Here is a 71,609-nt window from a genome sequence, read left to right as displayed (position 1 = left end):
GCCTTGTGTACGGCCCTGGGGGGGAGTATAATAGGGCCCCACCATCTTCAGGTTTAGGTTCTAAAAGTCAGCCCTCAGCATGGAAAGCAAAAATCACAGTTGAAACTGCCCTTGAAAATCTCTTAGGAAGGTGATGTGTTGGAGACAATAGGCTTCATCTCAGTAAATCCGACAGTTTTACGTCTGGCCGTGAAATTGATTGCTGTGAATTCAGTGGACAATCTTTTTAATTTATTTGGAATTCTGTGTAGGAGATTTGTCCCTTCTCTCCCATTTAGTAATGCGTTCAATCATTTATTTATATCAGCATGGACTCACACATACTTGTCTTATACTTTGGTTTATAACACAGCATTCCTTTATCTTGTGGCTCAAATAGTTCCAGCTTTGGCTACTGGGAGCTCTTCCAGTTGGCTCCTGTACCCTTTGACACATCCCCACCAATGTGGGTTTTTCTTTTTTTCCTACTTGCTTACTTTCTGGCTTACAAGAGACTCCAGCATCATTTGTTGAAAAGACTCCTCTCCCCCAGCATCATTTGTTGTGAACCTCACACCCTTGTTAAAAATTAGTGACCATATACTTGAAGGGTTACTTCTGGGCTCTCTATTCTATCCCATTGGTCTGTATGTCTGTCCTTATGCCAGACAGAAAAACACTGTTTTGATTATTGTAGGTTTGTAATAAGTTTTGAAATCAAATCTGAGTCCTTCAACTTTGATATTTTTCAAGATTGCTTTGGCAATTTGGGGTCCCTTGAGATTGCCTATGACTGTTAGGATTGGTGTTTCTAGTTCTGCAAGGAATACCACTTGGATTTTGATAGGGATTGCATAGGATCTGTAGGTCACTCAGGGGAGTACTGTTACCTTAGCAGTGCTAAGTCTTCCAATTCATTAGGAAATGCTTTTCCATTTACTTATATCTTTCTTTAATTTGGGGGGGGTAATATTTTGAGTTTCCAGTATACAAGTCTTTCTCCTCCATTGTTAAATTCATTCCCAAGTATTTAATTATTTTCGAGGCTGTTTTAAACAGAATTGTTTTCTTATTTCCATTCTTGGATTGTTCATTGTTCATGAATAGAAATGCATTCCTTTCTTGGATTGTTCATTGTTCATGTATAGAAGTGCAGCTGGGGGTGCCTGGGTGACTCAGTCAGTTAAGCATCCGGCTCTTGATTTTGGCTCAGGTCATGATCTTGGGGTCCTAAGATCAAGCCCCACATGGGGCTCCATGCTCAGTGGGGAGTCTGCTTGAGATTCTGTCCCTCCTTCTCCCTCTGCCCCCACCCACTTATGCTCCCTCTCTCTCTCTCAAATAAATAAGTCTTTTAAAAAATGCAGGTGAGGGACACCTGGGTGGCTCAGGTGGTTAAGCATCTGCTTCAGCTCAGGTCATGATCCCAAGGTCCTGGGATCGAGCCCCATATCGTGTTCCTTGCTCAGTGGAGAGCCTGCTTCTCCCTCTGCCTGCCACTCCCCCTGTTTGTGCCCTCTCTCTTTCTCTCTCTGACAAATAAGTAAATAAATAAAATCTTTTTTAAAAATGCAGGTGATTTTTAATGGAACAGAATAGAGAGCCCAGAAATGGACCCTCAGCTCTTTGGGCAACTAATATTTGATAAAGCAGGAAAAAACATCCGGTGGGAAAAAGACAGTCTCTTCAATAAATGGTGCTGGGAAAATTGGACAGCTACGTGCAAAAGAATGAAACTTGACCACTATCTCACACCATACACAAAAATAAACTCCAAATGGATGAAAGACCTCGATGTGAGACAGGAATCCATCAAAATTCTAGAGGAGAATATAGGCAGCAACCTCTACGACATCAGCCTAAGCAACCTTTTTCATGACACATCCCCAAAGGCAAAAGAAACAAAAGATAAAATGAATTTATGGGACTTCATCAAGATTAAAAGTTTCTGCACATCCAAGGAAACAGTCAGAAAAACTAAGAGGCAGCCCACGGAATGGGAGAATATATTTGCAAATGACACTACAGATAAAGGACTGGTATCCAAGATCTACAAAGAACTTCTCAAACTCAATACACGAGAAACAAATAAACAAATCAAAAAATGGGCAGAAGATATGAACAGACACTTTTCCAATGAAGACATACAAATGGCTAACAGACACATGAAAAAATGTTCAAAATCATTAGCCATCAAGGAAATTCAAATCAAAACCACACTGAGATACCACCTTACGCCAGTTAGAATGGCAAAAATAGACAAGGCAAGAAACAACAATTGTTGGAGAGGATGTGGAGAAAGGGGATCCCTCCTACATTGTTGGTGGGAATGCAAGTTGGTACAGCCACTCTGGAAAACCGTGTGGAGGTCCCTTAAAAAGTTAAAAATTGAGCTACCCTATGATCCAGCCATTGCACTACTGGGTGTTTACCCCAAAGATACAGACGTAGTGAAGAGAAGGGCCATATGCACCCCAATGTTCATAGCAGCAATGTCCACAATAGCTAAATCGTGGAAGGAGCCGAGATGCCCTTCAACAGATGACTGGATTAAGAAGTTGTGGTCCATATATACAATGGAATATTACTCAGCAATCAGAAAGAATGAGTTCTCAACATTTGCTACAACATGGACGGCACTGGAGGAGATAATGCTTAGTGAAATAAGTCAAGCAGAGAAAGACAACTATCATATGATTTCTCTCATCTATGGAACATAAGAACTAGAATGATCAGTAGGGGAAGAAAGGGATAAAGAAAGGGGGGGTAATCAGAAGGGGGAATGAAACATGAGAGACTATGGACTATGAGAAACAAACTGAGGGCTACAGAGGGGAGGGGGGTGGGGGAATGGGATAGACCGGTGATGGGTAGTAAGGAGGGCACATATTGCATGGTGCACTGGGTGTTATACACAACTAATGAATCATCGAGCCTTACATCGAAAACCGGGGATGTACTGTATGGTGACTAACATAATATAATAAAAAATCATTATTAATAAAAAAAAAAAAAAATGCAGGTGATTTTTGTACATTGACCTTGTATCTTGCAACTTTGCCGAATTTTTTAGCTCTGTTTTATTGTGTATGGACTCTTTAGGGGTGTTTGCATATAATAGCATATTATCTGTAAATAGAGATAATTTCACTTCTTCCTTTCCAATATAGATGCCTTTTCTTTTTCTTGCCTGGTTGCCCTGGCTAGGACTTCAGTACTATGTTGAGCAGAAGTGGCAAAAGTGGGCATCCTTGCCCTTAGGGGAAAAGTCTTTCACCATTGGGGATGATGTTAGCCATTGGTTTTTCATATATGGCCTTTCTCATGTTGAGGAAGCATCCTTCCATTCCTAGTTTATTAAGTGTGGGGTTTTTTATCAAAAGCTTTTTCTGTAACAACCAAGATGATTATGTGGATTTCTCCTTCATTTTGTTAATGTGATGCGTTACACTGATTGATTTTTGTATGTTGACCCAGGCTTGCATTCCAGGAATAAATCCTACTTGGTCAAGATGGATAATCTTTTTAATATGCGATGAATTTGGTATGCTGGTATGTTTTTTTTTAAACAAATCCAACTTTTTATTTGCATGGCCAATTATCCTTTGTACTCATTTGTAGTATTTTACTGGGGATTTTTCCATCAATATTCATCAGGGATATTGGTGTATAAATTTCTTTTCTTATAGTGTCTTTGCCTGTTTTTGGTATCAGGGTAATGCTGGTCTCACAGAATGAGTTAGATAGTATTTCCTCTTCTTCAGTTTTTAAAAGAGTTGGGGAAGGATTGGTGTTGATTCTTTAAATATCTGGTAGAATTTGCCAGTGAAGTGTTCTGACCCAGGACATTGTTTCGTTAGGAGGTTTTGGGTTACTGATTCAATCTCAATAATATAGGCATATTAGGATTTTCTATTTCTTCATGATTCAGTTTTGTTAGATTGTTTCTAGAAATTTGTCCATTTCATCTAGGTTTTCCTGTCTATTGGCATATAAACATTCATAGTATTCTCTTGCAATCATTTTTATATCCATAAAATTTATAATAATGTCCACATTTCCATTTCTAATTTTGATAATGTGAGTCTTTTGTATCTTTTTTTCCCCCAATCAATTGAACTAAAAGTTTGTCTAGGGGCACCTGGCTGGCTCAGTCGGTGGAACATGCAACTCTCATATCAGGTTGTAAGTTCGAGCCCCATGTTGGGCATAGAGATTACTTAAAATAAAATCTTAAAAAAAAAAAAGTTTGTCTATTTCATTGATCTTTTTGAAGAATTAACTTTTAGCTTTACTGATTTTTTCTGTTTTTTTCCTATTGTTTTTCTAATCTCTATTTCATTTCTATCTCTGCTTTAATTTCGATTACTTCCTTCTCTCTGTTATATTTAGGTTTAGTTTACTCTCCTTTTCAGTGTGAGGTTAGGTTATTGATCTGAGATATGTCTTCTTTTTCAATGTATGCACTTACCGCTATAAATTTCCCTCTTAGCACTGTTTTCACTGAATCCCATACATTTTGCTATGTTGTGTCTTTGTTTTCATTTGTTTCAAGGTATTTTCTAATTTTTTCTCTTGTGATTTCTCCTTCTACCCATTGTTTATTTAAGAGCACTCTGTTGGGCCCCTGGATGGCTCAGTCAGATAAGTGTCTGCCTTTGGCTCAGATCATGATCTCAGGGTCCTGGAATCAAGCCCCGCATTGGGCTCTCCGCTGGGCAGTGAGTCTGCTTCTCTCTCTTTCTCTCTGTCCCTCCCCCCTTCTCTCAAATAAATAAAATCGTTAAAAAAATAAAAGCATGCTGTTTATTTTTTCTTTTTTCAAGTTTTTATTTAAATTCCAGTTAATTAACACACAGTGTAATATTAGTTTCAGGTGTGGAATTTAGTGTAAAAGCATGCCGATTAATTTACACATATCTGTGACTTTTCCAGTTTTCCTTCTGTCATTGATTTCTTGCTTCATTCCATCATGATCAGAAAACATATTTTGATATTAATCCTTTAAAATGCATTAAGATTTGTTTTTTAGCCTAACATATGGTCTTTCTGGAAAGTATTCAGGAAGTCAGCTGAGAAAAATGTATATGCTGCTGTTAGGAGGAGTATTCTGTATATGTCTGGTTTATGGCGTTGTTAAAGTCCTCTATTTCCTTATTGATTGTTTATCATTGTTGAACATAGTATGTGGAAGTCTTCTTCTATTATTACAGAAATGTCTATTTCTCCCTGCAATTCTGCCAACATTTCCTTCTTATATTTTGACGTTCTAATATTTAGTGTGCGTATATTTATAACTGTTATATCTTCTTGGTGAAATGACCTTTTTATCAACATATTATGTGCTTCTTTATCTCTTATAACAGTTTTTTACTTAAATTCTGTCTTGTCTGATATTAATGTAGCCACCCCTGCTCTCTTTTGGTTACTGTTTACATGGAATTTTTTTCCCATTGTTTCTCTTTCAATTTATTCTGCATCTTTAGTTCTAAAGATGTTATGGACAGCGTATAGTTTGATCATGTTTTTTAATTCATTCTGCCAATCTATGCCTTTTGATTGGAGAGTTTAATCTGTTTCATTTAAAGTAATCACTGATAGGGGGCACCTGGCTGGCTTAGTGGGTAGAACATGTGACTCTTGATCTCGGGGTTGTAAGTTCAAGCCCCATGTTGGGTGTGGAGATTACTTAAAAATAAAATCTTTTAAAAAAGTGAAGTAATTACTGATAAAGAAGGACTTACTTCTGCCATTTTGCTATTCATTTTCTGTGGGTCTTACAACTTTTTTGTCCTTCATTTCTTCCATTACTATCTTCTTTTGTGTTTAGTTGATTTTTTGGCAATGACATATTTTTATGTCCTTTTCATTTACTTTGATGTATATCTACAGATATTTTTTGTGGCACCCGGGGGATTACATATATCATCTTATAGTTATTACTATCTAATTTGAATTGATACCACTTAACCCAATTTCACTCAAAAATTCTACTCCTCTAAAGCTCTACTCTCTTCTTTATGTTCTCATGTCTTGATGTCACAAATTACATCTTTATGTAATTTTGTACACGCTGACACAATTATTTTTGTGCATTTGTCTTTTAAATCCTGCAGCAAATAAAAATTGGAGTTACAAACAGTATTGCAATTATAAAATGTAAAATGTTTAAGTTTAATATAATGATAAAATATGAAATATTATCATATGATATGGATTTTATGTTTATTCATGTATTTACCTTTACAACAGAACTTTCTCACCATTGAGGAAGTGGTTTTTTCTTGATTGTTTGCTTGGTTGCTGAAAACCTTTTGTTGGTTTCTAGAGCTCCAACAATGCTTATTCAGACAGCTTTTTGTTGTTTTCTCAATGTTTCTGTGGATGGATGAATGAGGTTCCTGAAGTAAGAAGTGAAATTCCCAAGGTAGGGCTTTCTAGTCCACCATTTTACCCATGTCACTTCCTTCATTTCCTTTTTTGTCTCATTATAGCTTACTTAATCTTGTGGAGCTCTAATTTGTGTTCTTGAGCTTTCTTTGTTGAATGTTTTAAGTCATGGCAATATGCATGGCCAAATTTTTGCCTACTCCTAGGTGACATTTTTCTGGCAAGAGCTCTTCATCTACCATTTTTTCTGTTATTTTTCTCCTTTTTTTTTTTAAGATTTATTTATTTATTTTGAAAGAGAGGGACAGAGCACAAGCATGTGCAGGGGGAGGGGCAGAGGCAGAGAATCTTTCAAGCAGACTCCCCGCTGAGTGAGGAGCCTGCCATAGGGCTCATAGGGCTTAATCTCACAACCCATAAGATCATGACCTGAACTGAAACCAAGAGTCAGACCTCAACCGACTGAGCCACCCAGGTGCCCCTCTCCTTTGTTTCCTTGTGGGTATCTGTATACATCCTTTACCATTTCTTCTTCTTCTGTAATTATTATTATCATCGTTATTATCATTCAATCTTTGAAGGAAGTGAGTTCTTTTTTTTTTAAAGATTTTCTTTATTTATTTGACATAGCAGGAGAGCACAAGGAGGGGGAGTGGCAGAGGGAGAGGGAGAAGCAGGCTCCCTGCTGAGCAGGGAGAGCCCGATGTGGGGCTCCATCCCAGGACCCTGGGATCATGACCTGAGCCAAAGGCAGTCACTTAACTAACTGAGCCACCCAGGTGCCCCAGGAAGTGAGTTCTCTATGGTTCTATTTGCAGGAGAAATGTATGGGAGAAGGATCAGGACATAATATAAGACATCAAGAATTCTACTCACGACATAGGGTTCATGGTTAGTGAATTATTTTAGCCTTTACCTCTCCTCAACCAACCAAGACCAACTCTGCTCACAATCAAGAATCTCTCTTCATCCCCTCATCCTCCCCAGCCTCACAGAAGGATTGAGTCTACAAATAAGAATTCTCTGGTGATTTCTTATTCAGCCCTGCCTTCACTCTTCATTCATTCACTCCTTAATTCAACAAATATTTTTTATTGAAGTATAATTGACATACAATATTTCAGATGTATATTAATATTTTTATACACCATGAAATGATCCCCATGATAATTCTAGTTTTCATATGTCACCTTACAAAGTTATTACAATATTATTAACTATATTTCCCATGCTGTACATTACATCTCCATGACATTTATTTTATAAATGCAAGTTTGTCCCTCTTAATCCCTTTCACCTATTTTGCTTCCCACCCCCCAACCTGTAATCGATTTGTTTCCTGTATCTATGAGTCTAAATTCATTCAATGAATATTTATTTGGTGACTACTAAGTGTCAGGTACTGTTTTAGGTACTTGAGATATATGCATACAAACAAAACTGATAAATATCTAACCTTAAGGAATTCTTGTGGAGAAAACAGATAATGCAAATATACATTGATAGCTTGTATTGTATGTTGGAAAGTGATAAGAAAAGCTGAGCAGGGTGGGAAAACTAGGAGTGCCAGTGGGGAGAAGAAGTCTGATTACAATTACAGACATGATGATCAGTGTTGGTTTCACTGATAATGTGATATTGAGCAAAGATGGGCAGAAGCTGACAGAGGAACTCTGTGGGCCTCTGGGAGAAGAGTGTCCTAGACAGAGGGAATAGCAGGTGCAAAGGCTCTGAGGAGGGGCCATGCCTGACAGCATAACAATGAGGGCAGCGTGGCTAGGGTGGAATGGTCAGGGTCGAGAATGATAAGAGAGGGGATCAGAAAGGTAATGGTGGGGCCAAATCATTTAGTGCCCTGTAGAACATGGGAAGGATTTTGGCTTTTACTCTGAATGGAATGGGTGCCATTGCAGGGTTCTCAGAAGAGAATTGACACAATCAGATTTACCACTGAAAATCGCCACTCTGGCAGCTGGGTAGATAACAGACTGTAAAGGGTAAGTGTAGAAACAAAAGACCAGTCATGAGTCTCTTTTGATAATCCTGACAAGAGGTGATGGTGACTTGCTCCTGGGTGGAAGCAGTGGGATGATGAGAAGTAGGTGAATTCTAGATATGCTTTGAAGGTGGAATCAACCAGATTTGCCGATGGGTTGGGTGTGGGGTTTAAGAGAAGGAGACCATCAAGGATGACTCCAGGGTTTTTGGTTTGAGCAATTGGAAGGATGAATTCACCAGGGGAAAGGCTGTGGATACAGGACCTTGTAGGCAAAGATCAATGGTTCAGTTTGTGTGTAAGTGTGAGGTGTGTACTAGACATCTAAATGGAGATGTTGAGTAAGCATTTGAATACACAAGTCTGGAATTTGAGACTGAAGTCTATAGGGATATATAAATTTGGGGGTTTTATATACCTGGAATTTGAGGTTATATGACTGGATGACATCACCAAGGAAATAAGTGTAAATAGAGGAGACTAAGGAAAGAGTCCTCGGACACTCTAGCATGAGGTGGTTGAAGGTGATGAACCAGCAAAGGTGACTGAGAGAGAATGGCCAATGAGTAGAAAGAAAACCAAGAGACCAGATGTCCTAAGACCCAGTGAAGTATAAGAGTGATCAACTGTGTCAAATGCCAATAGTTTAAGGAAGAGGAGGACTAAGACTGGGCTTCTCCATGTGAAGGTTACTGGTCATCATGAAAAGAACTACTTCAGGGGTTTTCTCTGTGAGTGTGAAAGCCAGAGTGGAGCAGATTTAAGAGAGAATGCAGAAGAAGACCAAAGATAGTAACACAGACAACCCATCAGAAGAGTTTGGCTGCAAAGTAAAGACATAGAGTGGTAGATGATCATTAAAGTAAAATTAAGATAATTTTTTGTTTTGTGTTGTTTTTTAAGGTGTGAGCAACAACAGCATGCTCGTGTCCAGATAACGATCCAGTAGAGAGGGAAACACCGATGGTGTGGGGAAGGAAGGGGAGAATTGGAGAATCACTGGAGTGATTTCTTTGAATGAACAAGAGAGGATGGGATCTCATGTTCAAGGGGAGGGACTAGCTTTAGATAAGAGCATGAATAATGATTGCAGCATCTATGGTAAGAGTATGTAAGTGCCAATGGTAAAGGTGGGTAGATGGGGCAGTGGGAGATGTAGAAGCTACATGCTAAAATTCTAAGATCCTTGCAGTAAGAAGCAAGACCATCAGTTGAGAGTGAAGACAGAGAAGGAGGTGTCAGCTGTTTGAGGACAAAGGAGAATTGACAATAGCCAGCTAGAAGAATGGGAGAGTAAATGGATAAGGGAAGTATTAATCCTGGGTAGCATCAGGGACCCAACTGAAGCTCTTGATGTGCATTTAAAGTGTTTTTCCTCAGCTTGTTCAGCTCCACGGGCACGAAGCCAGAACGAGTGGAGAGGTGGATTTAATCAGTTTTGATGCTTTGCCAAATGAGTATGTTGAAGTGAAAGAGGGATAAGCAAGGGGAGGGTATGATGATAATTGCTGGTCATGGAAAGTAAGCTGGGTGGGGATGGAACAAAAGGCAAGAGGGATGGTGAACAAGCGACCAGATTAATGGATTGGGGGTTCTGGTGGGTCAAACGATTGTTGGAGATATCATAAGGGATGGTAGTCAGAAGGGGAATACATGAAAAGAGAGATTAAGTCACGCGAAAACAACCCCAAACAAAAGGGTGCCTGGGTGGCTCAGTCAGTTAAGCGTCTGACTTCAGCTCAGGTCATGATCTCAGGGTCCCAGGATTGAGCCCTGCAGCTGGCTGCCTGCTCAGCGGGATGTCTGCTTAGGACTCTCTCTCCCTTTCCCTCTGCCCCTCCTCCTCCTGCTTGCTCTCTCTCTTTCTTTCTCTCTCAATAAATAAATAAAATCTTTCTTAAAAAGAGTGAGATTATGTCACGGAAGTGGTTATTGGTAGTGACAAGGTCTAGGCAGGGCATCTCAAGCCAGCTAGCCAGCTGCGGTGATAGAGCAAGTGTTTTTCTTTCTTTTCCTTCATGCAATCCATCACACACACACACACACACACACGCACACACACACGCATACACACATACACACACGCATACACACATACACACACAGCTGGAACGAATGGAGTTTTTTTTAAAAGACATTTTAGAAAATACACTGACACAAAAAACACTGATCATATGGTTGGATGTCACGGCAATGACATTTCATTGCTATGAAAGTATCTAAATGCTTTCTCTAGAATTTCTGTGCTCACCTCATGAGGACTAGTAACAAGAGTTTGTTCACTAGCATTGCCCATGGCCCACACTAAGTAGCGCTGGTCTAGCGTGTGACCATAGAAATGAGTGGCTGAGGTAAGATGAAGGCCAAAGTTGTAGAAGTTCAGAAAAGTGAAAGGACAGAAGTTGGAAAGATCACCTACAGGTATATTGAGGAAGTCACCCAGAGTTAAAAGTTTTAGAGTGATTTTAAGCCAAGGGCTAAGACTGCCAAGAAATAAGATTGCCAGGAAATTTCCCCTGGGGAAATAGGTATAGCCATAGTGGGGTAGTGGGTAATACAAGGTGATAGAAGATATTTAAAGCTGAGATTTGCGGAGGAAAGAGGGAGAATGATCTGGAAGCAGCAAGGAGGAGCAAGGAGGACACCTACTTCACCTCCTACCCAATGTGGGAGAAAAAACAGCCACCCTTGAGAGGGACGAAGGGGATATGCTGTCCTCAGGGGAAAGTCAGACTTCCGCTAGAGCAGGAAGAGGGGAACTGTTGAGAGAGGTTAAGCGTACAGGGGATTTTGTTGTGTCGTAGAAGAGAGGTTTGATGAGTAGGCAGTGGTGGGGAAAAGGACAGAACAAAGAATGTGCAGGGCTTTTCTGGGACTGGAGTGCGGGTGATGAGGGGTGAGCTGGGCCTCCAGGGCTTCTCAAACATGAGTGAAGGACATAATGATATAAGTACTGGATTCAAGGCACGTTGTAAAAGCAAGGATGAGAGTTGGACAAAACTAAGAATGGGGATCTGGGGAATCTCTCCTGATTCTCGTCCCTGGAGGAAAGGAGAGCTGAGGACATTGGGTTCCCTCTTGATGTCAATGATGGGGATAAAAGGCCTGAGGAGGAACGTGTCTTAACACTTCTACCTGAACGGTCCAGGCAAGATGCCACCAACAGCCTGTAGAACCCTTTCCTGCTGTTGCAACAGGAGGTTGTTGGTTTCAGAGTCTCAGGATGCAACACTTATCTCGGAAAAGTGTTCTAGACTGATTATTTTCTAATCTCTGCAGTTGCAAATATCCTTTCTCCATATTTTTCCTGCACTTTGACTGTTCTAACCCCAATTTTGGTTTAAGGTTTCAGAGCAGTCTAAGCTTTCCTGACAATGAGTTTGCATTTATGTTTCTTGGTCTCCTTGCTGATTTAGGGTATTTCACATCAGAAAGCAGAAATGTTGACTCTATTTCATCATTTTTTTTTCATTTACAAGGAATCTTTTTTTTTTCTTTTTTAAGGATACCTCATTCTTCATTTCATTGGGGAACCCTGAATGTTTATATCTACAGGTTTTTTCTCTTACATTGAGAATTTCTCCAGAAAAGAATCTTCTAATGTCCTGATTGGGAGATAATAGGTCTGGCAGTCAACATCCTAGGAGCCCAGCAGGAGAAGGATTCCAGGAATCCTCTATGACTAGGTAGACTTCCGTTCAGTTCTCCTGTTTTCAGTAAGGCCTCATCTGTGCCTGATGCCCTTGAGTGGGTCAGGTTCTTCGTTCCCTGGACTGGGCAAAACAAGATGGTGGACAAGGGACATGGGAGAGGCCTTATGATTCTAACTGTACCTTCCTTATATAAATATCCATGTAATATGCCTACCTCTTATCCTTATGGCAAATTATATTTCCCCAAATTGTCACACAAATATATATCCCACTCCACAGATACTTTTTACAAACTAATGTTGACACACCTCCATTGAGAGGTGGGGTCTATGTTCCCTACTCCTGAATCTGGATGGATCTTTGTAACTGCCTTGACCAACAACAGAATGCCGCAAAAGTAATGCTTTGTGGCTTAGGCTTTATCCCAGACTTTACTTCTTTCATGAGATGCTTGCCATGGAACCCAGATTGAAGAAGCCCAGGCCATACGAAGAGGCCACTTGTAGGTTCTGCCCAACTAGCTCAGATCCCAGCCAACAGACAGCATTAACTGCCTGCGAATGAACCCTCAGGTGAATCTAGCACTCACGTTTGAGTCTTTTGGCTGAGTCCCAGACACTGTAGAGCACAAACCAGCTGTCTTCACAGTGTGCTGTGTGAATTCCTGACCCATGGGAACTATGACCAATGATAAATTATTCTATTTGTTTTGAGCCACTAAGCTTTAGGGGTAGTTTGTTACTCAGTGGTAGGTAACTAATACACCCGTGTCTTCAGCAATCTCTTGTACCTCTAATTTGTGGGCTTTTCCAGTGTTCTGATGTTTCTTAATTGTCCATCTACTTTCCATCTTTCAAAACTGTGTTGACATCTCTTGCCTGCATGTTGTCACTTCTATTCTCTGTGTCCTAATAGGATTTGCTTGGTTTTGTTTTGTTTTGGTTTGGTTTGGTTTCATTTATGTGGTTACTTTAGTGGTCTCAGGGATGAGTGGGGATAAATATATGTGTTCAATTCACATGTTTAATTTATGATCACTCCTCTCTGGGTTAATCCTTTTCGGAACACTCACAACATCATGTGATTTAATTTTATGGCAAGAAATAGAAATGAATTCCAGCTAATTTATACACATATAGATATATGAAGCATATGAGTTTTTTAAATAATTGAAGAGTGAATGACCGAGATAGGGAAAGGGAAGATGAAAGAAATTTTTCACTGGGTAAATAAAAAGAAAAAAGAAAAAAAAAAAGAAAAATTTCACTGAATGTTCACAGATTTTGTCTAGAGTAGTGCTGCCCAGGAGACAGATCATGAGTCACAGATGTCATTTTACATTTTCTAGTGCCATATATACATATTTTTTTTAAAAAGGTGAAATTGATTTTTGTATATTTTATTTGACCCAATATATCCAAAATATTATCCTTTGACCATGTAATAATGTAAAAATTTATTGAAATATTTTGCATTTTGTTTTTGTACTAAAACTAAAACATTTCGTTTTGTGCTAGTCTTCAAAATCGGATGCACTTACAGCATATCTCAACTCAATCTAGCCACATTTTAAGTACTTAATAGGCACATGGGGCTAGTGGTTACCATACTGGACAGTCAGGTATAGAAAATAATTGTTATTGTTCTTGAAAAAACTCAGCTCCAGAAATTTTTTTGCCCGCCTTTCTACGCTTGAAGTATCAGATTTCAGAAGAAAGAATCTCATTGGTCCATCTTGAGCTTACTCTGGACCAATCAGCCATGACCATGCACCACCATGTAATATTGAAGACCTGACCACTGGGGCTATCTTGGGTATCAGAGAATGCGGAGCTGTATGTCAGACAGCTATCACAAGAAGGAGCAAACACATTCACATTAATATTTAATCATTTCACATATTGTGGGTAACAATTTTATTTTCTGTTCTTCCCGATGGTGTGACATCTTGCTGAACCCAGAGATACTTTCCTTCCTAGGGCTAGCCATTCCTAGAGATAGTGAAAGTTACCGGCAAGTGGGCCTTTCACATGCAAACCACCGATCCAGAGTCCATACCCCAACCACCTCTTTGTCAGGCTTTTAAGCTCCAGCCAGATAACAGGAAAGTAAGGACAGCCCCTATGCCCCAGAGTCCACTGAAATTATCAAACAAGCCAATATCAGGCCTGCTTACCTTACCTCAGCCATGCCTTAGAAACCCACATTTTCCTCTCGTCTTCCTCTGCCTCTTGACCAACTCTGGTGCCTCCCCGAGTGCTTCTCCTGCACGCTGTACTTCCTGTTTCTAGGGGACTACAAGTGGAAATTTCCTCCTCTGGGAAAGTCATTTCCACGTCTGTGCGTCTTACCATAATTGATTAAAACAAATTCTGTGTAAAAATAAATAAATAAATAAATAAATAAATAAATAAATAAATAAAAATTAAATAAAAATTTAAAAACCCAAAAACCAAATTCTGTGTACATTTTAAGACACATTTGTTCATTTCACAAGATTTCCAAGTATGAGAGGGCCCTCAGTGAAAGCTTTTCTTCCCATTTGCTCAGCTCTCTTCCTGCCCCACAATAACCTCTGTCTTGGTTTTTCAATCTTTCCAGAGTAAATATATGTAAGCAAATACAAATATTTTTCCTCCTTTTTACCAAAAAGGCAATAAAATACACCCACTGCAATCGCTTTTAATGATCTTATATCTACTGGTGTCACTTCTGTTTTTGATGTTCTTGTAGGAGCCTTAAAAATTCTTATATACTCCTGTGTGGTTTGCATAATTCTTGTACTCTTATTACTATTTAGTTTGCCGCACCCGTAGATTTCTTCACTGCTGTCACATTTTAAATTCCTGGAGGCAAAAGCTGGGTCTTATTTATCTTTGACAGTGTATCACTTATTATAGTGCTTCCCACATGGTCCGTAAAAGCAAATGGAATTTTAAAAAGACGATGGACAGACCTTTGTGGAATAAATGAATTAATATTAGGAAAATGCATGCAACATCTATCCCTTTCTAATAGTAACTGATTTCATCAATGTTGTGCTTTTTAAATCATTTTAAAATATTGTCAAAAATATAGTTGTCTTCTCTTTGGAATGACTTTTCGCATTTTAAGGATAGGCTGTATTTGGAAGTATTTGGGAGCTTGGAAAAAATAAGTGTAAAAATTATATCCGAACGTCATTCAAACCCAACATATGTAAGTAACCTCCTCAAATAAAGGAATTGAGGTTTAATATTTTTCTTACATTTTTATTTGGGAACTTTTCATGAGGAACGTGAAGGCACAAGACAAAGAAAGCATAAATCAAACAAACATGGGGACAAAGAGAAAGAACAATGTGTTTCCAGGAAGCTCTACTAGAAGCTAACTGGCACACAAAACCCCTGCTCCTCTGATCATTCTGGTATGAATTCTGATCCGTGCTTTATTACAGTTCTTGGCAAGTTTTCCCTTTAGAAGTGGTCTGCAGTAAGTACAGTCTAATCCCCTCCCACCCCCAGGGAGGTATTATGGGTACTTTAAAAAACCTTTTTCCTCTTGAGGAAAATGGTCATTTGTTCTCATGCAGCTGTGTTTTCACCAAGCAAGGGCAAAATGTATCCTGAATTGGGGGGATTCCAAATATCAGCATTGCCCCCTTTGCTATCAACAACAAATATATATCAAGGGCAGAGATGGTATTTTCTCTCTGCTGTGTCCCTGGAGCCTAGCACAGTGCCTGTCCATGTTTGTTAAGTGGAGATAAGAAGCCCACTCTCAGGAGTGTCTGGCTGGCTTAGTCGGGAGATCGTGTACCTCTTAGATTTTGGGGTCATGAGTTCAAGCCTCATGTTGGGTATAGAGTTTATTTAAAAAGAAAAAAGAGATGACAGTTCTCAAAGAACCAAGAACCAACAGTGAAGTTTAGCTTTTACAAGTCATGAAGCCACCACCCAGTCAAGATGGAACACAGTGTCAGCACCCTGGACTACTCCCATATATTCCCCTCCAGTGACGTTCCTGACTTACAACATCTTAGATTGATTTTGCCTGTTTGTAAGCATTATATAAACGGGATCATACAATGTGTTCTCTTGTGTGTCTGTTAATATTATGTGAGATTCAGCCACACTATTGCACGTACCAGCAGATCATTCATTTTCAGCTCTTGGTAGTATTTTGTCATGTGAACATAGCATGATGTACTTATCTGTTCTCCTGAATGGACACCTGGGAGGCTCCCAGCGTAGGCTGTCATAAATAAAGTACTATGAACACCCTTCTACATATCTTTTTTTTTTAAATTCAATTTGTTGATTGATTTTGGGGGTGTGTGTCATTTTATGAATTTTAACACGTGTATAGATTTATACAATTGCCAAACAATCAAGATACAGATACAGTCCCATCATCCCAGAGAACTCCCTGCTCCCCCCCCATCCTTAGTCCCTGACAATGACCAACCTACTCTCCATCACTATAGCTTTATCTTTTCGAGAATGTCATATAGATGGAATTATATAGTTATGTAAGTGCTGGAGGCTGGCTTCTTTCACTCGGATAATTCCTTTGTTATCCATCAACATTCCTTGTATTGTTGACATGATTACATGCCTTTTCATGGGCATAAGTGCTCACTTCTGTTGGGTACATCTGTAGGAGAAAAATTGCTTGGTGACATTTTATTTGTTTATTTAAGTACAGCCAAGTATTTTCCCAAAACGATCGAACCAGCAATGTAAGAGAGTTCCCGTTTTTCCCTGTCTTCACCAGCATTTGGGAAACATTCTGGTCAGCATGTATGTAGCCTTTTAGCCATTCTCATAAGCATGTATGTATTATATTTTCAGGTTTGTCATAATTCACGGGAAGAATTAGTCATCTTCTGTAACAGATGCTGCCGGTGCCTTGCTCGGATCCCCTGGGATCCCTTTTACTGTCCCATCGCTGCTGCAGGTGCTGCTGCTAACGGCTCACACCTGCAACTTTATCCAGCACTTGCCCTTGGGCCATTAGAGCCGCCCGCATGGATTTTAACCCCCAGCCCCAAACACAGGGTGGTCCCAGCCAATGGCCGGCTCTAATGGGGTGCAAAAACCCAGTTCCCCTGCCTCAAGGCAGACAGATTCACAAGGTGGCGATTTATACTTCAGAGCTCCCCGAGGGATCAAGCAGAGGCCAGCTTCACCTGAAACTACATTTGTGTTTGGCTTTTCCTCCTGCCAAGTCCTGTTCCCCGTACTTCCTTACAAGGTTTTCCTGCAAGCACCCCCCGATGAAACACCCAGACAAGAACCCCCATTTTCAGCTCTCCTTCTAGGGAACCTGTCCCGAGACAGCTTTGCAGCATCTATGTCTCTATCCTCCCCGCCCAAAGGCTCCACTTTCTGTGTATAGGTTGAGTTAAAAAAAAAAAAAACACAAAAAACCAGACATTTGACCAAGACCGACAAAAAACCTAATAAGCAGTAGCTTAAACAAACAAATGTTTGTTTTCTCAAGCAATGTTAGCCTCAATGTGACAAGTGCCAGTTAAGCCATAGGCTTGTAGGCAGAACTATGAGCTAAGCGAAATTGCCCTTGACCATCCCACTTGTCCTTCAGGACCCTTCTGCCTGTGTTGGTCCTTCCTTCTACTTGCTTCCCTCACAGTGTGTCCCAGTGATCTTGGAATGCTCACTCCAGTCTTTTCCAAACAGTACCCTGTGAGAAGTTTCAGGTTCCTGGGCTGCTTCAACAATTCTGCACACGTAAGTTAATATTTTATGCCAAACAATAAAAATTTATAAATCCTGAGATTTTTATCACTTGGCAAATTAATAACTGGGTAGTTAATTTCATTAAGCTTTTTAAGACATCCTTCTAGTTATTTCTCTTCTTAGTAAGTGATCATATAAACTCGTTTGTTGCTCAAGTATTAATGACATTCATTAATTCTTTGGTTCAATTAGTGTTTATAGAGGTTCTGTTCCAGGCTCCTTAATTAGATGTGCTACAAATATGAATAATATATTGGCCTCTTTTTTAAAGACCATATAAGGGGGTGCCTGGCTGGCTCAGTCAGGAGAGCACACAACTCTTGATTTTGGAATCGTAAGTTCAAAGCCCACGTTGGGTGTAGAGATTACTTAAATAAATAAAATTAAAAAAAAATAAAGACCATATATGTACACATATCTCTGCATTCTTCACTCTATTGTAATTATTGGTTTGTGGTTTCTCTTTTTAGACTGTAAGCTTCTTGAGGTCAAGGACCATTTGTTATCTCTGTACTCCTATAACTAGCATGGTGACTGGAGGTCCCATACATGTGTGTGGAAAGCAGAGTGGCAGAGAGGGCTGGTGGAGGACAGGGAAAGAGAGGCAGCTAAGGGAGAAGGGGTAGATTAAAGATAGCTACTAATTCTTGGCGATTTTCCCCACTGAGTGGCAGAGTCTATTTCTGCTGCTACCCTTGAATCTGGGCGGATCTTGTGACTTACTTGGATTGATAGAACGTGGCAGACATGATGCCACTTTAGGCCTAAGTTTAAGAAAGTCTGGCAGCGGGGCACCTGGGTAGTGCAGTCGTTAAGTGTGTGTCTGCCTTCGGCTCAGGGCGTGATCCCGGTGTTGTGGGATCGAGCCCCACATCGGGCTCCTCCGCTGAGAGCCTGCTTCTCCCTCTCCCACTCCCCCTGCTTGTGTTCCCTCTCTCGCTGGCTGTCTCTCTGTCAAATAAATAAATAAAATCTTAAAAAAAAAAAAGTCTGGCAGCTTCTGATCAAATACTGACCCCTGAAATCATGTTCAAATGAAATGGTGTTTTGAGCTATTAAGTTCTTTTTAAGATTTATTTATTTGAGAGAGAGAGAGTATGAGCCAGAGGGGCAGAGGGAGAGAGAGAATCTCAAACAGAGTCTGAGCTCAGTGTGGAGCCCAACACAGGGCTCGATCTCATGACCCTGAGATCACAACCCTGAGCGGAAACCAAGAGTTGAATACTTAACCGACTGCACCACCCAAGTGCCCCTTGGGCTACTACGTTTTGGGATTGTTCGTTACACAGCAAAAGACACCTGAAACAGGAAGAATTCACCATCAAAAGGGCACGTTACAATTTCATTATTCCCAGTAATTTTTATTCTATTTAAGATATGCCTTCAGGAAGAGAACTTTAAAAAAAAATTCTTTATTTATTTATGAGAGAGAGAGAGAAAGCGAGAGAGCAAGGAGAGGAGCAGAGGGAGAGGGACAAGCAGATGCCGTGATGAGTGCAGATCCTGACACAGGGCTCGATCTCAGGACCCTGACGGAAACCAAGAGGCGGTTGCTTAACTGACTGAGCCACCCAGGCACCCCTAAAACATTATTAATACAAAGTAAAATCTCCAATTTTGAGATATTTGGGGCAGAGAAGATATTTCTTTTTTTTTTAAAGATTTTATTTATTTATTCGACAGAGATAGAGACAGCCAGCGAGAGAGGGAACACAAGCAGGGGGAGTGGGAGAGGAAGAAGCAGGCTCATAGCGGAGGAGCCCGATGTGGGGCTCGATCCCATAACGCCGGGATCACGCCCTGAGCCGAAGGCAGACGCTTAACTGCTGTGCCACCCAAGCGCCCCAGAGAAGACATTTCTGACACATTCCTCACGTCCTGTGAAAGGTACAGCACGCCTTGGTTGGTTGTGCTGGATGCCTTGAACAGAGCGAGGAGGGAAGCTGGGGGTTTCACTGCATGTGTGGCAACTCAGTTATTCACTGCGGTTAGGAAGCTAAGGTAAGTGAAGGAAATAGCAGGTGAAGGGGAAGATGGGAATTTTGGGCTGGGAGCCACCAGCATTCAACTGCAGCCAATTACAGTCAGGAAGGAGCATGGACCTTGTATTGCTGGATCTTCCACTTTTTTCCAGAGGCAAAATAGCCATATTCTTACATGAAATCTCCAGATTTCATACCTGGGCTATAAAACGTGTCGGGCTGTCAATTTGAGCTCCCGGGCGCCGTGAATGAGAACACTGGATGAAGTGTCATATTCATCATTACATTGCTCGTGCGTCTCCCCTAGCATCCCGTGGCTTTTGAAAATGAAAGGTGGTCTATGTACTTTCCAGCCAAGTCCCACTGGGTCAGACTCAGTGCTTGAAGCTTTAAGTGTTGGTGGGGATATGGAGCAACCAGAATGCCCACATACTGCTAATGGGTGCCTGAACTGGTACAAGCATTTGGAGGACTCTCTGGCCATAAGTACCAAGACTGAGCGTACACTTAGCTTGTCCCTATGACCCAGCAATGCCGCTCAAGCTAAGTATCCCAAAGAAATGCAATATATGTTCACCAAGAGACATGCGTTAGAATGTGCACTATTAGTAATAGTCCAATACTGCAATACGATGTCCGCCAGTGGTAGAATGGCTAAACAAGGCATTCATCGATGGAGTACTCCCCAGCAGTACAAAAAACTACACAAAACAAAACCCAACACCCATGCAACAAACATTTATTGCTTGTTTGCTACATGAAATAACTGGGCAAATCTCACACACAAAATGTTTTTTTTTAAACATTTTATTTATGTATTTCAGACAGAGAGAGAGAGAGCGCATGAGAGGGGAGGGGGATAGGGAGGGGCAGAGGGAGAAGCAGGCTCCCTGCTAAGCAGGCAGCCTGATGGGGGGCTCGATCCCAAGACCCTGGGATCATGACCTGAGCCAATGGCAGACGCTTAACTGACTGAGCCACCCAGGTGCCCCTCACAAACGAAATGTGAAGTGAAGGCATCGGACACGGAAGAGTGCATACGGTATAGTATTCAGTGTGTGAGGGTCCTGGCCGCTCCTCGTCTCCAGCAACACTTGGTATAAAAGTTCAAACACAGGCAAAACTAATCTGTGCTTTAGGCATGACAGTTGTTACTCTTTTTTTTTTATTAAAGAGATTTTTTTAAATTTTATTTATTTATTCGACAGAGATAGAGACAGCCAGCGAGAGAGACGGAACACAAGCAGGGGGAGTGGGAGAGGAAGAAGCAGGCTCACAGCAGAGGAACCTGATGTGGGGCTCGATCCCATAATGCCGGGATCACACCCTGAGCCGAAGGCAGACGCTTAACCGCTGTGCCACCCAGGCGCCCCGGCAGTGGTTACTCTTGACAGCGGGATGGTAACTTGAAGCCTGAGGGCGCTTCCAGTGCACTTTTTTTTAAAGATTTATTTATTTATTTTAGAGAGAGAGAGTGAGAAAGAGTGCAAGTGGGGAGAGGGGCAGGGGGAGAGGAAAAGAGAGAATCCCAAGCAGACTCCCCACGGAGGGCAGAGCCCTATGCCCGGCTCTATCCCAGGACCCTGAGCCAAAATCAAGAGTCTGATGCTCTACTGTCTGAGCCACCCAGGCGCCCCCAGTGCACCTGCGAGCCACAGGGCTGCAGCCATGGAAGTACCTGGCAGGCTGCAGTCATTAGGAAGGGCCGTGGAGTCTGGGCCTCTGCAGCCGTAACTGTAGAATGGAGCACTGCAAGAAATGGCATTAGATTATTAAGTGTCCAGGTAGTAAGGTTAGAGCAGCGGTTCCCAAAGGTGGACGGCAGGGCGGCGGCAGCAGCAGCCCTGGGAGCTTGTTAGACACGCAGATTCTTGGGCCCTCCCCAGGTGGAACGACTCAGAGACTCTGGCGTGTGGCCTATGGCTTGCCTGGTGCTTGCTGGCAAACCCTAGGGGGATTCTGACACACACTCACGTTTGATAACCACTGCCTTAGAGGGGTCAGCAAACTTTCTCTGTGAAAGGCCAGATAGGAAACAGTTTAGGCTCCACAGGTCATACAGTCTCAGTGATTCAGCTTGCCCTTGTCATGCCCAAGCAGTCACAGGCAATCTGTAAACGAGTGGGCGTGACTTTATTTGACTTAAGGTGGATTCTTAGAGAATCAGGTAAACACCTATGGCATAAGGTAAAAGCAGGGCACGGTGATTTTTTTTTTTTTTTTTTTTTTTTGAGAAAGAGAATGTTCCCTGAGTCTCCATCTTCCCTGTGGTTAGTCTAGAGTGTACACCAGGACCCTCTGGCTCTTAGCTATGAGTCCTTTATCCCCTGTGGCCGAGCCCCTTCCCTCCAGGTTCTTCATCTTACCTCCTACATGCTGTCTTACAAAATCTGTGAAATTCTAGAATAAATTCCCTTTATGTATTAAAATCTGATAATAGCTAATAGAGCCGCCTGTCTTAGGGGCAACTGCATTTTGGCGTGGGACAATATTTGGCGGTGGGGGGAGAGTATTGTGTCCCAATATCAGCATGGGCCCATTGGTGGATGGATGTTGTTGGAGTAGGGAAAGTCTTTTGGTTTCCCTGGAGTCACCCTCAACGGACAGACTGCTTTCGTGAAAATCCTGATCTGTCTGTTTGGGCTCAGATATTCCTGGAGGGAAAGTAGAAACCTGCTGCCTTTAATCCTACCTGGGCTGCAGTATTCACTGGGAGCTGCTGGGAGCTTGTTTTATTCTGGGTTCAGAGAGTCTGGAAGGAGGATCTCCTGCTGAACATACTGGCATCTCTCCTTCCCCTAGGCTGCCCCCTGGGCTGGGGGTGCCTGGCCCCTGAGGGACCAGAGCAGCCTGTACCACTTTCCCCTGTTATGTAAGCAGAGAACAATCCCCACCATGTCCCTGTGCATGGAGGTACAAATGCCATCGAGCCAAGGGAGGCAAGCACCTCCTGTCTCTGTTCTATTCAGCACCTGCCCCTCCCCCTCCCTGCACGGACTGGATGCTGGAGTCCGCAGTGGTGAGGGCAGATCTCCCAGTATACTGAATCAAATCCTAATCTCTTCCAGAAACCGCCTCACAGCCACACCCAGAAAAAATATTTTACCAACCCTCTGGGCACCCCTAACCCAGTCAAACACATTACCTTGACTGTCAGAATTCTCCAGGTTCAAAGTCAGTGAAATGAAAGTCTCATTGCATCTCATGGGTTCTGAATGGGTAACATGCTACCCTCATGACGAATGAAAGATCAGTCTGACCCAGTCTGGCTAGGTCTGACCCACCTGTTCTAAGCTAGAGCTGGAGTGTGCCCACTAGAGAAACCGAGGGAGAGAAAGGCAGAGAGAATGAGGGGGGACCGTTTTAAGGAAACCAAAACCCAGGTGCTATTCCTGAAACAGTGGGACTGGATGTATGTTAGTTTGCGTTCCCCTAGCATCTGACCTCGAGCTGAGTATTCAGATGCACGCAGTTTATTTGGAAGATGATCCCAGGGGAGCAGGGAAGCAGGAAAAGAAAGAGAAGAGAGCCAATAAAGAAAGGATGTGCTGTCAAGCAAGTTTCTTCTGTGGGTGGCTGAAGCCCAACCCCACTGGGGAACTCTGGGATACAGTGCGGAGCCTGCCTCAAGGTTATCCCAACAGAGGGGCAAGGAAACTGTGTAGTTATCCAACTCATCTACCGTGGCTGTAGAGCTGCTTCTAGGCCATTAACTCTGCGAACTTCCGCTTGTCCTGCACACCAGCTAACCTTGCTCTTATGCACCCCACGTCCCCTGCAAAAAGTCCTTAGGCAAGAGAATTTGGAGGTGTTTGCAGCAAGCAGCCACACCATGTACAGGTGAATGCCAAGGAGACGTGTGTGACGTACCAGCAGTGTCTGCCATGGGTTGCCAGGACAGTGAATATCTTCCAACCTTTCCCCATCCCATGCTAGGGATCCTGGCCCACAGCAGGTGTTGGGTCCTTCTCTGGACCCCCTGGGCAAAACACATTCTTCCTTCTGACAAATGAAAGAGAACATCAAGCCCATACCATAAAAATAAGTGAGTACCCAGAGCTCCCCCCCCTTTTTTAAAAAAGATTTTATTTATTTATTTGTCAGAGAGAGAGGAGGGAGAGAGAGAGAGAACAAGCAGGGGGAGTAGCAGGCTTCCTGCTGGACAAGGAGCCCCATGCGGGACTTGATCCCAGGACTCTGGGATCATGATCTGAGCTGAAAAGCTAGACGCTTAACCGACTGAGCCACCCAGGCGCAACCCCCCCCAAGCTCCCCTTAACAATAACAAGCAGACTCTATTTCACAGGTACTGCCCTGTAAAAGGAAGAAAAGACTTGTAGGCAGCACAGTGTTCTGGGCCACAAGCTAAAGATCTCAAAATGGCGTGGTTGACTCAGTTGACAAGAACAGATGAGCTGAGTTTGAGATCTCTCCACCTAGATATAAAGCACATGGACCAGGATTGGGAAGGCATCCCAACAGAACTCAGAACTGCTCCTGGAACTGGAGTGGATAAATGCTGAGCCCCCAGAGATCCCCTGCAGATGTTGGCCACAATCCTAACCCTTCAATTGGTTGATGTATCAAAACGGGCGACAGCTACCATTACCATAACATGAATATGACAATTGAGCATCTTCACATTTCCTACTTTCCCCCTTCTCCTTTCATTATCTTATTTTTAAATCCTTCCATTAGTTCCTTTGGTAACTTTAAAAAGCACTTATACTTCTTTATCTTGATTTCTTAGCTATGGTGGATTTTTTTCTTATTTTTTAAAAATATTTTACTATGATGTGTTTACTTCGTTCATGGTGTCTGGCTCTTCCAATCTTTTTGGGAATGGGGGTACATTAGAAAAATGTCTTTTTTTCTTTTTCTTTTCTTTTTTTTTTAAAGATTTTATTTGTTTATTTGACAGAGAGAGAGACAGCAAGAGTGGGAACACAAGCAGGGGGAGTGGGAGAGGGAGAAGCAGGCTTCCAGCTGAGCAGGGAGCCCCATGCGGGGCTCAATCCCAGGACGCTGGGATCATGACCTGAGCTGAAGGCAGACCCTTAACGACTGAGGCACCGAGGCGCCCCATCTTTCTTTTCTTTTTTTTATACAGTAATTTGTATGACCTGGAAATTAGTTGATCCTTATGACTTGGACACTTGAAGGATCTCAATGGTAAATTGTTTAGCTCTAAGTCATTTCTAAGAGGTATTTTAAACTTAAAAGATTTTTATTTTAGGTGTGTCTTTTTGTAAGGAGTTTATAACTGAATTGGAAGCAAACAGTATTTATCTTTAAAATGGGGGCTTAAATTTTAATTCTTATTTTTAAAAAATAATTTTGGGGGCGCCTGGGTGGCACAGCGGTTAAGCGTCTGCCTTCAGCTCAGGGCATGATCCTGGCATTGTGGGATCGAGCCCCACATCGGGCTCCTCTGCTATGAGCCTGCTTCTTCCTCTCCCACTCCCCCTGCTTGTGTTCCCTCTCTCGCTGGCTGTCTCTATCTCTGTCAAATAAATAAATAAAATCTTTAAAAAATAATAATAATAATTTTGATTTATTTATTTTTAAAGATTTATTTATTTATTTCAGAGAGAGAGAGAGAAAGTGAGCACGCATGCACGTGAGGGGGGAGGCGCAGAGGGAAAGGGAGAGAATCTCAAACAGACTCCCTTCTGCTGAGTGCAGAACCTGACACCAGGCTCGGTCTCACCCTGAGATCATGACCTGAGCCAAAAATCAAGAGCCAGAGGCTTAACTGACTGAGCCACCCAGGGGCCCGAAAAATAATCTTTCTTTTTTAGAGCAATTTTTGGTTTACATAAAAATTACAGAGATAGTACAGAAACTTACCTTACACCCTACACCCATTTTTCTTATTATTACCATCTTAAATGTGTGGTATATTTGTTATAATTAATCAAAATTGACATGTTATTATTAATTGAAAGCCATGCTTTATTTAGATTTCCTTGGTTTTTACCTCATGCCCTTTTTTCTGTGCCAGAATCTATCCAGGACACCACGTTACATCTAGTCATAATGTCTCCTTAAGCTCCTCTTCTTTTTTTTTTTCCTCAAGATTTTATTTATTTATTTGAAAGAGAGAAAGTGTGAGAGAGAGAAAGCATGAGCTGGAGTGGGGAGTGCAGAGGGAGAAGCAGACTCCCTGCTGGGCTCAGTCCCAGAACCCTGAGCTCATCATCTGATCTGTAGGCAGACCCTTAACCAACTGAGCCACCCAGGCACCCCCTTCTTAAGTTCCTCTAGACTGTGACAGTTTCTCAGACTTTCCCTGTTTTTGATGACATTGTCAGTTTTGAGGGGTACAAATAGGTATTTTGTAGAATGTTCCTCATTGGACTTTACCTGAGATTGTCCTCATGATTAGACTGGGGTGATGGGTTTTGGGGGGGAAGATAATGGAGGTAAAGTGTTATTCTCACCACATCTTATCAACAGTGCATATTAACCGCATGACTTATCACCATTGACGTTGGTCTTGACCACCTGGTTGAGACAGTGTTTGTCAGGTTTCTCCACTATAAAGTTACTCTTTGCTATACTGTCCCGTTTGGAAGGAAGTCACACTTGAGGCATGGAGAGGGAAGTCTCACCTAGAAAATGGTGCAGAAGGCAGGATAATTACCCCCTCCCCCAACCAAGAGGTCCATGTCTTCTTCCTTAGAACTTGTCCTTGTGTTACACAGTGCTGAGCAAATAAGGATGTGCAAGGCGGTGAAGGAAAGGAAGAATCAAGGAGGACTTGGAGTCTTCTGGCTGGGCATGCTGGACGGATACCACTTATCAAGACGGGGCAGCCTGGGGTAGGGACGTGGGGAAGGAGAAGTTGAGGGGGAACATCATGATTTTTTCCAACTTACTAGGGTATTTTGGAGACATTCAGACGGAGTCAGCAATAAACAACTGGATCTGGGGAAATGTGGAGCTCTAAGGAAGGCGGGGAGTGCACTTATGACTTTGAAGGTCATGGGACATAACATTAACGGATGGGCGAGAGGTCCTTAGAGAAGAACAGGGAAGAAGAAAAGGGCCAGGACCAAGCTCTGAGGAATAGCTGAGAACAGAAGCCAGGCTGGAGGGGGTTCCAAGGGAGGAAGAGTGAACACAAAGCGAAAAAGTGCAGGCACTTATCTTAGAACACGGATTGTGGTTCTTGAAACCAAGCAAACACCTGCAGGGCTTGTAAAACCAACATGTCTGGGCCCAGAGTTTCTGACTCAGGAGGTCTAGAGTGGTGACTGGGAATCTGCATTTCTAACAAATTCCCGGGTGATGTCGATGCCACTAGCCTGAGGACACTTTGAGAACCACTGCCAGAACGAGCTATGCTTGGGTATGAATGCGCATGAGAGAACCAGTGGGGAGTGGGGAGAAAGGAGGACTTCTAAGGATTAACAGTAGCAGCATATTTGTTTGCTGGTCGGAGAAACCCAATAGAGAGGGGGAGATGGATGGTGCAGAACAAGAGGGGACAAATGAAGGGACAGCCCTTGGCAACTCAAAAGGGGGCTGGATTTGGAGCATCGTGGGGACTTTGGCCTCTGATAGGAGAATGGACATTTACCCCAAGGCAGCAAGTGTGCACAGATTTTGAAGATTAACAGTGGGAGATTGAGCAAGCTTGCTTGTAGTGTTGACAAAGAACGAAGACTTTATCTGCAAGCTTCTGTACTCGATATTCTCAAGGAAGACTGAAGAGAGAGTGCAGTAAATGTTGGAGAAGATTTGAGGCAAAGGGAGAAGGTATGAACTGGTCATCTGGGGGCCCAGGAAGTCAACTTTCCTAGACTGGCCTAATAGAACTTTCTGTAATCGGGCACTGTTCCATAATCTATAGTAGCCGCTAGTCACATGACACAATGGAAATTTAAGTCAATTAAAATTAAGTAAAAATAGAAATGTAGCCCCTCAGACTCACTAGTCACATCTTAAGGATCAGTGGTGGGCTCTTAGAGAGGAAAGTCAGGCTGTGGAGCTGTGTGGAGGTACTTAAGATTTGTGAAACCAGCAGCCCTGGTTTGTGACTTTCCTCCAGCAACAGTCGCCAGCTCAGCAATAGGCCCGGAGAAGGTGGGTGATACAGGGCTTTTAGGGTGAGCTTGTTCCAGATAGGTAGGACCAAGGGAGAGAGGGCCAAAGCATCAAGGGTATTGGGGATGGAGTGACTATAATGCAGGATTGTGGGATGTCTGCTGCAGGACCTCGGACAAGAAAAGCCATGAAGCTCAAAGGACTCTCACATGTGTCCTTAAATGTAAAAATGTAAAAAGGACCCTAACAGAATAAAACATTTATCTTAGCTTTTCTGTAAACTCCATCTCAGAGATCAATTGTTGACAAGGGGAACTTTCTTTTTATACAACACTCCAGCTAATAAAGAAAAGAGTGATAGAATTAGAGCATCAACAATCTTTAGGTCACTAATGAAATGAGCCTCATATAAGCAGTGCTCATTAATGGCTGCTGAAACCACAAAAAAGGACAGGATATTTTGTGTCTCTTGCTGGAAGAACTCAATACCCCCCGAAGTGTCCTTGGGAAAAAATCAACCCTGAGTCTGATCAAGCTTCAAGGTCCAACAACCAATCTACAGAACATGTTAGCACCGAGAAGATAGAATCAGTAAAATCTAGACTGGAAAATTCTACCAAGTAAACAATTTGTCTTCTTCAACAAATTAATTGGATGAAGAGAAAAAAAGATGGCAAGACACATCAACAATGATATTGTTACGTATGTTAGGTGGTTTTTTTTTTTTTAAGATTTTCTTTATTTATTTGAGAGAGAGTGAGCAAGAGAGAGCATAAGTGGGCAGAAGGAGAGGGAGAGAGAGAAGCAGACTCTCTGCTGAGCAGGCTCCATCCCAGGACCCTGGGGTCGTGACCTGATCCGAAGGCAGATGCTTAACTGACTGAGCCACCCACGTGCCCCTGTTAGGGGTTCTTATATTTTAGGAATACATACTGAAATATTAACAGGTGAAATTGTATATCTGGGATGTATTTCAAAATATCTCAGTAGTGGGGGCATAAATGAAGGAAGAGGGCGGGGCACCTGGCTGGCTCAGTCAGTGGAGCATGTGACTCTTGATCTCAGGATTATGAGTTCGAGCCCTATTCCTGGTGTAGAGATTACTTAAAAAAATAAAAATCTTAAAAAAAAAAAAAGAAGAGAGAGGGGCCTTGGGTGGTACATCTTGTTAAGCATCTGACTTTTGTTTTCGGCTCAGGTCATGATTTCAGAGTTGTGAGATCTAGCCCTGCATCGGGCTCTGCGCTCAGCTCGGAGTCTGCTTAAGACTCTCTCCCTTGACCTCTGCCCCTTCCCTCAATGCTCCCGTGAGCACACGCATGCTTGCGCTTTTAATCTCTCTCTAAAATAAATACATAAATCGAAGGAAGGAAGGAAGGAAGGAAGGAAGGAAGGAAGGAAGGAAGGAAGAAAGGAAAGAAAGAAAAGAAAGAAAGAAAGAAAGAAAGAAAGAAAGAAAGAAAGAAAGAAAGAAAGAAAGAAAGAAAGAAAAAGAAAGCAAGCCATTTGATGATTAGTGTAGCTGGTGACGGGTACCTGGGCCTTCATTATACACTTCTTGCCACTTTATGAACATTTGAAAATTTCCATAATAAAAACATTAAATAAAAATAACCCTTCCTATATTGGATACTCTTTCTAGATATAAGCCTGCATCTCTCTTTCCTTTCATAGCCAAACATCCTGAAGGCATTATCTCTGCTGGTTTTCTCACACCCTTACTTTCTGCTCCTGCCTCTAACCGTGCAGTCCTCTATCTGCCTGTGTTCCTTCCCCAGACCTGCTCAGGCCAACGTCCCCAGGACCTGCACTCCCTTGACGCTGTCGGCCACATCCACCTTTTTAAACTCTCTCCAACCCGGGATGACTGGAGTCAGACAACAGGAGCTCACATCCGGGCTGGCCACATCTTGGCTTGATTTTACTGGAGAACCCCTTTTATTCTCCATCTCCCCCCCTAAAATGATGATAATAGTAGGGTATACCTTCCTTGGTACTTATTGCCATGTAGCAATCCTCCCCCAAATTGAGGAATTTGAAGCAGTTTATTATCTCCTATGGTTCTGAGGATTGATGGTCTCAGCTGGGTGGCTGTTCTTGGGGTCCCTCAAGTGGCCGCAGTTAGGTGGTGCCCAAGGCTCAGGTTGCCTTCACTTCCATGCCTGGCCCTAGACTGGGGTGGCTGGAGCGGCTGGAGCTCGTCAGGTACTTCTCCTCTCTCCATGTGGCCTCCCCTGTAGCTAGCTTGGGTTTCTTCTCAGGATATTCAGACTTTTTACATAACAGCTGGCTTCCTGGGCGACTGGGTGGCTCAGTTGGTTGAGTGTCTGCTGTGGGCTCAGGTCATGATCTCAGGGTCCTGGGATTGAGCCCCTATATCTGGCTCTGTGCTCAGTGGGGAGTCTGCTTCTCCCTCTGCCCCTCCCTCTGTGCGCTCTCTCACTCTCTCTCTCTCAAAAATAAATAAAAATCTTAAAAAACAAACAAACAAAAAACAACAACAAAAACCAGCTGGCTTCCCCACAGAGTGAGCATTCAAGAAGATAGGACATGGAAACTTGTGTCCCTTATAGCACAAACCTGGTGCATCACTTTATCATAATCAGTAGGTCAAAGCTGTCACAGAGCCTGCCAGGATTGCAATGGAGGGCCTTAGTGAAGTGCCAGGGAGAAAATCTCATAGTCTTCAGAAATCAACCCTACTACTGTCTGTTCTAAAAACACTCTCTCTGTCTTTCTCACTCTTTCTTCCTACCCCTCAACATTTTCTAAATCAGAATTTCTCAAAATATTAATGTGCTAAGTACTCCTTTGGCTGCAAGAAATGACAGTGGTTTCAACAATAGAAGATACTTTTCTCTCATTATAAGACATATGAAAAGAAAAAGTTGTAGGCATTGCTTCAGCTATTCAAGGTTGCCTTCAAAGGCCATGCTCTCTCTTTCTGCTCTGCCAACATTGATATCTGGGCTTTCATCGTCGTGCTTATCCTCATGGTCACAAGATGGCTGCCACACCTCCAGACATCAAATCTGAACAGGGTTCTGTTTAGGACACATTGGATGAAACTATACGTCACATGGTCAGAACTAGCTGAAACGGAGGCTAAGAAAGAGAGAATGGAGCTTGGAAGATTACTGTGCCACACAATATTTGAGGTCCAAGGAAAAAGTGGGGAACGGATATTTAATAGGTAAAAGCTGTACCACATTATGTCAGCCACATTTACGTGTGTAGGTCACTGCTGGGTACATGGTAAGTAGTAGGTATGATACAATGTTTGGGATGGTGGCCATCACGGGTTGGGAAGTCAGGACTCCAGGTCACCTCCTCTAAAGGAGGTTCCTTACTCCTCGCCCTGCAATAGAATTAACAACCACATCCGCTGCCCAACAATACCCAGTACAGACTTTTATCAAAGCACTTGCGGACACCTGGCTGGCTCAATCAGAAAAGCATGCAACTCTTTTTTGTTTGTTTGTTTGTTTTAGGTTTTTTAAATTTATTTGACAGAGAGAGACACAGTGAGAGAGGGAACACCAGCAGAGGGAGTGGAAGAGGAACAAGCAGGCTGGATCCTAGGACCCTGGGATCATGACCTGAGCCAAAGGCAGATGCTCAACGACTGAGCCACCCAGGTGCCCCAATCATGCAACTCTTGATCTTGTGGTTGTGAGTTCGAGACCCACGTTGGGCATAGAGATTACTTTAAGGGGCGCCTGGGTGGCTCAGGGAGTGATCCCGGCGTTCTTGGATGGAGCCCCACATCAGGCTCCTCCGCTGGGAGCCTGCTTCTTCCTCTCCCACTCCCCCTGCTTGTGTTCCCTCTCTCGCTGGCTGTCTCTCTCTCTCTGTCAAGTAAATAAATAAAATCTTTAAAAAAAAAAGAAGTGCTTGAAAGGCATTAGGACTCTTTTAAATTTCCATTTCTGTCTCCTTTTTCTAGATTGTGACCCTTTGGGTCCTCATCACCTAACACAGGTTGGGAAAATGAACGTGATATTGAGTTACAGGTTTGGAGAAAGTTTTCTCGGCAGAAGACCTACTGAGGAAGAGTGAGGAAGTCAGAGAAAGAGAAAGCAAAGCAGGAGAAACATTCAGAACCAGTCAGAGTTTTCTTGAAAAACAGAGATACAAGGGACATGAGTTAGCATGTAAAATTACTTTCTGCTGATTCCATAAAAAGAGTAAGGAAAAAAATACAGGAAGTGGTTAAAGAAAATCAAAATGAGGAGGAAGCACAAAAGGAAGGGAGAAAAGAAGGGAAAGAAGGAAGGGAAGCGATGTATTCGTTTCGTGTGGCCAAATGACCACAAATTTGGTGGCTTAAAACAACAGAAATTTATGCTTTCACAGTTTCGGAGGCCGGAAATCTGAACTCAGCATCCATGGGCTGAAATCAAAGTGTCGGCAGGGCTATGCTCCCTCTTGGAGGGTCTGGTGGCCACTGATGTTCCTTGGCTGTGCCCACATCACTCCATCCCTGCCCCTCTGGTCACATGGCCTCCACCTCTCTGTCTGTGTGACATCCCTCTGTCTCTCTCCTGTAGGGACCCTTGTGATGGTATTTAGGCCCCTGCCCCAGATAACCCAGGATAACCTCTTCATCTCAATAACCTTAACTTCATTCCATCTCCAAAATCTCTTTTGCCCAATAATATTGCATCCCGGCTTCCAGGGATTAGGGTACGCATTTCTTTGGGATAAGGGGCATTTTGCAGCCTGCTACAGTGGGAGAGACGAAGAAGGAAGAGATGAGAACATCACTGTGTCAGCCTCCCCCACTTGAAGGGACCTTCCTTCAGAACAGTATTGCCCCTAAATCATTCTTTCTGCCGTCACCTTAGCTCTCCGTAGGCCACACCCATGTCATCATAGGGTGGCCGTGAGAATGTGCCACTCACATCTCCGACTGCAGGGAGGTGGTCAGCCCTGGGTCCCCACTGCTCCTCTCAAATCCATCACCGCATTGGGGGCGAGGCCATGCTTCCCATGGCTTGCTCGAGCTGGTGTTGGAGCACATCAGGGATACTGAGTCAGGCCTGCCCCCAGGGAGACAAGGAGCCCCTCTGACAGATGACTGTGACTGAAGAGTCCCTGAAGACCTTGCTGAACCTTCCTTAGATCTGCCTGGCAGTCTCCGTACAACGCTTCCGCCCTCCCTTTCTCCTCTCCTTCACTGGGGTGAGCTGTCTACCCAGATTGACCGCTCCCCCCGCCACACTCCTCCTGGTTCCCGCTCCATCTACTCTCACAGGCATACCCCCTTTTAAGAGTCTTGTGCATTTAACCCCTGCTTGGTATCCGATCCTTACGCAATCTCGATTAGCACGTATTACCTACTTAATACTTTAGGGGCACGTGGGTGGCTCAGTCAGTTAAGCAGCTGTCTTCAGCTTGGGTCATTACTCCAGGGTCCTGGGATCGAGCCCCCTCATCGGGCTCTCTGCTCAGAGGGAGTCTGCCTCTCCCTCTCCCTCTGTCCCTCTCCCTTGCTTATTCTCTCTCAAATAAATAAATAAAATTAAAAAAATACTCGTCTTTAAGTCATTCAATAAATGTATTTTGAAAGGAAATTTTGCATTCACTGCTAGAAATAGAAATCCAATATCACTTGCCATAAACAGAAGGAAAGCTGAACATAGAGATAGAAATATAGACTAACAGGGGTGCCTGGGTGGCACAGCGGTTAAGCGTCTGCCTTCGGCTCAGGGCTTGATCCCGGCGTTATGGAATCGAGCCCCACATCAGGCCCCTACGCTATGAGCCTGCTTCTTCCTCTCACACTCCCCCTGCTTGTGTTCCCTCTCTCGCTGGCTGTCTCTATCTCTGTCAAATAAATAAAATCTTTAAAAAAAAAAAGAAATAAATATAGACTAACAAAATTATGTGATTAAATTTTAGGCGGGTCCCATTGCTTGCCTGCTATAGGATGGAAGTCTGAGGTTGGCTTGCATTAAAGGGGGTCTGGTCAGTGTTCGAGATGTGTTAAAAACCTCTTAGCACCAAGCTAAGACTTTCTCCTGGACCTAGTCAGAAAGCTCAAAAGAGAATTTAAAAAGAGAATAACTTTCTCACTTGGGACTTCCAAGTTAACACTTAACTGTAGACCAGGAAAAACACCTCAAAAGTCACAGAGTCTTGCACGTGATTGACAAGGATGATTTCATTATCAGTAAGCCTTGTGGTAGGAAAATTATTGAGATATTAATTTGTGGTTTTTTCTAGCAGTACGTTTGTCTCCATTAACACCAATCAGGTGAATGCGCCTTCATGCTGTCTTGTCTTTGGGGAGGTCTGTGTCGCAAAAGTGAAGTCTTTAGAAGGCACCTCTCTTGCAGTCTTTAAAGTCGTGAGTGAGGAACAGAGGCGTGAAGGCAGCAGCGTGAAGGGAGAGAAGGGGTCACTTGGGGTAGAGAGGAGGACGGTGGTCCAGGTTCCGGAGAGCAGTGAGGACCCTCCCGCTAGAGGTGGCCTCTAGAGGGGTGGGGTGCCTTCATAGGTCAGGGATTAGAGCACTGGTTTTGTAGAAGGGAGAAGAAGGTGGCTTTGTGTCAAACCCACCATATTGGGATGGACCCTTGAGTCAAAATAAAGACAATAAAATCATGTGACCTTGTCTCCCACCCTGGTTTGTGCATCTGGATTAATATGTACCTCTAAGCGTCGTAAGAATATTACATCAGTGAGTTTTACCGTCGTAGTCAGCTCACTCCAAGTCAGCTATTTACATTTACATTTTTGTGGTCTCCAGAATAATAGAGATTTGTTGTGTGCCCTTAATTTACGTCCCTTTGTCTCACAGGAGTAAGCCGAAAAGTAACTGCAGTCTGGTGACTTTCGGAAAACCAGCTTGTAGTTCATCGTGAAAGGACACATTGCCTTTTCCATGAGTCACGGGAGACCAGAGAAGAAAGGCAGTGTCATTTTAATAGGTGTTTAGTTGAAAGTCTCGGCAGCAAGTGAGAAAGCAACAATTCCAACTGGCTCAAGCATAAGAGAGAGACCAAGAGATAGCAGCGTTTATTTGACCATGTAGACTTGCTTCAGGCAGGGACAGATCCAGGACAGTCATGAGACAGACATCTCATCGCTTTGCTTTCTCTGGGTTGGCTTCAACCTCAGGCAGCTGCGGTGACGAAGGGGGGGCTGGTTGCCCCAGGCTTGCATCCCCTCCTCTCTCAACCCCAAGGAAAGGGAGTCTCAGTTTGGATCTCATACGTCTGCACTTGACGCAATCACTGTGACCAAGGTGAAGGCTCGAATTCGCTGTTGTTTCTGCTGAGCTCAGGGTGCACGTCTTGGCCTCATGGTGCATCCCTAAGGAGGGGCCCAGGAGCAGGGCTTCTTGACCTTTCTAGACCTTTGTTTTCTCTCTTGTGAAATGGGTATACAACGCGCCTTTCTCTTTCACAAAAGATTGCTTAGTGAAACTGTAGGTCTAGGGCATATTACCCAGTGTTTTGATCAGAGAAGGGATTCGATTAACATTGACTGTTGTTATGGGGTTTTTTAAAGATTTTATTTATTTGTCAGAGAGAGAAAGCACAAGCAGGGGGAGGAGCAGGCAGAGGGAGACGCAGGCTCCCCACTGAGGAAGGACCCTGATGCGGGACTCGATCCCAGGACCCTGGGATCATGACCTGAGCTGAAGGCAGATGCTTAGCCGACTCAGCCTCCCAGGCATCCCTGGCTGTTGTTATTTGAACAATAGAAAAATACTTCCTTCAAGCACATTCACAAATAAGATTTCATTTGCTTTTTAAAAAACATTTTAAAAATTAAACTCAATTAATTAATATATAATGCATTATTGGTTTCAGAGGTACAGGTCTGTGATTCAACAGTCTTTTTTTTTTTAAGATTTTATTTATTTATTTATTTGACAGAGAGAGAGAGAGACAGCAGAGAGACAGTGAACACAAGCAGGGGGAGTGGGAAAGGAAGAAGCAGGCTCCCAGTGGAGCAGGGAGCCCAATGTGGGGCTCGATCCCAGGACTCTGGGATCATGCCCTGAGCCGAAGGCAGACGCTTAACGACTGAGCCACCCAGGCGCCCCTGTGATTCATCAGTCTTATGTAATACCCAGTGATCATTATATCACATGTCCTCCTTAGTGTCCATCACCCAGTTGCCCCATCCCTCCACCCCCCAATATGATTCCATTTGATTTTCATAGTAACCCTGTAAGGTAGGTGAGAGACACATTATTGTCCCATTTTAGGAATGAAGACACTGGGACTCAAAGAATTTAAATGATTTTGCCATATCCTTAGAGCTTCTCAGTGGCAGAGCTAGACTTCAAAGCCAAGTCGTTCGCTTCTCAAAGCTACTCCCTGTTACTGCCCAAACACAAAGCTGACCAAGTAAATGTGGGGATACCTAAGGACAGCCTTCCAGAACAACATGGGCTATTCATGCCCGTCATCGTCGTCTAAGACCAACTCTGCCCAGCAGAAATATGATAAGAACCACAGATGTAGGGGCGCCTGGGTGGCTCAATTGTTAAGTGTCTGCCTTCGGCTCAGGGCGTGATCCTGCCGCTCTGGGATCGAGCCCCACATCAGGCTCCTCCACTGGGAGCCTGCTTCTCCCACTCCCCCTGCTTGTGTTCCCTCTCTCTCTGTCAAATAAATAAATAAAATCTTAAAAAAAAAAAAAAAAGAACCACAGATGTAATGTTAAATTTTCTGCTAGCCACATAAAAAAGTCAAAACAAAGTAAGATAAAAACCCAAAATAACAAACAAAAAAAAATGGAAGTTGATTTTATTACTGTATTTTATTTAACCCAATATATCCTTAATATTATCATTTCAATGTGTAAATCAGTACACAAAACTATTTTTTAAAGATTTTACTTATTCATCCAAGGGAAGAGAGAGAGAGAGAGAGAGAGGGAGAGGGAGAGAAAGCACAAGGGGGGAGGGGCAGAAGGAGAGGGAGAAGCAGACCCCCGCTGAGCAGGAAGCCCGATGCGGGACTCGATCCCAGGACCCTGAGATCATGTCCTGAACCGAAGGCGGACATTTAACCGACTGAACCACCCAGGTGCCCCAGTATACAAAACTAATCACGAAATAGTTTAGAGTCTTTTTTTTTTCGTAGTAAGTTTTCGAAGTCTGGTGTGTATTTTACACTGATAGCACATCTTAGTTCAGAGCAGGCACCTTTCAAGTGCTCAAGAGCCGCATGTGACCAACCAGTGTTTCTCACTGGGCTCAGTGCAGGACTGGAGGCAGACGAGGCATATATCTAGGGCTCCTTTTAGGAAAGCAGGAGTATGAAAGACAAGGGACTAGGGGAAGAAAGATGTGGATTTTGCTTTAATGAGTTTAGCCAGAACTTGCAAATTATTCTAGAAAGAAGAGATTTAAAATAAGCACACATATTTTGGGGGTTAGTGTTGTTTTTATCCTGAATTACAGTAAAGCAGGGATGATGAGACACCATAATCTTGTCCTGGATTAGAAGAGAGCTAATTTGGTCTTAATGCTGTCCAGGGGACAATGCCACTTACAGGAAAGATGAGCCAAGATGTGGCAACAGAACCCACGGTAGCTAGCTGCATCAGAAAAGCGATTCGTTAAAGTATGTTAGGTGGCTGGCTCATGGAACCTCCGGGGAACCATGAATCAGTCTAGAAGGGAGAAGCCTGAAACGTTGCTCAAACTGCAGTTCCCGGCTTCTCCAGTAGGGGCTCTGTCATTGCCATCTCTGGCCCAGAGCGCCTGAGTTCCTACCACCCTTCCTGACCACAACGTATATCCCAGTTGTAGAACCTGGGTCACATTCTTGTGGCCCTGTAGCAAGGGAGTCTGGGAAAGCTATTTTCTGGCTCCCTTGTGAGGAAGTGAGACTCATAACAGAAAACTACCCAAAAGTGAACAAGCAGTACTAAGCTTCCTCCAAGAAGGTGCATATTCACTACGCCAGTTAATCTGGTTTTCTCTTTTATTTTTATTTATTTATTTTTAAAGTTGGCTCCATGCCCAATATGGGGCTTGAACTCATGACCCTGAGATTGAAAGTTGCATGCTGTACCTACTGAGCCAGCCAGGAGCCCCTGGTTTTCTTTTTTAAAATATTGTGAAATAGGGATGCTTGGGTGGCTCAGTTAGTTAAGTGTCTGCCTTTGGCTCAGGTCATGATCCCAGGGTCCTGGAATTGAGCCCCCGCATCAGGCTGGTTGGGCTCCCTGCTCTGTGAGTAGTCTGCTTCTCCCTCTCCCTCTGTCCCCCTCTCCTTGCTCTTGCACGTGCTCTCTCTTTCAAATAAATAAATAAATAAAATCTTTAAAAAAATTATTGTGAAATATATTACACAGACAAGAGTGATCATAATATGCATACATGGTTAAATAATAATGATCATTCTTATCCTCCAGGTTAAAAAATACAGCATTACTAGTATTTTGGGACCCCTGCCCTTATTTGTCCCTCCCTAATTTTATACTTGTTCCTCTCCCCAGGTGATCACAACCACTATCCTGACTTTTGTATCATTTTCTTGCTTTGCCTAGTATTTTTGAAATTGAGATATAATTGACATATGACAGTTTATTAGTTTTAGGTGTATAACGTAATGATTCGAGATATGTACACATTGCAAAATGATCACCACAATAAGTTTAGTTAACATTCATCACCACCCATAATTATGTATTTTTTCCTTACGATAACTTTTAAGATCTACTCTCTCAGCAACTTTCGACATTTTTAAAATTAAACTTTTTGTTTTGAGATCATGTAGATTTACATGCACTTGTGTACCTTTCATTCAGTTTCCCCCAGTGGTAAATTTTATAGAACTAGAGTGCAGTATCACCAGCAGGATACTGACATTGAGACGATCTGCAGGTCTTACTCAGATTGATACGGTTTGACTTGTACTCATTTGTGTGTGTGTGTGTGTGTGTATGTGTAGTTCTATACAACTTTATCACATGGGTAAGCTTGGTATCGACTACCACAGACCCTGAACACTTCCATCACCACAAGGGTCCCTTGTGTAGCCCTTTTATAAACCCTTAACTCCTGACAACCAACCACTAATCTTTTCTCCATTTTTATGTTTTTCTCATTTCAAGAATGTTATATAAATGGAATCAGATAATACATAACCTTGGAATTGCTTTTGTTATTCAGCATAGCTCTCCAGAGATTCTCCCAGGTGGTTGGTTGGTGCTTAATGGTTTTAACATGTGGGTTTGAATTCCTAAGCAAGGTATTGTTTCCTTTGATCAATTTTTAGTAATAATTTGAATCTTATAGTACAATTCTTCTGTCACTTGCTTTTTTCATTCAACAAGATGTATTTGAGATTTACCTTTGTTAATCTGTGTGGCTGTGGGCCACTCATTTCCATTGGGATGTATTTATCACAATATATTAATCCAATTAGTTATTGATGGGCATTCCAGTTGTGTCCAGATTTTTACGTTTTTGAATATGATGAATGATGCTACTGAGAATGTTCTTGCCTGTAATTCTAGGTGCAAAAGTGCAAGACTTTTTCTAAATTTAAAAACTTGGAGTGGAATTTCTGGCTCATTCAGTATGCGCATGTTTAATTTTACCAGATAAAATCCAACTCTTTCCCAAAATGTTTGAATCAGTCTATATACTATCAGCTATGCCTGAACTTATTGTTCTCATACCCAAAGCAACACTTAGCGGGATTGTCAAACCTTTTCATTTTGCCAGTCTGGTAAACATGAAATAGTATTTCATTGTCATTTTAATGTGCATTTTCCTGTTTACTAATGAGGTGGGGCATCTTTTTATATGTTGATGGGCCATTCATGTTTTCTCTTCTGGAAAATGCCTGTTCATGTCTTTTGCCATTTTTTAAAATTATGTTTCTTTTTCTGACATCTCATTTCTTTATATAGTCAGACTTCTGATCATTTATAAGATAAATGTGTTGCAAAAGTTCTCTCAACTTATGATTTGGTTTCTCATTCTCCTTACTGTGCTTTTGATAAACAGTCATTCTTAATTTTTCTGCAGTCAGATTTATCAGATATTTTCTTTTATGGTTTGTTCTTTGTGCCTTAAGAAATTCTGCTGGGAGGGGGGATGGGGTAACTGGGTGATAGCCATTAAGGAGGGCATGTGATGCAATGAGCACTGGGTGTTATATACAACTGATGAATCACTGAACTTTACCTCTGAAATTAACAGTATACTATATGTTAATTAATTGAATTTAAATAAAATAAAATAAACTTAAAAAAAAAAAGAAATTCTGGTCCGTTTTGTGTCAACTTACTTCACTAAGGAAAATGAATAAATAAATAAGTAAATGAATAAATAAATAAAATTCTGCTCTATCTTATGGTCATAGAGATATTCTCCATTATCTATTTATCTATGCATATGTATGCACATACACATTTAAATGTTTAACCCACTGGAAATTGATGATATGTGTGTGCATTATTCAATTTCCTTTGTTTTTCCCCAAATGCATAACCAGTCATTCCCATTTCCCATCTTTCCCCACTGCTCTGCAATGCCCTCTTTCATAAATCAGAAGTCCACATGTGTGTGGTCTGTTCCTGGGCTCTCTACTGTGTACTGGCCATCGATCTGTGCACCAATGCCACGCTATTTTAATTACTATTGATATCTGATTAGAATGAAGCTATACACCTTGTTCTCCAGGAGTGTTTTGGTTATAAGCTTTAGAACAAGTTTGTCATTCTCACAAAAAGATCTTTTTTTCAAGTATTAAATCCACAGATGACTTTGGGGAGATTTCTAAATGTTATTGACATTTAGAAATGCAATTGACATACATAGATTTTCCATAAAAACTTACTAAACTCTTATTAATTCTAATCATTTATCTGTAGATTCTTCTGTTCACCACGTAGCTAACTGACTACAAATAATGATAGTTTTGCCTTTTTTCTTTAAGATCCTTATACCTTTATTTCTTCTTCTCTGTCACTGTACCCACAAAATAGCCGGTCTCACGTGAAGTGGAGTGGTGAGGGTAGGCAGCTTGGCCTCGTTCTGCGGTGCTGTCTCCTACAATTTTTTTGGTAAAAATTGACCAAGCTGTGTACTTATGATTTGTGCATTTTTTAAAAACACTATGTTATACTTCGGTAAAAAGAAAAAAAAATTATTTAGGACCATTTCCCCATCATCCTAACCTTTCCTTATCCTCTAAGGATGTCACTGAGCAGGTTTGTACCGGTCTATTTTCAACCTGACTACGTATTGCTGGAGAAAAGGAGTCTTAAGTGAGAATACCATGCTTGTTTTCTTGCATTTGAACAACTACCAGGGGGAGGGGGCACAGGCTGAGGGAGTCTCAGCAGCCCCAGAAGGCAAAATGCAGAGGGGAAATGGAATTGCAGGGAAACAGACTAACGTAAAGCAGAAGGAAAAGCTTTCCGACAGTATTGTCACCTGGCCAGAATAGACTGCTTTTTGAAAAAGTGAGCTCCCAGCCCTATAGGTATTCAAGCAAGGCTGGACACACACCTGCTAAGGACTCTGGAGAGGGCCACCCCCACCTCCCAGTGGAGAGGTGGGGGGCAGGGTGTGGGCCAGATCAGGACTTCTGTCTCTTTCAAAACTACCAGCTTTGAGATTTTTAAAGAATTGAGCTTATTTCTTCTCCTACTTTTAGGGGATGCTCTATCAGCTACTCATAATACTTAGAAAACTAACTATAAAATAAAGAAGAGTCAACAAAAGCAAAACATTGAAAATGTTAATAATACCCATCAATCCCTCTCAAGTCCGATCAAGAGAGAAAAAGAGAAAGATAACACACTACCATTCCTTTCTCCCAAAGAAACAGCCAGCAAATATCATAGTTAGTGTGCATCCAAGAATCAGTGAAAAAAAGTGTAGTTATTCCTGTTAATTTTCATCCCGAATCTGCTTCTTGGGGTGTCCAGCCTTATATTCTGTCATTTTATATTCTTTTCAGATAAAGGACAAACTGGTTCAGGCACTCATTGATTTGAAATCCAATAAAAGAAAAAAAAAATCTCTTAATGGGGTTTCTGCCTTTTTCACAGTATAAGGAATTTTGGAAGAAGGGAGGTTTTAAAGATTTTTACGAGATGGGAGGTAATTTTATGATTTCATAGTTTTACTTTATTTTACTTTCATTCAACCAAGCTCCTTCTTTCTAGAAAACCTTCCGTTTGTTGGTAGATAAAAATACATTCTCAGATTCTCCCAGAAGCTGCGCCATCAGCCTTAGACGAAAAGAAGCCTCGTTTCCTTGTGCCGCTATAGAAATGTCTTCCTTCTCCACTCCGGGCATAACCGGATCAAAGTCTTTTTCATTCTTAGTTGATTGTTCTCAGAAAATCTGGAGTCCAGACAGGCTTGAGCCAGGAGAGGGTGACCTCTTGAGGGCAGACCCCGAGGCATGGCGCTTCTCTCCCCTTCTCAGACCCAGGAGAGCTGCGCCCCCTCTCCGTGCGCGGGGAGAGTACTCCAGCCGGGCCGAGAAATCCGTTACCAGGCTGCTGTGTCCCCAAGGGCCATTCCAGGGCGGAAGAGGACGGGGAAAACCGCTGTGTTGATTGCTCGGCCCTGTGGGCTGGGCGCGCAGCGGGTCAGGTTACAGACAGGTGAGTCCGGCGGATGGGCGAGCTGCGGGCGCCAGGGAACTCCAGGCTAGACGCGCCCCTGCAGCCCCCGGAGCCCACGCCAGTCTGATCGCCCACAGGAGGGGTGAGCCCACCGCAGCGGTGCAGACACTGCTGCGCGTCCCCGGGCGCACCCGAGCAGCGGCCGTGAGAGGCACAGCGCGCGCGCCCCAAATGCCGGCACTGCTGCTCTTAGAAACTTGGCATCTTTTCCCAACTCCTCTTCCTTCGCTCCCAACTCCCCCTCCAGGTATAAAGGCAGAGAGGAAAAGCCAAAACCAAAACTAAATACAAAGCTCTCCAGCCACCTCCCCAGTAACAGCCCAACTTCACTTTACTGGGAAACTTACTTCCCAGCCTCGGAATTTGGGGAGCGGGCGGTTAGGGGGAGACTATAATGGGAGTGGGCGAGGATAAGAAATTTGTTACGAAGCGGCGTTTGCATCACATGCACTTGGCTTTTGTTTCCATTGTGTGTTTATTTGGGTTGATGGGGCTCTTGGGGTGGTAGGTCTTGGGGTGGAAGCTGCTTTAGCAGAGCTAGCCGACTTGTTTTTCCTAGATTGTATAGCACAAATCAATAATAACGACGTGTTCTAAAGCTGCCGAACTTTACATTTTATTATTACAGTCTTTATTGGGGGGACTGTTGTAAATGATGGGGACTAAGCCCCAAAGTTTCCCCCTTTACGAGATCAGAGCCCTGGAGAGGCTCCCCACTGCCTCCACCTTCCACCCGCCCAGATTTCAGCTAGCCGCGGAAACCATCCACCAAGTCCGGAGGAACTGAGCCATTTTCTTGCTTGCCTGTCGGAGACAAATCCACCTGGGGGCGGGGAGGGGGGTGCAACTCGCAGGAAGCTCCAACTCTTAGGATGGATGCCCTGGGAAGCGGACCTGGGGGCTTACCTCTAAGAGTTTGCCCTGAGGTGCATGTGATGGCGACTGGGGCGAGAGGTTGATTAAAAAACGTTCTTCCCTTTTTAAAAAGGGGAGGGGGGAAAGAATCAGACGTTAAATTCTTTTGCAAACATTCATGCCTAAGGAAGGGCTGGAACAGGCAGCCCCGGCCGCCGGAACCGGTCGGACAGGTAGCGAGCTTGTTGACACCGTTATGTTGCAGGGCGCATGCTCACTCCCAAGTTTCCTGGTGCCTTTTCTATTCCACCTTATGAAACTTTTTCCTCGGCGTGGTCTCACCGGCGATTTAAGGCATAGGTGTCGCCGAGCCTGGAGGCTGGGAGTCGCCGGGCGTGCGGGGGAGAGGCCTGGGCCGCGGCGCGGCGGGGGGCGGAGGGAGAGGGCAGGCGAGGCGGGAAGGTGGGCTCTGGCCGCGGGGAGCCGGGGACCGAGTCCCTGCCGCAGCTTCTAGCGGGGAGCAGCCGGGAGGAGGGGGCCGCCGGCTGGGGAGGGGGCCACACCATGCCCAAAGTCTTCCTGGTGAAGAGGAGGAGCCCCGGGGTCTCCGTCCGCAGCTGGGATGAGCTCCCGGATGAGGAAAGGGCAGACACCTACATCCCAGGTGAGCGCCGCGCGGGGGCTGGGCCTGGGCGCGGGACTCCCGGGGTGGGGGCGGGGGTGGTCGGGTCCCTTCGGCTCCTCGGCGGGGGCTGGACTCCCCACCCCTGCCCCCTCTTTCCGGACGGGGGGGTGGTCCTGGAGGAGCGGGAAGATCAAGAGTGAGAGGCTGGGGAACCCGGGACGCCCTGCGCCCCCTTCCCCCTAGTGGGCGCCGGTAATTGCCCGGCGGCGGGACCGTTGGCTGCTGCGCGGGCCGAGGTAAACCAGGAGGGGAGACTGAAGGCCAGTAGGGGCTACTCTCAGTCCCACGTCCTCATGGGGTTGCACCAGGATCCGTCAGCCCTCCGGGCTAGGTGGGTTGAGGTCAGACCCTAACCCCCTATCCCAGCGAGAGGAAACTTGGCGTGCGGGGTCCGCAGCCGCCCAAGGCCCTTGGTTCCTTGTGGGCGCGGGGACTGGGACGGAGGAGCCGCCCCCCGAGCCCCGTGCTCGCTCCGGAGGCCCAGCCGGGGACTCGCTCGCCCACCGCCGCGTGTTGCCCACTTGGCCAGGTGCCCAGGTCCAGGGCGGGGCGGCGGCGGCGGCACCGCCCGCAGGTCAAACTGCCGCGGACGCCCGGGCCTGACGCCGCGTGTCTTGTGTCGGGGCGCCGCCCCTCCCTCCGCAGTGGGCCTAGGCCGTCTGCTCCACGACCCCTCCGAGGACTGCCGCAGCGACGGCGGCAGCAGCAGCAGCAGCGGCGGCAGCAGCAGCGCGGGGGAGCCTGGAGGCGCCGAGAGCAGCTCGTCCCCGCGCGCCCCCGAGCGCGAAATCCCCGAGCCCGGCGACTCCGAGGGCCCGGGCGGACACCTGGCGGCGATGCAGCGCCCGGTCGCCAGGTCGAAAATCAAGGTACGGTGTCGACTCTGCCCCCGCCGCCACCTGCACCACGCCCTGGCGTCGGGCTCCGGGAGCCCGCGCCCCTCCCTGCCGCGCCCGCCCGCGCACTCGGGCACCCGTGCACCCGGGCACCGAGCGCGCCCTCTGCGCTGCTCCTGCACCTGCCTCTGGGTCTCGGCCAGGGCGGCTCTGCGCGTCCTCTTGTCTGCTGGGTAGCCAGCCGCCCGCGCCGCTGAGCCCTGGAGGCCGGCTCCTGAGCCGGCACAGACCGCTGGGGTGGCCTCTGGAACTGCCTAAAAGACCCAGGCCCAGCTTCCTCGCTCTGGCAGCCCATTCTGTGCGCAGAGCCTGAAGAATCACCAGGCCGTCGGGGTTCCCGGGTTCGGAAAGGAGGGACCCAGGCTCTCAGGAATTCCATTCTCTGCGGCGCATTCCTAGGGCTATGTGAATTCCGAGTTTCACACACTTCCTTGCGTTCTGGAGACAGTGGCGGCAGTTTGGCACACAGTGGACCTCTCACAATAACAGCTATTCCCGTTGACAATTATGAAGTGTCCGTTAGACTGGAGGTCTGTGCTGGGCACTTTAAATTTGTCCTGCCTCTCAAATCTTCTTGAATTAAATTGATGGATAAAGGGGTTCAGCTGCAGATTGCCTCAGTGCCCCGCCCCCAGTGGGTTGGAGTGTTTGTTACCCTGCATTATCATTCTTCAGTCCCCCCCTCCCCAAGTCTTCTAGAATTGTAGGCGACATCTTATCGGGACATTCATCTGGCTTTTCTGGGTAGAACTTCCATGATTGCCTGCTCAAATGTATCCGCTACCCGCAAGATTAAGGATTCCCATTCCACTGATTTGGTCGGCTGGAGCCAGGGAGTGGTGTTTTAGGAATCACATGACCCCATTTCCTAGCCTGGTGGGACTCTGCGGGCTTCAGGCCCTGGGTGGTGGGCGATAATTCTTGCGCGCGCCAGGGCGGTCCTGCAGCCCTGCCGCCCAGGTGGGGGTTGGGGGGATGGGGAGGAGGAACTCTAGTGTTTGCTGTGGATTGGGTAAGACTAGGTTACTTTTCCTGGGCGAGGCCATCCCTCCCTATGCATATTACTGGTTCCTGGGGTTTGGCTTGGGGGCTGGCTAGGGTGCATTTGGTTATGAATTGAGGCTAGAGGCTGGAGCCAAATCCTCTGGAAAGACATCTTTAAAGGTTGCTACGGCGCCCGGCGCCTGCTGCTTGGTGTTAAGTGGGCTGCTGAGGTTCAAAGTCAGCTGGCCTGAGGCTTTGCTGGGCCAGATGGGGTTAAATGGGAGGGGACAGTTTGCCGGAGGCTGGCTGGTAGCTCTGCCCTCCAGGAAATTCTACAAAGTGTCCCACTTGCATATTTATCACCGGGCTGGAAGGACAATTGCAACGTTGTTTTGGGATTGACTGTAGTCAGTTTGCCCCTCTGTCCCCCAATTTCCCAGATTACACTGGGAAGAAAATGGCAAGGGAAAAAGATCCAGTCCCTTAACCAACATTTTAGGAGCTCTCTCTTGCCCCAGGCAAACAGCGCCATTGGAACCCTGGATTAAAGGAATAAATACACACCACGGTCTTATTTCTATGATCTTGCCTACATGCTGCCCCCGGGGCTGGGGGGTGGGGTAGAGTGTTACCTCCTCAAACTTAGCACAGCTTCCGGAGAAGTTTCATTTGTTTACTGAGGGTGTTTAGATTCCTTTTCCCTCTCAGCCTCCATCCGAAAATAGGAGACGTTTTGGCATTAAGATGCTCCAAGCCTCCAGTATTACCATCTGTGGTATTGGCCGTTTTCAAATGATTGTCCAAATCACCTGTGACTTAGCATATTGCGTAATTTTAGAGTTCTGTGCAAAACCTGCTGCTCTCTTAAAAATTCGTTTCTTACCCAGAAGAAAAGGAATGCCACTCCAGGATGGGGCCCCTATATGATGCATAATGACTGAGTTTGAATGACTTCAAGACGCTCGCAGAGCAGAGCAGTCAGCTTAGAGGACTAGAGGACTGGCAGGTTTGAGCCAGTGCCCTGCAGAGAGACAACATCCCATCTAACATTCAGTGCCTGCTCTGTGCCAGGCAGCCAGGAGATAAAAATGTTCCCTGCGTGGTGTTCTAGAATCATCTGACTGTAACGGTTAAGCCTCTACGCTCTGGCCTTGTCACTTCTTAGCTGCCTGACCTTGGGCAAGTTGCTAAGCCCTCTGGGCCTCAGTTTCCTTGTCCGTGAAATGGGAATAATAATGATACCTACCTTATAGAGTGGTGAACATAATAAATGAGTGAAGAGGGGAACATGGTAGGTGCCCATTAACTCCAGCTAGAATTATCAGGGTTGGTGGGGAGACACAAATATTAATTATTAACTCTGTTACAGCAAAGGGACTGCTAAAGCACAGGCCAAGATGTATTAAGTTCTGAGCAGGGGAAGGTTTCTTGGTGTGGATTTGAGGGCAGTGGAGAAGGGGGAGAGGCAGGCTTTAGGGCAGTGGCATGGGCTGAGCCCGAAGCTTGAGTAGGTAAAGGACTCAAAGTTCTGGTACCCGAAGATGGAAAATGGACCTGGTAGGGTCAGAGAGAAGAGAAAAGTGGGAGGTGAGGAGCTGGGACAGGTCGAGATGATGAAGGGGCCAAGCCAAGAGGTTTGGATGCTCCTTTCACAGGCACCAGAGGTGGGGGGGCGGCGGTTCTGGAAGGGTTTTGAGAAGGAAGACCTCACTCAGTTGGGTCCATCTTAACCAGCCGTGTTAGGGATACATTATCTGTCCTGAGTCTTAGTTTCCCTGACCTGTAAGATGAAAAAGCAGTAGAATCGGCCTCTCAGAAGGGTTGGTTAGATGAAATGAGGGGTGCAGAGGGCCTAGCACTTTTGTGTGTGTGTAAATTGGCACTAGGGGGTTAGCTAACAGTGATGTGTGGCAGCTTTCAAGCTCATCTGTTGGTTCGCCAGAATTCTATAGCAGTGGCCAATATTTTGTGGCTTACAGTGGGGACAAGGGATCTGCCAATCTGGTTGTGCTGGTGAGCGGATCTAGAAAGGAGTTGCAGGTGCTGGTTAGGGAACAGGCCTTTTCCAGCCTCTCTGCCTTATGACTGTGTGCCTCAGGGCGGTTTGCAAAACTGTCTCTTCACTACTGAGGATTCAGTAATTTTCCAAACAGATCGAGGTGGAGAGATCATGTGTATCTCAGAAGGCGGTAGTGACAGGCCCAGGTGGCTTTCAGTCTCTTTTGTGCTGGTCCCATTTGCAGGACTCCAGCTGCAGGACAGAGCCCCCCAGAAACCCTGATAATCATTGCCCTTCCTTTGAAGGTTTATCGGAGACTAAGTAACTCTGAAGTTAAATCAGTTAGTTGACGGACATTTTTCCTTCCTGACTCAGTGGCTGGGGGGACCCAGGTGCAAGTACAGAGTAGCAGGTGAATCTGTCTTCTCCCCTTTTCCCCTTCTGTTGGCCTCTCCCAAGGAAACTTCAAAAGGAATTGAGTGTAGAATTCCTTCTAAAGTATTTTGGGTCTTTTACCTGGCTCTGTTGTCCGAGTCTTCAAGTCGTGCCAGACGTAGGAACGTGCGATAGTCTTTTTCCTTTCCTCCCATCGGTTGTCACCCAGCCCCAACAACCCATAATCCGTGGCCATTCCTGCTCATCCAGCCCCACCCATCCCGACACCTGATTTTGAAACAAATCTCAGTTATCATATTATTTTCAACCATAAATACCTCAGAATGTGCCTGTAATAGGTGAAGGCCAAAATACATGATCACACCCACATCAACAGCGGGGTTCACATTGCCGATTGTCTCATAAACTCGTATTTTTTTCAGTTCGCTGAATCAGGTCCACGTACTGTCTACACATTGTAATTGATTGACGCGTCTTTCAGTTCTCCTATAATTTGTCTATGCTCCCTTCATCTCTTGTCCATGTCCTTACAAGGTAATTATTGAAGAGATGAGTAATTTGCTTGGAGAGTTGCTAACAATCTGGATTTTGAGGAATGCATCACCACGGAGTCGAACGCTCCTTGGTCTTCTGCGTTTTCTCTACGCGGGTAGTTGGTTCTGTAGCTGCGCTGCCCGCTATGGTAGCCAGAGTCACACGTGACTGTTCAAATTAAACTACGTAAAATTAAAAATTAAGTTCCTCAGTTGCATGAGCCACATTTCAGGCGCTCAGTAAGCATGTGAGACCAGTGGCTACCGTATTGGACTGTACAGATTAGAACATTTCTGTCATCGCAGAAAGTTCTTTTGGGCAGCACTGCTTTAGATGCTTGCTCAGGTGTATTTATTTTAGCTAAAAAGTATGTCGGGGGGAGGGTCATCTATTAGCATCGAGAAGCACACAATATTTGGTTGTCGCTTCGTGCCGTTAGCAGCTGTCGATACTCAGGGTCTAATTAGGGGCTGTGATATTCTGCCCTTCATTTCTTAGCCAATATTTTTGTATAGAGATATATTTCCCCTCATCTGCTGTTTGGTTCCCAGTGAGACCGTTCATTTAGGAAAGACCAAGTAAGATTCCCTTTATTTACCAGTTTTCAAGCTAATCTTTTGGTTCACCAGAATTCTATAGCGATGGCCAACTTGTTTATTTTTAAAATATTGTTGTGAATCTTGGATTTAAGTGGTTTTTAAAAACCCATCCATTTGTCGGTTGGAAGGGAAGATAAGCTCTGTCCCTAACTCCTTGCCTGTCGTCTTTTATCTCCCGAGACACAATTGGATGCCCCTTGCCCCTGCCCCCATTGTAGCTCACTAACCGTGTCCCTGATGTTTGGCTGACCAGACTTCTCTTCTTGACTCTAAACCCACCAACGGCCGGAAACATTCCTACCGGGCTTGTATCCCCAGCACCTGGTACAGTAGTAATGCCTGACTCATAGGAGGACATAGGTCAACAAAGACCAGAAGTACAGGCGGGGAGGAGGAGTCAGCAGTCCCTGGATATAAATGACAGCATTTGGAAGAAAATAGGAAGCAAGAAGAAAACATAGATCTGGGAAAATATCTGGAATAGATGCTCAAAAAAGGCTAAGTTAATTAGGAGAAAAAGGAATAGGAGAACCATGTAAGTGTTCATTGCACTGGCTTTTAATCTGAGCATGGATGCAGGGGTTTAGTTGCAGACAACAGAATCCATTGTAGTTAGCTTCAGCGGAGCGTGGTTAATGATAGGGTAATAAATGCGCTAAAGAAAGACCAGGATACAATCCCAGAGCCACCGTGCAGAACTGGACCTCTAAGGGAGCTCCACCCTACTGCCTCCATGGCTGCCTGCTCCTGCATGGGGATGCTTCCGCCCAATGAACTCAGGCCCACATTCAAATCTCCTGATACTGCATGTAAATTGGCGGAACCCCAGTCACATCTAAAACCCGCAGCTGCAGGGGAGTCTGGGAAGTGTAGCTGGTAGCTTTTGAGCCTCTGCAGTACAGGAAGGGCCACCAGAAAAAGTAGGAATAGATGCTGAAAAGAGTGTCCATCCGTAGGCTCCACTACAGGGACCCTTAAAGCTTGTGTGGTCCAGTCCCCTCATTTTCAAGGAAAGAAGGGGAAAGCCCAGAGGTGTTTCACTGAATTCAACAGTTTTTGGTAGCAGAGCCCAACCCAAGGATCCTAACTCTTTTAGGGTGGTTGCATTGCATTGTGGGAGGTACCTTTGACACTTTAGCCATTAGCGTTGACAGTCTGACATGAAGCTATTTCTCACCATGATATGAGACAAACAATAGGATTCATTGCCTTTCTCTCCCCCACATCATGCCCAGACCCACGGGCCTGTCCAGGGGAAGTGTAGGCACATGTTTGCAGGCAACAGGCCACATCCAAAATCTCAGTGTGGACACCTACAAGTCGTGTGCCCACAGGCAGGTTAGATCTCTTGGAGCCTCAGTTTTTTCCTGGATTAGAAGGATGTACTCTCTTCATTATCTCTGCATTTGAGAAGGTTCTCCATTCTACCATATAGCGGAGTTGTGAACCCTCAAGAAGTGAGTGGTACAGGGACCAGGAGGGGATTTTTTATACCAAGAGAATTGGGCAATATGCTTAGCATGTTTATTTATTTCTTTATTTTTATTTTTTTTCATTTTTTTAAAGATTTTATTTATTTGAGAGAAAGAGAGGGAGAGAGAGAGCACGAGCAGGGGGAGGGGCAGAGGGAGGACCTATGTCCTCCTGAGTCAGGCATTACTGTACCAGGTGCTGGGGATACAAGCCCGGTAGGAATGTTTCTGGCCATTGGTGTGTTTAGAGTCAAGAAGAGAAGTCTGGTCAGCCAAACATCAGGGACATGGTTAGTGAGCTACAATGGGGGCAGGGGCAAGGGGCATCCAATTGTGTCTCGGGAGATAAAAGACAACAGGCAAGAAGTTAGGGACAGAGCTTATCTTCTCTTCCAAACAGCAAGATGTGGGGCTCGATCCCAGGACCCTGCGATCAGACCTGAGCCAAAGGCAGATGCTTAACCAACTGCGCCTCCCAGGCGCCCCTGTTTTTTTTTTTTTTAAGTAATCTTTGCCCATCGTGGGGCTCAAGAGTCCCATGCTCTGTCAGCTGAGCCAAGCAGGTGCCCCTTGCTTAGCATGTTTTAAGGCTGAAGCATAGCAAGTGTGTCCATGGGAATCTTATTCAAATGGCCACCACCTTCACAGTACTCTTCCACAGGAAATAGGACCATTAATAATTTAATAAACTTGTCTGGGGGAAGCGTCAACAGAAAATAAAGGATTTTTTTTTCTGCTTTAGAAGTTTGACAGGTAAATGACCTTAGCCAGCTTTGAAGTTGGTCAGAGGGCCAGCCAAAGTCCCTATCTCCCCAGACACTCCTGCAGTTTTCAGCAGCCCTGATACAATGATCGGTTTGTTTTTGCTGCAAAGACCTGTTTTTTTAGAAGAACTAGAGGGAAACCTATGTGTTTTTTAAAATGAAAGTCGAGATCCTGCAGAAAACAGGACAGCAAGCAAAAAAAGCCCCCCCCCCCCAACCCTGGCCATGGGGTTGGAGAATCACTCAGTCTCTCTCCATCTTTCTTGCCCTGAATTAATCTCCAGACCGATGTCACCTCCCACCGTCCATGGTAGCTCCCCCATTTCATTAATAAGCCTTTTGCGAAGTGTTAATTTTGGATTAAGGGTGAGACTGTTAAGCTTTTCCAGAAGGTAGCATGGTGTATATACCACCCCGGCAGGTCTGGAGCGGTACCCTATAATTAAACACATTAGTAATTTCCGTATCAAAACACATGAATATTGACACCAAATGGGATGAAGTCTGCATCGCTCCGTGTCTGCTCGGGCCCACTTTTATTGCCAAAGGGAGATATGTGAGAATGTTGGTTTTCAGAGCTTTTTGGATTTCAGAGTCATGGAGGAAGGACTGGGGGTTGGCAGCTCACACTGAAGGTTAGTTCCCTTTTTTTTTTCCCCATCAGAGAGAAAATTCAAAAGGGCAACAGAGAAACAAGAGATTTTGACCAATTACCTTTTTTTTTTTTTTAAGATTTTATTTATTTATTTGACAGAGAGAGAGAGACAGCCAGCGAGAGAGGAGACACAAGCAGGGGGAGTGGGAGAGGAAGAAGCAGGCTCATAGCAGAAGAGCCTGATGTGGGGCTCGATCCCATAACGCCGGGATCACGCCCTGAGCCGAAGGCAGACGCTTAACTGCTGTGCCACCCAGGCGCCCCTTGACCAATTACCTTTTATTCAGGACCACAGAACTTTGGAACTGGTCTATGAGTTACGAGTTACTGACCTCCATGCCCTTTTTTTTTTTTTTTTTTAAAGGTTTGTTTATTTTATTTGAGAGAGAGAGAGCAGGGTCCGGAGAGAGTCTTAAGCAGACTCCACGCTGAGCATGGAGCCTGACTCTGGGTGACCTCAGGACCCTGAGATGGTGACTGGAGCCAAAAGCCAAAACCAAATTTGTCACTTAACTGACTGTGCCATCCAGGCGCCCCCTCCTTTTTAAGTAGCTTGTCTTATTTAATTCCTTAACAATCCTGAGAGGCAAATACAGTTACTGTCCACGTTCTACAGGTGATGAAATTAAGGCTTAGAGAGGGGGAGTAACCTGCCTAGGCCCCACAGACTTTAAGTGGCGGAGCAAGGGTTGAACTTAAGAAAGAGGAAACAGACTCTGCTCTTAGATCCTCAGACTGCCGAAGATGGCTGATCTAAAACCATTTTATCATTTTTTAAAAAAGTAATCTCTACACCCAACGTGGGGCTCGAACTCACAACCCCGAGATCAAGAGTCACATGCTCCACCGACTGAGCCAGCCAGGCATCCCGCCGTTTTATCATACTTACACGTGGGCAGTTGTGGCTCAGGGATATTACATGACATCCCACAAGCAGGTGACGGCAGGTGTAAGCTTTTATTTGATGGTCAGCATTCCCTGTCTGTTCATGCCACTCTCATGTTATAACTACGTAGGCCAAGACGTAACTAGTTTCGGTCTACTACTTGCAAAGTAGCCTAACGAGATAAGATTGGTCAACCTTATTTTGAACTTTTAGGAGATCGGGTGTTGGGTATAAACCTCTGTAAACATTGTAAAGATGACCCAGTGACCTGGGGAGGGATTGCTGGTGCTCTGGCCCGTGGGCTGTCATTCCAGGAATCAGATGTGTCGTCTGAATCCTGCAGCCCATCATGGAAGAGAACGTTAGGAAATGTGGCAGATCTGGTGCTCTGGAGAGAATGTGATACATCTCTTCCTGGGCCAGTTCCCTATTGCGCTTTCACAAGTAACCCCACATTTATCCTAAGACTTTATTTATTAATTTGAGAGAGAGCACACGCCAGCACAGAGTTGGGGAGGGGGGACAGAGGAAGAGGGAGAGGGAGAAGCAGACTCCCCGCTGAGCAGGGGGCCTGAAGCAGGGCTCGATCCTGGGACCCTGGGATCATGACCTGAGCTAGAGGCAGATACCCAGCCGACTGAGCCACACAGGCGCCCCTAGCAGCCTAATTTATTATCCTGTATTCTAGTTCTGTGGAATGACTGGGCTTAGCTGGGCCATTCTTGCCCGAGGTTTCTCTCGTGGTTGCGGTCAGATGGCAGCCGACTGGAATCTTCTGGAGGCTTGACTGGGCTGGATCACGTGTCTGACAGCTGACACTGTTTCCTTTTTCTAGCTGCTTTAATTATATGGTTCTACCATCTTTTTAAAGCCCCTGTTGATGGACATATAGGTTATTCCTGGTCTTTTGCCATTACAGATAGAATTTTAGGGCACCTGACATGTGAAATATACTCTGGGATAAATTTCACATTTAGGAATTTTTCCTACAAATAGTGCTTCCTTTCTGAGAATTGAAATAGTCTGGCAGAAGCTAGCTTCATTAGCCATGGTCTTTTGCCATTTAATTAACTTTACATCTTTCAACAGGGCCCTTTTAAGGCTTCAAATATAATTCACTAATGTCTGGGTGCCTGATTGGTCATAGATAGAGAGAGGTGGCAAACAGTGCTTCTCGGATTCCCTAAATGAGCCCGTTGGTGCTGGCTCAGTTTGCCCTCCTGTGGAATGGGGATGTATAGGAAGATGGAGAAATGGAAAATTTGCCTTTGTTGAGGCACACTTGGAGAATTTCTATTTTTGTTCCAAGAAAACCAGAGGAAAACTCCTCCTGGGACTGGGGCGGGTGGGGGGGACTTAGTTCCCAGTCTCCTCCCCCATTCTCATGTTCTCCCCTCTGTTAAAAGGCTTTCTGTATCTCGGTCAGATGATCCACTGGCCCTGCACTCCTTTAAATTGTCACTAACCTCCTTTCTCTCTACCCTTCAAGATTTTATTCTTTTCAAACAAAATAATGCCAGTGATTTGAGGTTTTCACCCTGGACTGTGATAGAAGATGTCCATATTACATGCAGAGCATTTTAAAAACAGGCATTTACCAAAAGGCTTAAAGTAAACAGGAGTTCAGGTTTGGACTATAAGTTGGCAAGTCCTTAAGAACATCCTGCAGGAACAGTTCTAGCTTTCTGCACGTTCTTAAACTACCTGGGTCGGTTGTCTGTGTTCTGTTTTATTAGGCACTCACCAGCTCTCAGTGACCTTTCTCCTGTGTAGACTTGGCCTTGAGAAGCTCCAGGTATTCAGTTTGCCAAGACTTGGGTCATATTTGTCTTTTTTTTTTTTTAAAGATTTTATTTATCAATTTGAGAGAGAGAGCGTGCGAGAGAGAGCACCAGCCGTGGGGAGGAGCAGAGGGAGAGGGAGAAACAGGTTCCCCGCTGAGCAGGGAGCCCAGCTCTGGACTTGGTCCCAGGACCCTGGAATCATGACCTGAGCCATCCAGGCACTCCGAGTCATATTGAGTCTTTTCACATCGCTTCAAGGGCTGCAGTGCCCAGAATGGGGACTTCCAGGCAAGGAGAAGACCTGCCCCATCCTGGTGACAGAAAGAAGAAAGTCTTGGGCTCAACCGGGTCTCCCTCAGGACGAGGGCCAGGCCCTACCCCTTTGGGGGACACAGGGCAGAGGTGGGGTGTGAGCAGTTGGAGGCCCAGGCTGGCTACCCACTGGGTCAACAACCCAATCCCTGAGGCCATCCTCCTGTGTGCCCTCCAGAGGCCCCTCTGCCTTTAAATACAGCTGAGTTTCTTTAGGACCCCAAGGTAGAGCCCCAAAGGGACACTGCCCTGCCCTGCTGCCCCAGCTCTCTTGGGCTCAGGCTAGCCATGTGGAACCCCACGCAGTCTCCTGTTGCCCATTGCCCTCCTCTGGAATATTCTTGGCCGTTGCCCTTCTCTTCCTCCTCATCTTTGCCTGGCTGAGGAGCTCACTTCCTTGGAAGCACCTTCCCTCATACTCTACGTCTGGGCTAGGTGCCTCTCCAAGGTGTCCGTTATGCCCGGAACTTCCCAGATATCAGTGGCCTTTTGATGGGTCTGCTTCCCCACTAGACCAGCAGCTTCTTGGGGACAAGCCATCCTGGTGACTGCACTGCCTCCAGCTCTGAGTACAGGGCCTGTTGCAGATCGGGCACTCCATATGTCTGCTGAGACAAATTAAGCTCCACGCGGACGAGGAGGCCGACCGAAAAACTGTGTTCTGGGGTCTTGTGCCTTCCCCAAGTCTCTTAGTGTTTTGCCACTTGTGAGCCATTGCCAGTCACCACTCCGCACTGGTCTGAGTCTGAGCTTGGGGAACGGGGCGCAGGAATGTGCACAGACACTTGCTGACTTCTGCAATGGGCCCTGATCTTAGGGGTACAGAACACAGTTTGGGCAGAAGCTGCAGTAATTGGAGAAGCTGCATCAGGGAGGGAGTAGTTGAGCTGGGTGTTAGTGGAGGGCAATTACCGAGGGCGGAGGGAAGTGGAAGGGTGTTGGAGGCTATGGAGGTGTTGGGCCAGGCAAGGACCAGCTCTTCCTGTTAGTGATGTTTGTATGAAAATCAGGTTATTAGGCCCTTTTGTAAATAGCAGAGCAATTGGCTCAAGCTTCTAAAGGATTTGATTTGGTAAGTAGGAAACCTTTGATGAAAATATCAGCTCTGGTGTTTTTCACCACTTAATTATAGATTCAAGTTTCTGCCTTAGAGGTGGCCAGCATGGTTGGGGGAACATGGGATGGGAAGCTCCGAGCCTGGGGTTTGATTATTTTGCTGAAAATGAAGCTGTGGGATCCTGACCAAGTCACTTCCCAAAATGATCATTTTATGTGTTCATACTTTGGTGGGTCAGGAGCTGGGGCATGGCCCGGCAGGGCAGTTCTACTCCGGGTGGCATTGACTGGAGCCACTTAGCTGATGGCAGCCATGGGCTGGACACCTCAGTGCCCCTCCCAAGAGCCTTGCCCTCCACATGGCTGCTTGGGCTTCCTCACAGCATGGTGGTCCTAGATGTCTTACATGGAAGCTGGCTTCCAAGAGGGAACAGGCGGAAGATGCAGAGACTCTCTCTCTCTCTCTCTCTCTCTCTCTCTCTGTCTTTTTTTTTTTTTAAAGAGCACTCGCACACATGGGGGTGGGGGAGGGGAAGAGAGAAAGGGAGAGAGAGAATCCCAAGGAGGCTCCGTGCTCCCTTAACACGGAGCCCCAACGAGTGGGTCTTGATCTCACGACCCAGAGATCATGACCTGAGCCAAAATCAAGAGTCAGATGCTCAACTGAGTGAGCCACCCAGGCGCCCCAGCTGCGAAGTGTCTTGAGACTTAGAACCTACACAGGCCCTGCGCAGATCCCAGGGGAGAGGACAGGGTTTCCATCTCCTGATGGGCGGAGCAGCGTGCAGGCACTGGGAGGAAGGCATTGACTGTAGGTCTGTCTTCGGGGACTCTGTACACAGGCTCCACGACCTCATCAGGACCTGGACTCCTTTCTTTCTGCTCTTCCGTCCCCAGCACTGGCTTCCCCCTCGATGGTCCCGGGTGGCTGCTGAAGCTCCCGCCAGCAGGAGGGAGCAACGCAGGAAGAGGGCACCATGTTCCCCCACAGGAGGGGTATATGCCATTGGCCCACTAGTCCCGCTGCGTGACTTGCCGTCAGGCTGGCAAGGGTAGACGGTCGGCTGGGGGCCCTTGTGCCCAGAACTCAGAATTCTGTTCTGAGGAAGGAGGGAAGAATGAATGCTGGGGGGAGCTGCCAGTTATTTCTTTCCCAAACCCGCTCGGAAGTTGTAGGGGTCGGGAGGCCCGGTCTGGCCAAGCCTGGAGACACACAGGGAGGTGCGCTCCTAGGCTGAGCCCACGGGGTGCGCCCACCAGCACTGGGGCCCTCACCCTCCCTGTCTCTCTGTCCCAGTTCACCACAGGCACGTGCAGCGACCCCGCGGCCCACAGCTGTGAGCTGTGCGGCAAGGCCTTCCGCCTGCAGCGCATGCTCAACCGGCACCTCAAGTGCCACAACCAGGTGAAGAGGCACCTGTGCACCTTCTGCGGCAAGGGCTTCAATGACACCTTCGACCTGAAGAGGCACGTCCGCACGCACACAGGTGAGGAAGGGGCCGCGTGCTTCGCGGTTGCTTTGGTCCTTCTGGGCGGTGGCACTCCTGCTCCTTGGCCACCAGGGAACCAGATCAGGAGCATGGGGCAGGGTGGCATTTCTGGGAAGACGGCAGGTTGGGGCGTGTGAGGCCAGTGCATCCGGGCTCGCCTCCTGCTTATGCCACCAGCCAGCTGAGCCCCTTGGGCTGGGCCAGCCCCTTTTCTGACTCTCTGAGTTTGCGGTCCGGCCCCAGGCTCCCCGGGGGCATAGTTTGGCCACCGTCGGGCTGACTGCCAGAATGGATTCCCGTGGTCTCCCTGCTGGTGTCTCTTGTTCCTTTGTTGGGATGTAAGTCTGTCTCAGAATGAGCTCCTGAGAGGTCAAGAAGAGAAGGAAATGCTCGACTCCTATGTGAGGCTGACAAGTGTCTTCCTCCCCTTGGTCCTTCCTCAGTACAATCTGGGTCCCATCTTCAAATCCCCGTCCCGTCCTGTCCCATTTCATCTCATTTCAACACATCCCGTCCTAACCATTCAGCCCCATCCTGCTCATGACTCATTCTCCCTACAGCCTCCTAGAATTTACTGATCCTCAAGCCCTTTCAGAGTTTGGGGTTTCCCCTGGCATCTTGGTGGGATAGAAGAATGTCCATGCCTCCAGATGGAGATCCCAGCTCTTCTGTCCTCACACAGGGCCCTTCTCCAGTCCTGTGTATTCAGATTTCTTTTATAGCCTTTATCAACACTGTTTTGTTCGGAGAGTGCTGGCCAAGAGCTGTTTCCCGGCCTGGGAAGAGTCCCCTCCACCTGAGAGAGTGGGCTGGCATACTCAAAAGTTCCTTTTAAAAAACCTTTTCTAACGTGGATTTTTCATTTAAATGTAGCATGCACGCAGAAGAGCACACAAATCATAAATGTATAGTTTGGTGAGTTTAGGAATTTTTACAAAGTGAACACACCCATATAACTAGCACCGAGACCAAGAAACAGAATACAGCAGTCCCCCTTATTCATGGGGATACATTCCAAGACCTCAATGGATGTCTGAAACCACAGGTAGTACCAAACCCTCTCTATCCTATATATACTTACCTACGACAAAGTTTAATTTATATATTAGGTGCAGTAAGAGATTAACAATAATAACTGGTAATAAAATAGAACAATTATAGCGATATACTATAATAGAAGTTAAGTGAATGGTGTCTCTCTCTCTCAGAATACCTTATCGTATTATACTCACCCTTCTTGTGATGATGCGAGATGATAAAATGCCTGTGTGATGAGATGAAGCGAGGTGAATGACTGAGGCACTGTGACGCAGCGTTAGGCTACTACTGACCTTCTGGTGATAGGTCGGAAGGAGAACCATCTGCTTTTGCACTGTGGTTGACCGTGGGTAACTGAAATCACTGAAAGCAAACCCACAGATAAGGGGGGCTACCGTGCTTGCAGCCCCCAGAAGTCACCGCTTTTCCCTGTGTCAGTATCCCCTTCCCTTGGTCTCGGTGCCTGATTCTGAGCGTAGTAGAGATGGAATCACATAGCGTGTACTCTCCGGGGTCTGGCTGTAAGGCTTCTTTCTTAGTCCGTAGCACCAGTGAATCAGGAAAAGTTTGATCCCTGTGTGGCCAGGCTGGCACCTGAGGTTGGGGCAAGGAGAGTGCTGAGGGAGTGGTGGGCTGACGGGGATCGGGTGGGTTTGGGTTGCAGACCCTGACCCAATGATTTGGGTGTAAGCTGTGTTTTTGGGTGGTGATCTCAGGAAGCACAGTGAGGAGTTACAGAGGGGAGACAGGAAGGGGAAGACAGCCGATAAAAGCAAGCTAATGAGCAGGTTATCACTGTGGGCAACTGGGGCTCAACCCCACTGGGGACCCTCTGAAGAACCATGTAGAATGTACTGCAGAATTGCTCCAGAGGTGAGGAAGCAGGGATGTTTATCCAGTAACTCCCATCCCTCCTTGATAGGGTCCATCCTGGGAACCTCATTTCCTAGGCAGCCCCTTGCAGGTCTCTGGTGTGTCCTGGGGAATCTCCTCATGCAGAGAGGTGCAGGAAGCCGCTGACTTTCCTGGAACTGAGGTGACCCGGTAGAAGGCTGGGGGGTGGGGGTGAGGTGTTGACAGTGTCCTCTCAGGGAGAAGAAGGGTCAGCAAGCGAGGGGGGTAGCTTGGCAGAGACTGGGAGTCCCTGCGGAGGGTGACACAGCCTCTTTAGACGGCAGCAAGCCACGAGTGCTCACTTTCCTCCATGCCAGGCCCTCAGCACTTGCGCTGCTCTGTCAACCCCAAGGCGGCAGTGAGCCCCACTTAGCAGATGAGACCAGGCTCAGGGAGGTCAAATAACCATAGGTGGTGGAGCTGGGAACCAGACCGGCTGGTGCTGGACTTCATGGTCTTCCATTTTCTCAGTCCCTTTCGCTGTCCCCTTTGCCTCCCGGGGCCTTCCTGACCCAGGTGTCTTCCCGAGGCTGGGGCCTCACCAGCCTGCCCCATTCCAGTTTCTGGAAGCCTGCTTGCCCTGCAAGAAGGTGCGATGAGGGGCCGCTCAGGCCTGGCACAGACTGCACGCTGCAGCCTGGGGGCGGGCAGGTTGCACGGGAGGCTTGAGTGTGTGTGCGTTCTGTGGTGCCAGTGGTGCCAGGATACCCACAGAGCGAGCAAGGAAGAAGGCCAGCATCTCAGACTCCTGAGCTCCTCCCTCTCTTGCTCCTCAAAGGTGACATTTCTAGTGACTCATAGAGGGGCTGAAAATTACTGAAGTTGGTGAATCATAATGCCTTCCACCTAGTGCTTTCTCAAAGAGCTTCACGGTTTACCCCATGAAGGGGCGGCATCTAGGAGGGGGAAAGCTGCAGACGTCCTGGCCAGCACTGCAGCCTCTGGCCGTGGGTAGCCGCCGAGCCCCCAGCATGTGGCTGGTTGGATTAAGATGTGGTGTTCCGTGTAAAACCGACACAAGATTTGGAAGATTCAATGCAAAATAAGAAGTAAAACATTTCAGTTTTTGATGTTGATTCCACGTTGGAATGGTAATATTTTGAATACATTGGGTTAAAATATATCATTGAAATTAATTTCACCTGTTTTCTTTTTCCTTATTTATTTATTTGTTTTTTAGAGAGAGAAAGTGATCATGTGGGGGGGGAGGGGGCAGAAGGAGAGGGAGGGAGAGAATCTTAAGCAGACTCCACACCTAGCACAGAGCCTGTGTGGGGCTCGATCTCACAACCCTGAGATCATGACCTGAGCCGAAATCAAGAGTCGGATACTTAACCGGCTGAGCCACCCAGGTGCCCCTCTTTTTACTTATTTTAATGAGGCTACTGGACATTTTAAGATTAGAAAGTGGCTTGCGTTTTAATTTCTGTTGGGCAGCATTGAATATAAGATCGAATCTACAGGTAGTGATTTAAAATTTTTCAAACATAATTTTGACTTTTAAAGTGATCAACGAATAAAATTAAGGAAATGTCTTGAACCTGTTTTTCCTGCCCTGGTTTATTTGCTGCTGGAGATGTGCCTCCAAGTAATAAGGGACCAGAATGAGGAGCAAAGGGCTTACTGACAAATTAGGCAGTAGCCAACGGAAAAAGGATTCCTGGCTCTGGAGATGCGGCCACGCCAGCAGCGGGAGGAGCCGCCATCGAGTCCTGGTGTGAGGGGCCTGCCCTGCCTTCTCTTGAGCTCTACACAAACCGTTTTATCAGTAAAAAGAGCAAAAATTTGGGATTCTCAAACATTTTCAAAGTTCATGTAAACAACGTGATTCCAAAAGATCTTACCAGAATTCTGCGAATTTGGGTTTTGATTAAGACGTGAAGGTCGGGGGCGGGGGGCACCTGGGTGGCACAGCGGTTAAGCGTCTGCCTTCGGCTCAGGGCGTGATCCCGGCGTTATGGGATCAAGCCCCACATCAGGCTTCTCCGCTATGAGCCTGCTTCTTCCTCTCCCACCCCCCCTGCTTGTGTTCCCTCTCTCACTGGCTGTCTCTCTCTCTGTCGAATAAATAAATAAAATCTTTAAAAAATTAAAAAGTTACAAATTGAGCTACCCTATGATCCAGCCATTGCACTACTGGGTATTTACCCCAAAGATACAGACGTAGTGAAGAGAAGGGCCATATGCACCCCAATGTTCATAGCAGCAATGTCCACAATAGCTAAATCGTGGAAGGAGCCGAGATGCCCTTCAACAGATGACTGGATTAAGAAGTTGTGGTCCATATATACAATGGAATATTACTCAGCAATCAGAAAGAACGATTTCTCAACATTTGCTACAACATGGACGGCCCTGGAGGAGATAATGCTTAGTGAAATAAGTCAAGCAGAGAAAGACAACTATCATATGATTTCTCTCATCTATGGAACATAAGAACTAGAATGATCAGTAGGGGAAGAAAGGGATAAAGAAAGGGGGGGTAATCAGAAGGGGGAATGAAACATGAGAGACTATGGACTATGAGAAACAAACTGAGGGCTACAGAGGGGAGGGGGGTGGGGGAAAGGGATAGACCGGTGATGGGTAGTAAGGAGGGCACCCAGTGCACTGGGTGTTATACACAACTAATGAATCATCGAGCCTTACATCGAAAACCGGGGATGTACTGTATGGTGACTAACATAATATAATAAAAAATCATTATTAAAAAAAAAAATCTTTAAAAAAAAAAAAAAGACGTGAAGGTCGGATTTTTGCTATTGACGATTACAAGTAAATGTATTTAGACCAGAAGCGAAGATGTGTGAACACAGATGCGGTAGACAGCAGTTGAGCGAAGGCTGTGTTGCTTAGTCTGACTGGACCGGTCATGACTAATTTAAACACTTACCTGGGATCGCAGGACCCTTCTTTTGAGAACTGTAGCGGCGTCAATGAGGTGGACAGAGAGAGGCGTAGAGAGCCAGGATTGATCTCTTCTTCCCCCGCATCTCCTGTCCTGTACTGGGAGGGGCAGGGCATCTAGGGAAAGACTCAGAACACAAGGAGACATCTCGGAAGAGACCCAGGGAAACCAGAGCCTGTAAATGTCTTACCTTAATATCCAAGTGGATGAAAGAAAAGATTAAGGTTTGTTTTTTTTTTTTTTGGATATCTTCACCAAGGAAAAAGTAACTCAGAGTGTGTGTGTGTGTGTGTGTGTGTGTGTGTGTGTGTGTGTGAGTGAGATGGGGAGGGGGGATGTTAGTCATGGGGAAGGGGGGACGTTAGTCAAATGACATCTGATTCAAGGTTGGAAGACAGAAACTGATGTACAAAAAACTAACATTTTGTGAAAATAGATCAGCAAACGAGGGGCTATTTTCAATCCAGACCGTCTTGGGTCAGGTTCCCTAGAAGCAAATTCTGAGATGGTGATTCTTACAAAATGATTTTTTGAGGGAGGGGTCAGAGGAAACCTGGAGGGAAGAGGGAGCAGGACAGGGCAGGGGCAGAGGGTGAGCAGAGATGGGGCCTCAGCCTGGTCCCACGGGGGCTTTGGGGTGTGAACGGCACTCTAGGCAGGTGGGGGACACTTGGATGTCAGTCAGAGGGCTCATCCATTACCCACATAGTAGAGGAAACTGATCTACTTAACTGACAGGACCACTGAGGCCAGCGTGGGAGATTCTGGTCAAAATAGAGAGCAGGGGCCATGAGCTTTAAAAAAAACGAATGTGGAGCGTCTGGGTGGCTCAGTCGGTTAAGCATCTGCCTTCAGCTCAGGTCATGATCTTGGGGTCCTGGGATCGAGTCCGGCGTCAGGCTCCCTGCTCAGCCAGGTGTCTCCTTCTCCCTCTCCCTCTACCCCTCCTCCTCCACACACTCTGTCTCTCTCTCTCTCTCAAATAAATAAATAAAATCCTAAAAAAAAAAAAAAAACAATGCATATTCAGTTTGCTGCCTGTGAAAAACATCACAGGCCTGTTTTTAGAGAAGATTCTTTTGGCTTTGTTTAAATGTTTAGGTTGAACCAGCTGGGATGCATCCTAAGAATGGCCATCCATGGAAGGAAATGATTTGCTTTCGGTGGGGGTGCGGTGAGACCTGTATTCTAGAATAAAACGTAATAGCCGGCATTTGCATGTGCCAGACTCAGCACCAAGCACCCACCTCACTGCCCGGGAGCCAGCACCACCACTGGCACCTGGGTGCGTGTTGGAGGGGCAGAACCGCATTTACGGAGGGCCCCAGCGCGTCAGGTGTGGCGTGGGCATTGCTTAGTGGTGTGGTCAGATGTGCCAGGCCCTTCAGACAAGTACAGCATTTATTGAAATTATTTTATTTTTCTTGTTCGGAAAATGCCTACTTATTCCGTAAGAGACTCCAGCCAGTGCAGACCAGAAAGCGTAAGCCACTATAAACAGCTGAAAGGGGCACACGCATCTGTGGGGTCCCCAGCTCAGCCTTTAGGGCGGTGGTGCCATGAAGCAGAACCCACGTTGGTTATAACTTTATGACTGGAATAAAGGAGTCCGTTCAAGGCGCCTGCCAGTCCTGTGGAAGCTTCTAGAGTTCCAGAGAAAGCGAAGCTGAGGAATGCAGATTCGAGGGCCGGGGAGGGGGCACGGGGCCCAGGCTGCAGTATCTGCCCCACCCCTTGGGACGCCCTCTGGCCTTATCTTCCATCGGGCCACATTGAGAGGGACGGGAAGGCAAACAAATCCCATCTTGATTGAAGAAGAGGAAACAATGGTGTCTTTGTTGGGAGCCTACAGGGAAGGATTGACTGGTGGGGGGAAAATGCAGATTGGGAGAAGTTTGCAGTGGGGCAGATGGCAAAAAAAAAAGGTAAACTCCACCACTGGGGGGTTCAGGGCTGTCTGGTGGGATCACCTCCTTCGCTCCTCAGGCTGTCCCTGCTCTATTTCATTTTGACTTACTTTTTAGCTAAAAAAGCAACAGGAAAGGGGGAAAAAGTGAAAGAAAAAAAAAAGTAAGCCTTCCTCTCCCACCAAGCCCTAAAAGTTCCACACCTGAAAGCAAACCACCATTTAATGTTTCTCCCCCGAAGTTGTTAACACACACTGCTTTTTTCATGTCATATGTATCTTGGACGCTGTTTCATATCTGCACGTAGACACACCTCTTTTTAATTGTTGTCAGAGCATTTTTTAATAGGAGATTACGATTTCAAATACAGAGGCACCATCGTTTTCCCCTTGTCCCAACTGATGAACTTGTTTCCATTCTCAGAGTTTTCTTTCCCTCCCTCCCTTCCTCCCTTTTTAAACATCAGACTACCATGAATACTCTTATACATCCTTTGTCTACCTGTGTGAGCCTTTCTGTAGAAAATTTCCCTGAAGTGGGCCAAAGGGTAGACCCATGGTGGTCTTTGGTGGGCATGGCCACATTGCCTCCCGAGGAGGCTCCCCCAAGGAGGCCTGTAAAAAGCTTCTTGCTGGAGTTCATGTTTGTATGAAGTTCAGTAACGGAGCACAGGGCTACGGCAAGGAGAGCAAGCAGAAAGCACCAGTCGTGAAGAATTTTCTTTGGCGATGTGAGATATGAAGCTTGATTCGGTAATAGGAATAGAAAATTTGAAGAGAAGAAACCCTTTGGGATAACCCAACGCAGTATTTTTTGGATGAGGTCACAGAGGCCATACGGCACAACATTCAAAAGGGTCACAGGAGGTCACAGGTCTCTCCACCAGATACCTAATGACCACATTGAAAACAATATCCCCTTTTTTCCCCCACTGAAATAAACAACACATCCCAAAGTGCATGCAAATACAAAAAGTGTGTATAGAGAGCCAATGTTAGGACAAGTACTACATAAGTGCCCACCAGCCAGTTTATGAATAGAGCCTATCCGTGTTCTGTTGAGCTGAATTATAAACTCTTTGGAGCTGTACCCTACTGAGTACTTAATACGTGCTGGGCCCTTTGCAGGTGACGTCTCCATTAATCCTCAGAGCAGCCTCCTCAGAGGGGGTATGAATGTTATCCCCATTTTACAGGTGAAGAAACTGAGGTTCGGAGGGGTTCAGCCGTCTGTCGTGGGCTCCCGTGATGAGGAGCGGGTGTGTGATGCATGGGTTTTCAGAGGCCTCGGACTCTTGCTGTGTGGTGTCAGGAGGTTAATGGTGTCTCTTGTGGGCACGGTGTTTTCCAGTTCTGTTATCCCACTCCAGACATGGACAGGGTTGGCCTTGGCTCCAGAGTGGGTGAGTCTCCAAAGTCAAGGAGGCCTTGGCGTCAGTCCCCTTTGCCCAGGGGTCCTCTCTGGCCACCTTCATCTCCCACCCACCCCTGAGTTCATGGGAGGATGGGGGCTCCAGGAGGAAGGGGTTTGTTCCCAAGCCCAGAAAGGGTCACCTGGGGGCTGCTGCATGACAGCATCTGCTTGCACCAGTGAGTGATGGATGAGTGTGGTATTTCCAGAGAGGGGAGGTGAAGCAGGTGTGCAAAAGTCAGAACTGCCCTAACTGGGGTTTTGGTGCCTGCTGTCTTCCACCCATCTTGGTGTCTGCGAGTCCCCTGTCCTCCAAGCCTGGTTCACATCCCACCCTCCCTGGGAAAAGCCCACCTGCAGCAGTCATCCCCATTCTCTCCATCATCTGGGTGGCGCAGGGCTCTGGAATCTCTAGCCTTTGCTGTCCAGGCCGTGCTAGGTGCTCTGCCTGCGGAAGGTGTCCGCTGACCTGTTGGATGCAGAAGGAAATGCGCTCCTGGCACGCTCACCTCTGCCAGGGGGCAGGGATCTGGCAAAGCCCTGGTCAGCAGCCACTTCAGATCACCTTTCTGGGTCACCGATGGGGTGGGGCTTCCTAGAGCGGGACTGGAAGCATCCTTTCCCTGGGGCCAGGAGCTTATCTGAGGAACTTGGGGGGGGGGTGTAAGTGTACTGTTCTCCCCACATGTTTAGTTTGGATGTTTTAGAACAGTAGTGGGTTATTTCCAGTAACTATTGAAAGGCGTAACCGGTCTCTGGGTGAATTTCTTTTTTTTTCTTTTTTTTTCTTTTTTAGATTTTATTTATTTATTTGAGAGAGAGAGAGCAGGGTGGGGAGAGGAAGAGGGAGAAGCAGACTCCCTGCTGAGCAAGGAGCCAGACGGGGCTCCGTCCCACAACCCTGGGATCATGACCCCAGCCGAAGGCAGACAGACGCTCAACTGAGTGAGCCACCCAGGTGTCCCTCTGGGTGAATTTCTATTGTTATGAGCTGTGGGTTTGAAATCAGGTTTGTTGCTTGATCTGCCGGAGGTTGGGGGAGCCAGCTGTTCTTACGGCCCAGAAGGCCCGAAGAGATACAAAGCCCTCTATGGCGTGAGCCTGAAACTCCAGGCAGCCCTGTTCCTTAAGTTTGTTTCTTAAATCTCTTTCTGTGGGCCAGTAGGAGGGGTTCCTTCATTCATTCCTTCATTTAAAAAGTATTTACTGAGCACCTATTATGTACCCAATGCCGAGGATTATAAAGGAGTTTCTTAACTTCTGACAGTTTTTCTAGAATGTGTGGAATATAAGATAGCCCAGCATCCTGCTTGAGTAGAATTGCATTGGCCCAATACACCTTTCTCACGTGAGCGTACAGAACGGGCTTCACGAGTGTGCTTCCGGATGGGGACTGCATGAAAAATGGAACCGATTTGGTCTGTTCGGGTAGTTGGATGGGGGTTGGAGGAAATATTTTTTTCCATTTCAGCTTCCCTTATCATCTGTGTACTTTGTGAACAGGAGGGGGGCTCTCTCGGCCCCCCCCCATGAGCCCCCATTAGGGAAGTGGGGACATTGAACCTGGGAGAGAAAATACTGGGGTCAGAGCTGCTTTCAGACCGCAAGTGCCATCCTCATGCCTCATTTGGTATCATTTGTCTGTGAAGCCATCTGGTCCTGGATTTTTGTTTGTTGGGAGTTTTCCGATTACTGATTTGATCTCCTTGCTGGTAATGGGTCTATTCAAATGTTCTGTTTCTTCCTGCTTCAGTTTTGGTCACACCTCATTTGGCGTGGCTTTAGACCTGTGACTCCCAAAAAGGTCCCGGGACAAGCAGCCTCCACGTCATCTGGGAACGTGCTGGAAATGCGGGAGTCTCAGCCCTATCCCAGAATGAGAAATGCCAGGGCTGGGGCCAGGAATCTGTGTTTTGACGAGCTCCCTGGGTTGGAGGACTACCGCTCCACATTTTATTCAGTCGGGGGGTGGGGGGCTGAGACTCTGCATTTTCTACAAGCTCCCAGGGGATGCAGTTCGACGGTTGGTCTGAGCAGCACGTGTGAGGACCCGGACGTACAAGGCAGTCAGTCTGTCTCTGGCTTGTGAAAGGTGGCATTCGGGGACAGCCGTCCAACAAAACACCACGGTGCTGCTACAAAGGAATGAAACTGAGATGTAGGCACCAACATGGGAAAATCCTCCAGATTATTGTGAAGCTAAAAAAGTAGATTTTGAAAATATCTTTGGATAAGTTTGCTTCCATTAAAGCCAGGATAGTAAAATCATCATAAATTCCGTTTTTGTGTAAAAAAATATTTAAACATTTTTAAATGTGAGTTTTAATTCAGCTACTTTTCAGTTGTTCAGTATATTTTTTCCAACAGCTAGAACATTATGGGGAAAAGAATAACCATTTAAAAAATACATGAAAACATCTCATAGCACGCTCGTCTTTGCTTTCACCTCAGGCTCCAGGACGGCATTGTTGGGTCTTGTCCTGTTTAAGATTTTGATAACTGGTTTCTATGGATTTTTTTTAATGTGCTTCGATTTTTGAAATATTATCTCACTTGACTGATGAGTTTTTGGCATGCCCTTAAATTTTGCATCTGAGGCTTTGGAGATTCCCGTAGCGGATAGCTCTTTTGGCGTCCGGGCTCTAAGATGGTCCGACAGTGGGGGCCACCCCCTCTCTGTTCCCTGTACCTCTAAAGGCAAGCCTACGTTAGGTGTGACTTACATCAGTCCATGTGACATTCCGACCTCACAGTCAGGATGAGGGCTCTTAGTGGAAATCGGAAGGTCTGTGCTTTCACGAGGCTGAGCTCCCTGGTGTAGATGGCACATGGGAACTCTCCGTCTAGAAGGCAGGCCCCACTAATATTAGCCCCATGCTGAGGCCAGCACGAGATCTAGTTTGGAAACGCTTTCATAACTATAGCAGATGCCACCCACGTCCAGCCCACGCTCCTGGCTCCTGCCATTTCTGGGCACACCCATCTATGTTGCAGCTGTCCGCACCTGCAACTCTGCCTGAGAATGTTCTTGCTGGCACAAGACAGGGAGGGAGAATCGGCACCACCCAGGGACGGCCCCTAACAGGCTGCTGGAGCGGGAGCGGGGCGGGGGGAGGGAACCCTAGCCGTGAGGGGCAGGATGACGCAGAGGTGAGTGTTCTCCCTTGTCCCCTCACCTTGTCCAGTGGAATTGGACTCTGGTCGCTCATGGCAGTGACCGCCCTGCTGTCCCCACCTTGTAGGGCTCCTTCCTCTCACTGATCCACTTCACTCACCGACAAGCGCTGCTGGAGTCTTTGTCACCGGGTCTGTTTCCAGGAAAACCGCAACTAAAATAAAAACAAGATTTACTTTGCCCACTATAAAGTCAAAACAGTAAGGCATACAAGTGGGAAAACAAACCCTTCTCCCAAAGTCAGGTGGGGTTTCTTCACTAGGTTTGCATCCCTTGTTATGTTTGCTCACATGGATGTTGCGAAGCCTTGTAGACACACTTTGCTGCCTTAATCATTTTCCTCGTGTTGAGTCCCTGGTCATGCTGATTTTTTTTTCTTCCTATTTTTCCTACCCCTCAGCTCCTGGCAACCGTTTATCCACTCTGTTCCTATGCATTTGAGTTTTTCACATGAAAGTGGTACCACGCAGCGTTTGCTTTCTCAGTCTGGTTTATTTCACATAAAGCCCTCACGGTTCATCCACGGTGTTGCAAATATCAGGATTTCCTTCTTTCTCGTGGCCGAATAATATTCCATTATATAAATATACCGGTCTTTTTTATTCGTTCATTCATCGATGGGCGCTGAGGTTATTTGCATGTTCTTGGCTGTTGTGAATAATGCTGCAGTGAACACAGGTGTGCCAATGTGTCTTTGAGACCCTCTTTTCATTTCCTTTGGATATATATCCTAGATGTGGGATTTCTAGATCATATGGTAGTGCTATTTTTGATTTTTTGGGAAACCTGCATACTGGTCTCCATAATGGCTGTACCAGTTTACCTTTCCACCAACAGCGCACGAGGGTTCCCTTTTCTCCACATCCTCGCGGACTCTTGCTATCTCTTGTCTTTGATGATAATCATCCTAACAGGTGGGAGGTGGTATTTCATTGCAGCCGTGATTCACGTTCTCCTGACCATCAGCCGTGTGGAGCACCTTGTCATGTACCTGTTGGCTCTTTGCATGCCTTCTTTGGAGAGAGGGGCCTGGTTTTGAACCAGGTGGTTTGTTTTTTGGCTGGTGGGTTGTGCATCATGTTTTTAAATGGCTTCGTGGTTGGGAGGCTCTGGCTTGGCCGTGACCCACTGGTGATGTGTCTGCCCATCGACCTTGCAGGCATTCGCCCCTACAAATGTGACATCTGCAACAAAGCCTTCACCCAGCGCTGCTCCCTGGAGTCACACCTGAAGAAGATCCACGGGGTGCAGCAGCAGTATGCCTACAAGCAACGCCGGGACAAGCTCTACGTCTGTGAGGATTGTGGCTACACGGGCCCCACCCAGGAGGACCTGTACCTGCACGTGAACAGTGCCCACCCGGGCAGCGCCTTTCTCAAAAAGACATCCAAAAAACTAGCGGCTCTTTTGCAAACCAAGCTGATGTCCACGCGCCAGGGGAATGCCAACCTGAGTGAGGAGGAGGAGAAGTGAGGAGGAGGAGGCAGCCAGAGCAGAGCAGCCGCGTTTACAGGGATTTGGGGTTTGGAAGGTCCCCCGTCGCCCACATCCTGTCCAACAGTCGCATTAACAGATGTTTGCGGATGGTCACGATCTCTGTGAGACATTTTTCTTTCTTTTTATTCTTTATTCTTTCTTCCTTTTTTTTTTTTTTTTTAGGATTTTCACCTGTGTAGGCAGAGGTTTCTTAGAGAGACGCTCATTTTATGGTGCCTTGAAATAAAAGTACTTCCACTTGCCGTGATACCCAAGCAAGGGAAATGCATTGTGTTGTTCCGAAAGAGTTTACAGGACTTACTTTAATAAATGAAATGTTCTCGTGGAACTCTCCTCATAAAAACAAAACAGAACATTGAGTTCTAGCTCCCTGTGTAGGCCCTAATGCGTGACATTCGACGTCAGGTCGTTTGGGGTGGCTCATTCTGTGTTGGCGGGTGAGTTCGAGGAAGCCGATCTTGAGCCCTGGGTAGGAGGGCAGATGGACCGGTGCCCCAAGGCTGATGGGCAGAGATGCAGGGGGTGGCCGGGGAAGGTCACTCATGGACGCTTTCGTCACTTTTTGTGGCCCTGGGGTTACTGTGGAGATGCTCTGGCTTTCTGGGGCAGGGACTTGCTGGCTGCAGGCGCTTGGCCCTCCCTGGAGTTTGGCCCTGGTGGAGAAGCCGCAAACGCTGGACCGTGAGGAATGCTTGCTGGCCGGGTGCACGCTGTGCTCTTGTGGGAGGGACAGCAGTCTCCTTCGGGGCATATGACTGCCGAGCGCTGTGACCTTTGGCCACCTGCATCTCCTTACCTGGGCGGCCTGGCCCCAGAGGCCCAGGAGGTTCACAATAAAGCAGGCCTGAGACTGAAATCGGGCAAAGGAGAGGCAGCAGCCTCTGGGGATGAGAGGGGTGGTTTCCAGGGTCCTTTCATGAGTGGAGGGGTAGCAGGAAGGGCCCGAACCCTCAGGGAACCCTGGTGGCCGAGAGAGATTTTCCCCAGTCCTA

At 46.0% G+C, this 71,609-nt stretch overlaps 1 protein-coding gene across 1 annotated transcript; it reads left to right on the top strand.

Moving 5' to 3' along the window:
• Nucleotides 1-43,831: 43,831 nt before the first annotated feature.
• On the top strand, nt 43,832-70,719 carry OVOL2 (ovo like zinc finger 2). The gene is made up of 4 exons (XM_026502991.3): nt 43,832-43,940; nt 44,607-44,830; nt 57,596-57,785; nt 70,280-70,719. Exons 1-4 carry the CDS (start codon nt 43,841-43,843, stop codon nt 70,591-70,593), a joined length of 828 nt encoding a protein of 275 aa, XP_026358776.1. The 5' UTR covers nt 43,832-43,840; the 3' UTR covers nt 70,594-70,719.
• The last annotated feature ends 890 nt before the right edge of the window (nt 70,720-71,609 follow it).

Source organism: Ursus arctos, unplaced genomic scaffold (genome assembly GCF_023065955.2).
Source record: "Ursus arctos isolate Adak ecotype North America unplaced genomic scaffold, UrsArc2.0 scaffold_16, whole genome shotgun sequence".
Classification (NCBI taxonomy): Eukaryota; Metazoa; Chordata; class Mammalia; order Carnivora; family Ursidae; genus Ursus; species Ursus arctos.
The sequence above is the reverse complement of the archived record's forward strand: the minus strand, read 5'-3'. Positions and strand labels throughout refer to the sequence as shown.

Coding starts and splice junctions, on each gene's coding strand:
- OVOL2 (XM_026502991.3), top strand. CDS start 43,841: ATGCCCAAAGTCTTCCTGGTGAAGAGGAGGAGCCCCGGGGTCTCCGTC. Junction 43,941..44,606: donor GGCAGACACCTACATCCCAG/GTGAGCGCCGCG, acceptor CTCCCTCCGCAG/TGGGCCTAGGCCGTCTGCTC. Junction 57,786..70,279: donor GCACGTCCGCACGCACACAG/GTGAGGAAGGGG, acceptor TCGACCTTGCAG/GCATTCGCCCCTACAAATGT.